Source organism: Pongo pygmaeus, chromosome 11 (genome assembly GCF_028885625.2).
Source record: "Pongo pygmaeus isolate AG05252 chromosome 11, NHGRI_mPonPyg2-v2.0_pri, whole genome shotgun sequence".
NCBI lineage: Eukaryota > Metazoa > Chordata > Mammalia > Primates > Hominidae > Pongo > Pongo pygmaeus.
The window spans coordinates 10,099,794-10,171,882 of NC_072384.2; positions in this window are offsets into that span (position 1 = coordinate 10,099,794).

Below are 72,089 nucleotides of genomic sequence, written 5' to 3' on the forward strand. Positions count from 1 at the left end.
CACTCAACTCCACTCCATTCCACTCCATTTCATTCGATTCTACTCCATTTCATTGCATTCCTCTCTATTGCAGTTCACTACTTTCTTTCCACAGGATCTCACTCTGTCACAAATGCTGGAATGCAATGAAACCGTCTCAGCTCTCATTTCTTTTCACCATTCCATTGCATTCCATTCCATACCATTGTATTCCATTCTATTGCACTCCACTCCACTCCACTCCATTCCATTCCACTCCATCCCATTCCATTCGACTCCATTCCAGTTCACTCCAATTCACTCCACTCCAATCCACCCCAATTCATTCCATTCTATTCCTATCCATTTCACTCCATTCCATTCCACTGTACTGCATTCCATTCCACTTCATTCCATTCCACTCTATTCCACCCAGTTCCATTCCATTCCACTCTGTTACATTCCATTCCACTGCACTCCACTCCAATCCACTCCACTCCACTTCATTCCACTCCATTCCATTTCACTCCATTCCATTCCACTCCACCCCACTCAACTCCACTCCATTCCACTGCACTTCATTCCATTCCACTAGACTCCATTCCATTCCTTTCCACTCCACTCCATTCCATTGAACTCCATTCCAAACCATTTCAGTCTTCTCCACTCCATTCCAGTCCACTCCACTCTTTTCCATTCCATCTCATTCCGTTCCACTTCACTCCACTCTTTTCCACTCCACGCCAATCAGTTCCACACTACTCCACTCCACTCCATTCCCCTCCACTCCACTCCATTCCACTCCACCCCACTACCCTCCACTCCATTACATTTCATTCCACTCCACTTCATTCTTTTCCACTCCAGTCAATTTCATTCCACTCCACTCCATTCCACTCCATTCCATTGCACTCCACTCCTGTCCATTCCGTTCCACTCCACTCCATTCTATTCCACTCCACTCTTTTCCACTCCACTCCACTCCACTCCACTCCATTTCAATCCATTCCAATACATTCCATTCCATTCCGTACTTTCTACAGGATCTCCCTGTTTCACCCAGGATTGTGTGAAGTGGCAGAATCTCAGGTCACATTTCTTTTCACCATTCCATTCTATTCCATTCCTTTCCATTCCATTCCATTCCATTCCATTTTATTCCGTTGCACTCCTCTCCACTCCACTCCACTCCTATCCATTTTTTTCCATGCTTTTCCAATCACTTCTATTCCACTCCTTTCTTTCAATAGGATCTCCATCTGTCACACAAGCTACAGAGCAGTGGAAAAATCTAAGCACACATTTCTTCATTCCATTCCATTCAATTCCATTTCACTCCACTCCACTCCACTCCAATCCATTCCACTCAATTCCACTCCACTCTATTCCATTCCACTCCACTCTTTTCCACTCCACTCCACTTCATTTCTTTCTGCTTCAATTCATTCCAGTTCACTCCACTCCACTGCATTCCGTTCCACTCCATTCCATTCCAATCCATTCCACACCTCTCCATTCCATTCCTTTCCACTCTACTCCATTCCCTTCCACTCCACTCCATTCCATTCTACTGCAGTCCATTTCACTCTAATCCATTCCTCTCCACTCCATTCCATTCCACTTCATTTGACTACATTCCATTCCACTCCACTCAAATCCATTCCACTCCACTCCATTCCAATGAACTCCATTCCACTATATTCCGTTCCATTCCACTCCACTCCATTCCACTAAAATCCACTCCATTCCATTCTGCTCCATTCCATACCATTCTATTCCACACCACTCCATTCCATTCCTTTCCACTCCACTGCACTCCACTCCACCCCTCTCCAACCCATTCCTTTCCTTTCCAGCCCAATCCATTCCTTTCCACTCCACTCCATTCCCTTCCAGTCCACTCCTATCCATTCCACGCCATACCATTCCATTTCACTACTCTCCACTCCACTCCACTACACTCCATTCCATTCCACTCCACTCGATTCCACTCCACTTCTCTCTACTCCACTCCGCTCCTCTCCACTCCACTCCATTCCACTCCATTTCATTCCACTCCACTCTAGTGCATACCATTCCACTCCACTCTAGTGCATTCCATTCCACTCCACTCTATTCCATTCCCTTCTTCTCCATTCCACTCGACTGCACTCCATTCCCTTTCATCCCACTCCACTCCATTTCCTTCCACTCCACTCCACTCCATTCAATTCTGCTCTCTTCCGTTACATTCCATTCCACACCACTCCATTCCATTCCTTTCCTCTCCACTCCATTTCATTGAAGTTCACTCCATTCCATTCCAATCCACTACATTCCATTCCATTCTATTCCAGTCTATTGCACTACACTCCATCCCACTCCACTCCATTCCATTCCAATCCATTCCACTCCATTACATTCCACTCCAATCCATTCCATTCCATTCCACTCCACTCCATAGATCTCCACTCCATTCCATTGCACTCCATTCCATTTAACTCCACTCCCCTCCATTACACTCCACTCCATTCCATTCCACTCCAACCCATTCCAATCCACTCCACTCCCGTCCATACCTCTCCACTCCATTCCATTCCACTCCAACCCATTCCATTCTACTCCACTACAGTCCATTCCACTCCATTCCATTCCATTCCACTCCATTCCATTCCTTTCCAATCCGTTCGATTCCACTCCACTCCATTCCATTCCACTCCACTCCTTTCCACCGCACTGCATTCCATTCCACTCAACTCCTTTCCACTCCATACACTCCACTACACTCCATCCCACTCCACTTTATTCCATTCCACTCCATTCCATTCCATTCCACTCCCTCCACTGCATTTCACTCAACTCCACTGCGTTCCACTTCACTCCATTCCATTCCACGCCATTGCATTCCACTCCACCCCATTCCATTCCATTCCACTCCATTCCATTCCACTCCACTCCATTGCATTCCAATCCACTCCATTCCTTTCCATTCCACTCCAGTCCATTCCACTCCACTCCGTTCCACTCCCCTCAATTCCACTCCACTCACTTCATTCCACTCTACTCCACTCCACTTCGTTCCATTCCATTCCAATCCATTCCTTTCCATTCCTTTTTTGCACAGCATCTCACTCTGTTAACAATGGCTGGAGTGCAGTGTCACAATCTCAGCTCACAATTCTTTTCACCATTCCATTGCATTCCATTCCATACCATTCCATTCCATTCTATTTCACTCCACTTCACTCCACTTCACTCCATTCCATTCCACCCCATTGCATTCCATTCGACTCCATTCCACTCCATCCCACTCCACTCCACTCCACTCTACTCAACTCCACTCCACTCCACTGCAATCCATTCCATTCCATTCCATTTCACTCCATTGCATTCCATTCCTTTCTTTCAACAGGATATCATTGTGTCACCCAGGCTGGAGTTTAGTGGCACAATCTCAGCTAACATTGGATGTCAACTTTCCATTGCATTGCATTGTATTCTATTGCCAGCCATTGCATTTCATTCCAACAAATTACATTTCATTCCATTCCATTCCACTCTGTTCTATTCCATTATATTTCATTCGGTTCCATTCCGTTGAAACCCATTCCGTTCCACTCCACTCCCCTCCACTGCACTATATTTCATTACATCCGATTCCACTCCACTCCATTCCACTCCTCCAGACTCCACCGCACTCCACTCCTCTCCATTCAACTCCAACCCATTCCATTACACTCCATTACACGGCACTCCACTGCACCCCACTCAACTTCACTTCATTCCATTCCATTCCATCCCATTCCATTCCTCTCCACTCCACTCTACTCTACTTCACTTCAGTCCACTCAACACCAGTCCACTCCATTCTATTCCATTCCATTCCACTACATTCCATTCCATTCCTTTCCTTGGAGAGTATCTTACTCTCTCACACAGCCTGGAGCACAGTGGCACAATCTTAGCTCACATTCCATTCCGTTCCATTCCATTCTGCTTCAGTCCACTCCCCTCCAATCCTCTCCATTCCATTCCTTTCCATTCCATTCCATTCTACTCCTTTCCATTCCGTTCCATTCCATTCCATTCCACTGAATTTCACTTCACTCCACACCAATGCATTCCATTCCAATCCTCTCTTTTCTTTCGACAGGATCTCCTTCTGTCACACAGCTTATAGTGCAGTGCCACAATCTGCACACATATTTCGCCATTCCATTCCATTCCTTTCCGTTCTGTTCCATTCCGTTCGATTCCGTTCCATTCCGTTGTGCTCCATACAAGTCCACTAAAATGCATTCCATTACATCTGATTCCACTCCACTCCATTCCATTCCTCTAGACTCCACTGAACTCCACTGCACTCAATACAACTCCATACCATTCCATTCCGCTCCATTCCACTGCACTCCACCCCACCCCACTCTACTCCACTTCATTCCCTTCCATTGCATTCCATTCCATTCCTCTCCTTTCCACTCCATTCCCCTTCACTCCACTCCACTCCACTGCAGTCCACTCCATTCCATTCCATTCCATTCTACTGCATTCCATTCCATTCTTTTCTTTCGAGAGTGTCTCACTCTTTCACCCAGCCTGGAGTACAGTGGCACAATCTCAGCTCACATTTCATTATTCCACTCCATTCCCCTCAATTCCACTTCATTTAACTCCACTCCACTCCACTCCATTCCACTCTATATAATTCCAATCCATTCCATTCCTCTGAATTCCACTCCGCTCCACTCCATTCCACTCCACTCCATTCCATTCCACTCCATATCTTTCCATTCCACTCCACTCCATTCCATTCCATTCCACGCAATTGAATTCCAATCCACTCCACTCCACTCCATTCCACTCCACTCCATTCCGCTACTCTCCACTCCATTCCACTCCACTCCACTCCATTCCGCTCCACTCCACTCCATTCAGCTCCACTCCAATTCATTCCACTCCACTCCATTCCATTCCCCTCCACTCCATTCCATTCCACTCCACTCCACTCCATTCCACTCCACTCCACTCCATTCCACTCCACTCCATTCCATTCCACTCCACTCCACTCCATTCCATTCATTTCCACTCCATTCCATTCCACTCCAGACGATTGCATTCCATTCCACTCCATTCCATTCCACTACACTCGATTCCATTCCACTCCATTCCATTCCACTGCACTCCATTCCACTTCATTCCACTCTATTCCACTCCACTAAATTCTACTCGACCCCACCCACTCCATTCCACTCCACTCCATTCAATTCCACAACACCCATTCCATTCCACTCCACTCCATTCCATTCCACTCCACTTCACTCCACTCCAATCCTTTCCATTCCACTCCACAACATTCCATTCCGTTACACTCCATTCCGTTGCCCACCATTTAACTCCTTTCCAATCCACTCCAGTCTACTTCATTCCATTCCATTCCATTCCACTCCACTACAATCCACTCCACTCCACTACAATCAATTCCACTCCCTCTACTCCACTCCATTCCTGTACACGCCACTCCTTTCCATTCATCCCATTCCATTGCATTCCACTCCACTCTATTCCATTCCAATCCACTGCATTCCATTACACTCCACTCAATTCCATTGTAATCCACTCCACTAGACTCCATTCCATCCTTTCCTTTCCACTCCACTCCAGTCCATTCCATTGCACTCCAGTCTATTCTTTTCAACTCCACTCCTTTGCAATCCACTCTACTCCACTCCACTCCATTTCACTCTGTTCGACTCCATTCCATTCCATTCCATTCCATTTTCTGACAGGATCACACTCTGATACCCCTCCTGGTGTGCAGTGGCACAATCTCAGCTCAGGTTTCATTTCAACATTCCATTCCATTCCATTGCATTCCATTCCATTCCACTTCACTCCACTCCATTCCACTCAATTCCACTCCACTCCTCTCCAATCCATTGCATGCTATTCCATTCCAATCCCTTCCATTCAACACCTTTCTTTCGACAGAATCTCCCTCTGTCACACAGGCTCAAGAGAAGTGTCACAATCTCAGCCCACATTTCTTCATTCCATTCCATTCCATTCTGTTCCACTCCACTCCACTCCACTCCACACCACACCACTAAATTCCATTTCACTCCACTCCAATCCGTTCCATACTGCTCCATTCCATTCCACTCCACTCCTTTCCACTCCATTCCATTCCATTCCACCAAACTCCATTTCATTCCCCTCCTCTCCACTCCATTCCATTCCACTCCCGTCCATTCGATTCCACTCCGTTCCACTGAATTCCACTCCACCACACTCCACTCCATTCCATTCCACTCTACTGCAATTCACTCCATTCCATTCCACTCCACTCCATTCCATTCCACTTCATTCCATTCCATTCCACTCCATTGCATTCCACTCCACACTACTCCATTCCATTCCACTCCATTCCATTCTACTCCACTCCGTTCCATTCCACTCTACTCAATTCCACTCCAATCCACTCCATTCCACTGCACTCCATTCCACTGCACTCCATTCCATTCCTCTCCACTCCATTCCATTCCATTCCACTAAATTCCTTTCCACTCCTTTCCACTCCATTCCACTCCACTCCAATCCACACCATTCCCTTCCATTCTATTCCATTCCACTCCACTCCACTCCAATCAATTCCACTCCCTCAACTCCACTCCATTCCAGTCCACTCCAGTCCTTTCCATTCCATCCCATTCCATTCAATTACACTGCACTCCATTCCATTCCACTCCACTCCATTCCATTGCACTCCACTACACTCAAATCCATTCCAATCCTCTCTGTTCCACTCCACTGCAGTCCATTCCATTCCACTCCCCTCCATTCCATTCAACTCCACTCCTTTGCACTCCACTCCACTCCACTCCAATCCATGTCATTCCATTCCACTCCCTTCCATTGCATTCCTTTCTTTTGACAGGATCTCACTCTGTCACCCATCCTGGTGTGCATTGGCACAATCTCAGCTCACTTTTCATTTCACCATTCCATTCCATTCCATTCCATTGCACTCCAATCCAATCCACTCAATTCCATTCCATTCCAATCGAATCCATTCCATGATATTCCATTCCAAACCCTTCCATTCCACTCCTTTCTTTCGACAGGATCTCCCTCTGTCACACAGGATGAAGAGCAGTGACGCAATCTCAGCACACATTTCTTGATTCCGTTTCATTCAATTCCATTATGTTGCACTCCACTCCACTCCTTTACACTCCACTCCACTCCATTCCATACAGCTCCACTGCATTGCATTCCATTCCACTTTACTTCATTCCATTCCTTTCCACTTCACTCCATTCCATTCCACTCCACTCCACTCCATTCCATTCCATTCCCGTCCATTCCACTCCATTCCATTCCACTCCACTCTATTCGATTGCACTCCATTTTACTCCATTCCATTCCAATCCAATCCACTCCACTCCATTCCACTCCTGCCCAATCCACTCCACCACTATTCACTCTTTTCAATTCTGCTCCACTGCATTCCAATCCACTCCACTCCATTCCAATCCACTCCATTCCATTCTATTTCATTACACTCTTCTCCATTCCATTCCTTTCCACTTCACTCCATTCCATTCCACTCCACTCCATTCCATTCCACTGCACTACTCTCCATTCCATTCCTTTCCAATCCATTCCACTCCATTCCATTCCACTCCACTCCAGTCCATTCCACTCCACTCCAATCCACTCCTCTCCACTCCTTTCCACCCTTCTCCACTCCATTCAATATCACTCCACTCAACACCACTCCACTCCATTCCATTCCATTCCACTCGATTCCTTTCCATTCCTTTCTTTCCACAGGATCTCACTCTGTCACAAAGTCCGTAATGCAGTGGTACAAACTCAGCCCACATTTCTTTTCACCATTCTATTGCAACCATTCCATCCCATTCCATTCCATTCTATTTCACTCCACTCCACTCCATTATACTGCATTCCATTCCACTCCATCGCAATCCATTCCACTCCATTCCACTCCACTCCACTCCATTGCATTCCATTCCATTCCATTTCATTCCATTGCTTTCCATTCCTTTATTTCAACAGGCTATCACTGTGAGACCTGGGCTGGAGTACAGTGGCCCAATTTCAGCTCACATTACATGACAACGTTTCATTGCATTCTATCCATTCCATTGCATTCCATTGCATTCCAATCCATTGTATTCCATTCCATTCCAATCCACTCCATTCCACTCCACTCCACTCCACTCCACTCCACTCCATTACATCCGATTCTATTCCACTCCACTCCAACCCACTCCACTCCACTTCATTCAATTACATTCCATCCCATTCCATTCCTCTCCATTCCACTCCATTTCACTCCCCTCCACTACACTCCACTCCATTATATTCCATTCCTTTCCACTGCATTCCATTCCATTCCTTTTTTTCGAGAGTATCTCACTCTGTCACCAAGTGTGTAGCACAGTGGCAAAATCTCATCTCACATTCCATCCCGTTACATAACGTTCCATTCCTTTCTGATCCGCTCTCCTCCAATCCACTCCATTCCCTTCCATTCCATTCCATTCCATTCCACTCAATTCCACTCCACTACTTTCCAATCCATTCCATTCCACTTCTTTCTTTCGACAGGATCACCCCATGTCATACAACCTGTAGCTCAGTGGCACAATCTCAGCACACCTTTCTCCATTCCGTCCCATTCCATGGCTTTCTGTCTCGTTCCGTTCCGTTCCATTCCACTCCACTCCACTACATTCCATTACATCCAATTCCATTCTTCTCCATAACACTCCTCTCCACTCCACATCACTCCACTTCACTCCATCCTATTCCATTCCTCACCATTTCACTGCAGTCCACTCCACCTAAATCCACTCTACTTCATTCCATTCCATTCCATCCCATTTCTTTCCTCAGCATTCCACTCCATTCCACTTCACTCTACTTCACTCCAGTCCACTCCATTCCATTCCATTCCATTTCATTCCACTGCATTCCATTCCATTCCGTAGTTTCGAGAGTATCTCACTCTGACACCCAGCCTGGAGCGCAGTTGCACAATTTCAGCTCACAATACTTTATTCCATTCCATTCCATTCCATTGCATTCCATTCCATTGCGTTCCATTCCTTTCCATTACCTTCCATTGCTTTCCATTTCATTCCATTCCACTCCTTTCCATTCCATTCCACTCCTCTCCATTACGTTCCACTCCACTTAATTACGTTCCTAGCCACCCCACTCCGTTCCTCTCCACTCCACTCTGTTCCACTCCACTCCACTCCATTCCACTCCACCCCTGTCCACTCCACTCCGTTCCACTCCTCTCCACTCCACTTCACTCCGTTTCACTCCACTCCACTCCATTCCAATCCAATCCATTCGATTCTGATCCATTTCATTCCACTTCACTCCACTCCACTCCATTACACCCCATTCTACTCCATTCCATACCATTCCACTCCACTGCATTGCATTCCATTCCACTCCACTCTTTTCCACTCCACTCCATTCCATTCCACTCCATTCCATTCCACTACACTCCATTCCAAACCATTCCATTCCACTCCGTTAGGTTCCACTTCACTCCGTTCCGTTCCACTGCATTCCAATTCCTTCCAATCAACTCCAATACATTCCACTACACTCCATTCTCTTCCACTCCATTCCACTCCACTCCACTGTACTGCATTCCATTCCACTCCTCTCCACTCCTTTAAACACAAATCCATTCCATTTCACTCCAGAACTTTCCATTCCACTCCACTCCGTTCCATTCCATTCGACTCCATTCCATTCCACTCCACTCCCTTCCATTGTTCTGCATTTCACTGCATTCCATTTCATTTCACTCCACTCCACTCCACTGCATTCCACTCCATTCTATTCAAACCCATTCCATTCCAATCCACTCCACTCCTCTCCACTGCACTCCATTCCACTCCCCTCCTCTCCACACCACTCTACTCCACCCCATTCCATTGCATTCCTTTCCATTCCCATGCAGTCTATTACATTCCACTCCATTCTACCCCATTCCATTCCTTTCCATTCCACTCCACGCCAGTGTATTCCACTCCACTCCATTCGAACCCATTCCATTCCACTCCACTCCACTCCATTCCACTCCATTCCATTCCACTTCATTCCATTCCACTCAACTCCACTCTACTCCACTCCATTCCTGCCCACCACATTCCATTCCACTACGTTCCATTTCACTCCATCTCATTCCACTCCTCTCCATTCCATTCCACTCCACTCCCTTCCCTTACATTCCATTCCACTCCTCTCCATTCCATTCCACTCCACACCATTCCATTCCGTTCCACTCTACTTTATTCCACTCCACTCCACTCGACTCCATTACATTCCAATCCATTCCACTCCACACGTTTCCACTCCATTCCATTCCATTCAACTCCACTCCATTCCACTCCATACCACTACACTCCATTCCACTCCACTCGAATCCACTCCACTCCAATCCACTTCACCCCATTCCATTCCATTCCATTCCTTTCCACTCCACATCATTCCACTCCATTTCATTCCATTCCATTCCACTCCTCTCCATTTCATTCCATTCTATTTCATCCCACTCCACTTCATTCCACTCCACTCCTTTCCTCTCCATTCTATTCCTTTCGACTCCACTCCACGCCATTCCACTCCACTCCATTCTACTGCATTCCATTCCACTCCATTCCACTCCATTCCACTCCACTTTACTCCGCTCCACGCTATTCCACTCCACTCCATTACATTCCACTCCATTCCATTCTGTTCCACTCCTCTCCAATCCATTATTCTCCATTCCATCCCATTCCACTCCATTCATATCCATTCCACTAAACTCCATTCCATTCCACTGCACTCCACTCTACTCCATTCCATTCCATTCCAATCCATTCCATTCCACTCCACTCTATTCCATTCTACTCCATTCCACTTCATTCCATTCCATTCCTCTCGACTCCACTCTATTCCACTCCACTCCATTCCACTCTATTGCATTCCATTCCATTCCATTTCACTAAAATCCACTCCACTCCACTCCATTTCACTCGCCTCCTTTCCACTCCAGTCCAATCCCCTCCACTCCACTCCCTTCCACTCACCTCGATTACACTGCACTCCACTTAACTCCATTCCATTCCAATCCACTCCAATCCATTCCACTCCATTCCTTTCAATTCCATACCACTCCTCTCCATTCCATTCCAGTCTCTTCCATTCCACTCCTAGTCATTCCATTCCACTCCAATCCACTCCATGCCATTCCATTACACTCCACTCCACCCCATTCCCCTCAACTCCATTCCACTCCATTCCATTCCACTCCATTCCATTAGACTCCATTCCAATCCACTCCACTCCACTCTACTGCACTCCACTCCACTCCATTGCATTCCACTCCACTTCACTCCACTGATTCCATTCCATCCCATTGCTCTCCATTCCATTCCACTCCACTTCACTCCACTCCTTACTTTCAGTTGTACTCCACTCCATTGCATTCCACTGCACTCAACTCCATTCCATTACATTACATGCCATTCCACTCCTCTCCACTCCATTCCACTCCACTCCACTTCACTCCCCTCCATTCCATTGCATTCCACTCCACTCCGTTCCCCTACACTCCATTCCTTCCCACTCCATTTTATGTCACTCCCCTCCACTCCATTGTATAACATTCCATTCCATTTCACTCCATTGCATTCCATTCCTTTCTTTCGACAGGATATCACTGTCACCCAAGCTGGAGTTCAGTGACACAATCTCAGCTCACATTACATGCAAACTTTCCATTGCATTGCATTCTATTCCCTTGCATTCCATTGCATTCCATTCCATTCCATTCCATTCCATTCCACTCCATTCCACTCCTCTCTTCTACATTCCATTCCATTCCACTCCATTCCATTACACTCCTTTCTTTCAACAGGATCTCCCTGTGTCACACAGGTTGTAGTGCAGTGGCACAATCTCAGCACACATTTCTCCTTTCCGTTCCTTTCTGTTCCGTTCCATTCCGTTCCGTTACACTCCACTGCAGTCCACTACAGTACATTCCATTAGATCTGAATCTATTCCACTCCTTTCCACTCCTGTCCACTCCACTTCGCTCCACTCCTCTACATTACATTCCATCACATTCCATTCTTCTCCATTCCACTGCACTCAACTAAACCGCACTATATTCCACTTCATTCCACTCCATCTCGTTCCTTTCCAATCCTCTCCATTCTACTACACTCCACTTCACTTCACTGCACTCCATTCCATTCCATTGCACTGCATTCCATTCGATTCCTTTCCTACAAGAGTATCCCACTCTGTCAACAAGCCTGGAGTGCAATGGCACAATGTCAGCTCACATTTCATTATTCCACTCCATTTCATACCGTTCCATTCCATTGCATTGCACTGTACTCCATTCCATTCCATTCCATTCCACTCCACTCCACTCCACTCCACTCATCTCCACTCCACTCCACTGCACTCCACTCCCATCCACTCCACTCCATGCCATTCCTATCCATTCCATTCCATTCCACTCAATTACACTCCAATCCATTCCATTCCATACCACTCTATTCCACTCCATTCCCCTCCACTCCATTCCACTCCACTCCGCTCCACTCCACTCCATTCCATTCTTGTCAATTTCACTCCATTCCATTCCAATCCACTCCATACCATTCCACTGTAGTCCACTCTATTCCATTTCATTCCACTTCACTCCATTCCACTCCATTCCACTCCATTCTATTCCACTCCATTCCATTCCACTCCACTCCACTCCATTCCACTCCACTCCATTCCATTCCATTCTACCCCACTCCAATACATTCCACTCCACTCCATTGCATTCCATTCCACTTCATTCTCTTCCACTCCATTCCACTCACATTAAAGTCCATTTCACTTCACTCCACTCCACTCCATTTCACTACATTCCAATCCACTCCACGCCGTGCCACTCCATTCCATTCCACTCCTCTCCAATCCAATACACTCCACTCCATTCCAATCCATTCCACTCCACTCCGTTACATTGCTTTCCCAACCACTCTATTCCATTCCCCTCCACTCCCTTCCATTCCAATCATCTCCATTCCAATCCATTCCACACCAATCCATTCCATTCCACTCCACTCCAATCCATTACTTTACAATCCACTCCATTCTGTTCCACTCTGCTTCATTCCACTGCACTCCACTCCACTCCATTCCATTCCAGTCCTTTCCGCTCCATTCCATTCCACTCTATTCCATTCCACTCCACTCCACTGCACTCCAATCAACTCCACTCCACTCCATTCCATTCCACTCCATACCATTCCTTTCAACTCTACTCCATTCCATTCCATTAAACTCCTCTTCATTCCATTGCACTCCACTCCATCCCATTCCATAGCATTCCACTCCTCTCCATTCCATTCCACTCCACTCTACTCCATCCCACTGCACTCCATTCCATTCCAGTCAGCTCCACTGCTTTCCACTCTGCTCCATTCCATTCCACTCCACTCCATTCCATTCCACTCCACTCCATTCCACTCCACTCCACTCCATTCCACTCCACTCCACTCCACTCTATTCCACTCCACTCCACTCCATTACTCTCCACTCCTTTCTATTCCACTTCACTCCACTCCACTCCATTCCATTCCACTCCATTCAGTTACTCTCCATTCCACTCCATTGCACTCTATTCCATTCCATTTCATTCCAATCCACTCCATTCAATTCCATTCCACTCCATTCCATTCCCCTCCATTCCAATCCATTCCACTCTATTCCACTCCACTCCGATCTATTCCATTCCGTTCCATTCCACTCCACTCCTTTCCATTCCACTCCATTCCATTACACTCCATTCCACTCCATTGTACTCTTTTACACTCCATTCCTTTCCAATCTACTCCATTATACTCCACTCCACTCCCCTCCAATCCACTCCAATACAATCCATCCCACTCCACTCCACTCCACTCAATTCCACTGCATTCCACTCCATTGCATTCCACTCCATTCCATTGCATTCCACTCCACACCCTTACGTTCAATTCCACTCCATTTCATTCCATTCCATGCATTTCCATTCTGTTCCATTCCACTCAATTCCACTCCACTCCAATCCATTCCGTTCCATTTCACTCCTTTCTTTCGACAGGATCTGCGTCTGTCACATGGCTGTAGCGCAGTGGCACAATCTCAGCACACATTTCTCTGTTCCGTTCCGCTCTGTTCTGTTCCATTCCGTTCCGTTCCATTCCTGTCCATTCCCCTCCAGTCTGTTCCACTCCACTACATTCCATTATATCCGACTCTGTTCCACTCCATTCCAATCCCCTCAACTCCACTGCACTCCAATCCACTCCATTCCACTCCACTCTATTCCATTCCACTCCATCCCATTCCATTCCATTCCACTCCATTCCACTCCTCTTGATTCCATTCCACTCCACTCCATTCCATTCCTTCCCATTCCACGCCTTTCCATTCCATTCCACTCCACTCCATTCCACTATGCTCCACTCAATTCCATTCCACTCAACTCCACTCCATTCCACTCCACACCTTTCCATTCTTCTCCATCTCCTTCCACTCCATTCCATTCCACTCCACTCCTCTCCATTCCACTCCACTCCACTCCACCCCATTCCATTCAACTCCACTCTATTGCATTCCACTCCATTCCATTCCATTCCATCCCTTTCCACACCTCTCCATTCCATTCCACTCCACTCCATTGCATTCCACTCCACTCCATTCCATTCTACTCAACTACACTCCAGTCCACTCCACTACATTCCATTCCATGCCACTGCATTCCATTCCACTCCAGTCAACTCAATTCCACTCCACACCAATCCCTTCCACTCCACGACATTCTGCTCCACTCCATTCCATTGCACTCAACTCCACTCCATTCCACTCCACTATATTCCATTCCCCTCCATTCCATTGCATTAAACTCCATTCCATTCCATTCCTATCTCTCCAAAGGATCTCACTCTCTCACAAATGCTGGAGTTCAGTGACACAATCTCAGCTCACGTTTCTTTTCACCATTCCATTGCAATCCGTTCCATCCAATTCCATTCCATTCTATTTCACTCCATTACACTCCAATCCATTCCATTCCACTCCATTCCACTCCATTCGACTCCATTCCACTCCACTTCAATACACTCAACTCCACTCCACTCCACTCCATTCCATTCCATTCCTATACATTCCACTCCATTCCATTCCACTCACCTCCATTCCTTTCCACTCCATTTCATTCCTATCCATTCCATTCCATTCCACTCCACTCCATTCCATTCCACTGCATTCCACTCCACTCCATTTCATTCCTCTCCACTGCAATCCACTCCACTCCACTCCATTCTACTCCACTCCATTCCATTCCACTCTACTCCACTCCAATACACTCCACTCCACTCCATTCCATTGCATTCCACTCCATTACATTCCACTCCATTAAATTCCATTCCATTCCACTCCACTACGCTCCACTCCATTCGACTCCATTCCAATCCACTCCACTCCAAGCCACTCCATTCTATTCCATTCCTCTCCATACCAATGCACTCCATTCCATTCCACTCCTGTCCATTCCATTCCTTTCAAATCCACTCCATTCTTTTCAACTCCACTCCATTCCCTTCCACTCCTCTGGATTCAAACCCACTACACTCCATTTCATTCCTTTCTTTCCACACGACATCACTGTGTCACCCAGTCTGGAGTGGAGTGGCACAATCTCAGCTCACATTACACGTCAACTTTCCAATGCATTGCATGCTATTCCGTTGCATTCTGTTGAATTCCATTGCATTTCATTTCATTCCATTTAATACCATTCCATTCCATCTTGTAAAACTCCACACCACTCCACTCCATTACATTCCATGACATCCGATTCCATTCCACTCCTTTCCACTCCTGACCCCTGCAATACACTCCACTTCTATCCATTCCACTCCATTCCATTCCAATACGATCCATTCCACCGCACACCACACCACCACACTCCACTCCACTTCATTCCATTCCATTCCATCCCATTCCATTCCTCTCCATTACACTCCACTCCACTTCATTCCACTCCACTCAAGTCCACTCCATTCCAATACATGCCACTGCATTCCTTTCTTTCTAGATTATCTCACTCTGTCACCCAGCCTGGAGCACAGTAGCACAATCTCAGCTCATATTTCATTATTCCATTCCCTTCCATTCCATACCATTCCATCACATTCCACCCCAGTTCATTCCATTAGATTCCATTCCATTCCATTAAACTCCACTCCACTCCACTCCACTTCAGTACTTTCCATTCCAGTACACTTCACTCCACTGCATTCCATTCCACTCCACTCCACTCCACTCCACTTCAGTACTTTCCATTCCAGTACACTTCACTCCACTGGACTCCATTCCACTCCACACCACTCCAATCTATTCAATTCAACTTCACTCCACTCCACTCCATTCCACCCCACTCCATTCCACTCCACTCCGTTCCATTCCACTCCATTCAACTCCAATCCACTCCGTTCCATTCCACTCCATTCCACTCCACTCCACTCGACAGCACTCCACTCCACTCGACAGCACTCCACTCCACTTCACTCCACTGCACTCCACTGCACTCCACTCCATTCCAGTCAACTCCACTCCAATCCACTCCACTCCACTTCACTCCTTTCCATTCAATTCCACTCCATTCGATTCCATTCCACTCCCGTCCATTCATTTCCACTCCACTCCATTCCATTCCGCTGCATTCCATTCCTTTCCATTCCACTCCATTTCATTCCATTCCACAAGACTCCTTTCCATTCCACTCCACTCCATTCCATTACATTCCACTCCACTCCATTCCATTCCACTCCATTCCACTCCACTCCACTTCACTCCATTCCTTTCCATTCCACTCCACTGCATTCCATTACATTCCACTCCACTCCATTCCATTCCACTCCATTCCACTTCACTCCACTTCACTCCACTCCACTCCAGTCCACTCCATTCCAATACATGCCACTGCATTCCGTTACATTCCTTTGTTTCTAGATTATCTCACTCTGTCACCCAGCCTGGAGCGCAGTAGCACAATCTCAGCTTATATTTCATTATTCCATTCCCTTCCATTCCATTCCATTCCTATCCACTCCAATTGATTCCATTCCATTCCATTCCATTGCAGTCCACTCCACTCCACTCCACTTCAGTAGTCTCCACTCCACTACACTCCACTGGACTCCATTCCACTCCACACCACTCCACTCTATTCCATTGAACTCCACTCCACTCCATTCCACCCCACTCCATTCCACTCCACTCTGCTCCATTCCACTCCATTCCACTCCACTCCACTGGACAGCACTCCATTCCACTTCACTCCACTCCACTCCACTCCATTCTAGTAAACTCCACTCCATTCCACTCCACTCCACTCCTCTCCACTCGATTCCACTCCATTCAATTCCATTCCACTCCCGTCCATTCATTTCCACTTCACTACATTCCATTCCACTGCATTCCATTCCATTCTATTCCACTCCATTTCATTCCATTCCACTCCACTCCTTTCCATTCCACTCCATTCTATTCCATTACATTCCACTCCACTCCATTCCATGCCACTCCATTCCACCTCATTATATTCCATTTCCCTCCACTCCTCTCCAGTCCATTCCATTCCACTCCATTCCACTCCACTGCACTCCACTCTACTCCATTCTTTTCCATTCTACTCCACTACATTCCATTCCTCTCCATTTCATTCCACTCATCTTCATACCATTGCACTCCACTCCATCCTTTTCCATAGGATTCCACTGCTATCCATTCCGTTCCACTCCACTCCATTCCATTCCAATCCACTCCATTCCACTCCACTCCACTCTATTTCATACAATTAAACTCCATTCCATTCCATTCCTTTCTTTCCACAGGATCTCACCCTGTCACAAAGGCTGGAGTGCAGTGGCACAATCTCAGCTCACATTTCTTTTCATCATTCCATTGCATTCCATTCCATCCCATTCCATTTCATTCCATTCAATTTCACTCCACTACACACCACTCCACACCATTCCATTCCACTACTTCCATTTCCATTCGAGTCCATTCAACTCCACTGCACTCCACTTCATTCCCCTCCATTCCATTCCATTTCATTTCACTCCATTGCGTTCCATTCCTTTCTTTCGACAGGATATCACTGTGTCAGCCAGGCTTTAGTGCAGTGGCACAATCTCAGCTCAGATTACAGGACAACTTTCCATTGCACTGCATTCTATTCCATTACATTCCAAAGCTTTCCATTCCTTTCCTTTCCTTTCAACTCCAATGAATTCCATTCTATTCCACGCTATTCCACTCCACTCCACTCCACTCCATTACACTCCACTCCACTCGATTCCACTCCAGTCCATTCTATTCCACTCCACTCCATTCAATTCCACTACACTCCATTCCATTCCACTTCATTCCATTCAATTCCACTCGATTCCATTCCGTTCCACTCCAATCCATTCTATTCCACTCCACTCCATTCCATTAGATTCTACTCCACTCCATTCCATTCCACTCCACTCCACTCCATTCCACTCCACTCCATTCCACTGCACTCCTCTTCACTCCACTCCATTCCATTCCATTCCATTTCTGTCCATTCCACTCCACTCCATTCCATTCATTCCACTACTCTTCATTCCATTTCACTCCACTCCATCCCATTCCACAGCATTCCACTCCTGTCCATTCCATTCCACTCAACTCAATTCCATTCCACTCCACTCCATCCCATTCCATAGCATTCCACTCCTGTCCATTCCAATCCACTCAACTCAATTCCATTCCACTCCACTCCATTCCACTACACTCCACACCACTTCATTCCACTCCATTCCATTCCACTCCAATCCATTGCACTCCACTCCATTCCACTCTACTCCACTCCACTCTATTCCACTCCACTCCACTCCATTCCACTCCACTCTACTCCAACTCACTACTTCTATTTCATCCGATTCCGTTCCACTCCATTCCACTCACCTCCACACCACTATACTCCATTCCACTCCACTCTATTCCATTCCATTCCATTCCAGTCCTCTAGATTTCATGCCCGTCCACTCCATTCCATTCCATCCCATTCCATGCCTCTCCATTCCATTCCACTCCACTCCATTCCTTTCTGCTCCACTCAATTCCATTCCACTCAACTCCACGTGATTCCACTCCACTACATTCCATTCCATATCATTTCACTCCATTCCATTCCACTCCACTCCATTCCATTCAACTCCACTCCATTCCATTGCACTCCACTCCATTCCATACCATCCCTTTCCACTCCTCTCCATTCCATTCCACTCCACTCCATTGCATTCCACTCCATTCCATTCCATTCTACTCAACTCCACTCCAGTCCACTCCACTCCATTCCATTCCACGCCACTCCATTTCATTACACTTCTGTCAACTCCATTCCACTCCACACCAATCCATTCCACTCCGTGACATTCTGCTATACTCCATTCCATTGCACCCAACTCCACTCCATTCCGGTCTACTCCATTCCATTGCATTCCACTCCATTCCATTCCAATCCTTTCTTTCCAAAGGATCTCACTCTGTCACAAATGCTGGAATGCAGTGACACAGTCTCAGCTCAACTTTCTTTTCATCATTCCATTGCATTCCATTCCAACCACTTCTGTTCCATTCTATTTCACTCCATTACACTCCACTCCATTCCATTTCACTCCACTCCATTCCATTCGACTCCATTCCACTCCACTTCAATCCACTCCACTACACTCCACTTAACTCCATCCCATTCCATTCGACTCCATTCCATTCCATTCCATTCCACTCTACTCCAATCCATTCCACTCCATTCCATTCCTGTCTATTCTACTCCATTCCATTCCACTCCACTCCATTTCATTCCATTCCATTCCACTCCAATCCATTCAATTCCACTGCATTACACTCCATTCCATTTCATTCCTCTCCACCCCAATCCACTCCACTTCACTCCATTCCACTCCATCCTATTCCACTCCATTCCATTCCAATCCAAACCACTCCACTCCACTCCACTGCGTTCCACTCCACTCCATTCCATTCCACTCTATTCCACTCCAATAAACTCCACTCCACTCCATTCCATTCCACTACACTGCATTACATTCCACTCCATTCCACTCCATTAAATTCCATTCCTCTCCATTCCACTACGCTTCCCTCCATTAGACTCCATTCCAATCAACTCCACGCCAAGCCACTCCATTCCTTTCCACTCCTTTACATTCCAATACACTACTCCATTCCATTCCATTTCACTCCACTCCATTCCATTCCTTTCCAGTCCATTGCATTCCATTCCATTCCATTCCATTCCGTTGCATTCTATTGCACATTCAATTCCATTTCATTCCATTCCACATTCCATTAGACTCCATTTCACATTCCATTCCTTTCCATTCAACATTCCATTCGTTTCCATCCCACAATATATTCCATTACATTCCACATTCCTTTCGATTCCACTCCTCATTACATTCCACTCCATTCCACATTCAATTCCACATTCTATTCCATTCCACTCCACATTCGATTCCACATTCTGTTCCATTCATTCCACCTTCCATTTCATTTGATTCAGCATTCCACTCCACATTCCACTCCTTTCCATTACATATTCCATCCCACATTAAATTCCATTCCATTACACATTCCATTCCACATTGCATTCCATTCCATTCCACATTCCATTCCATTCCACATTCCTTTCCAATACTTTCCACATTACATTCAATTCCATTCCACACTCCAATCCATTCCATTCTATTCCATTCAACATTACATTCCACATTCCATTCAATTCCATTCCAAACTAAATTCCACATTCCACTCAATTTCATTCCACACTCCATTCCAATCCATTCCATTCCATTCCACATTCCATTCCACTTCATTCCACATTCCATTCAACGTTCCATTCCACATTCCATTCCATTCCATTCCACATTCCATTCCATTCAATTCAATTCCATTCGATTCTACATTCCATTCCGTTCCATTCCATTCTGTATTCCATTCCATTCCATTCCACATTCCATTCCATTCCAAATTCCATTCCATTCCATTCCACATTCCAATCCATTCCAATACACATTCCATTCTCCTCCATTCCATATTCCATTCCATTCCATTAGACATTCCATTCCATTCCACATTGCATTCCATTCCATTTCACATTCCATTCCATTCCACATTCCATTCCATTACATTCCACATTACATTACATTCCAAAAAATTCCATTCCGTTCCATTCCACATTCCATTCAACTCCATTCCATTCCATTTTCCATTGCATTCCATTCCATTATATTCCATTCCACAGTCAATTCCAATCCATTTCACATTCAACATTCCATTCCACCCCATTCCATTGCACATTCCATTCCATTCCACATTCCAATCCATTCCGTTCCATTCCACATTCCATTCCATTCCATTCCACATTCCATGTTGCATTCCATGTTCCATTTCACGTTCCATTCCATTCCATTCCATTTCACGTTCCATTCCACATTCAATTCCACATTCCATTCCATACCGCCTTACAATCCAATCCATTCCATTCCACATTCCATTCTATTCCATTCCATTCCACATTCCATTTCATTCCACATTCCATTAAATTGCATTCCATTCCAATTTCCACATTCCATTCCATTCCATTCAATTACACCTTCCATTCCATTCCATATTCCATTCCATTACATTCCACATTTTATTCCGTTCCATTCCACCTTACATTCCATTCAAATCCATTCCCCATAGCATTCCATTCCATTCCACATTCCATTCAATTCCATTCCAATCCATTTCGCATTCCATTCCACATTCCATTCCATTCCATTCCACATTCCATTCCATTATATTCCACCTTCCATTCCATTATATTCCACACAGCATTCCACATTCCATTGCATTAAATTCCACATTCCATTCCATTCAGGTCCACATTCCATTCCATTCCATTCCATTCCACATTCCATTCAATTCCATTCCATTCCAAATTCCATTCCAGTCCACATTCCGTTCCATTCCATCCATTACACATTCCATTCCATGCTACATTCCATTCCATTCCATTCCACTTTCCATTTCTTTTCACATTCCATTCCATTCCACATTCCATTCCATTCCATTCCATTACACTTTCCTTTCCTCTTGCCATTCAATTTCACATTCCATTAAATTCCATTCCACTCCATTCCACATTCCATCCATTCCATTCCATAGCACATTCCATTTTATTTTATTCCACGTTCCATTCCATTACATTCCATTCCATTCCATATTCCATTCCTTTCCATTCCACATTCCATTCCTTTCCATTCCACATTCCATTCATTTCTATTCCATATTCCATTCCATTCCATTCCACATTTCATTCCTCTTTCCATTCCATTCCATTCCACATTCCATTTCATTCCATTCCACGTTCTATTCCATTCCATTGCATATTCCATTCACTTCCATTCCACATAATTTTCCTTTCCATTCCATACCATTCAATATTCCATTCCATTCCATTACATTACACATTCCATTCCATTCTATTCCACATTCCATTCCACATTTCATTACATTGCATTACAAATTCCATTTCATTACATTAAATTCCACATTCCATTCAATTCCATTCCAAATTCCATTCCATTCCATTCCATTCCATTTCACATTCCATTCCCCTTTACATTCCATTCCATTCCATTCCACATTCCATTCCATTCTATTGCACGTTCCATTCCATTCCATTCACATTCCATTCCCTTCCATTCCTCATAACATTCCATTCCATTCCATAACATTCCACATTCCATTCCATTCCACATTCCATTCCATTCCATTTCATATTCTATTCCACATTCCATTCCACATTCCATTCCATTGCATTCCACATTCCATTTCATTCCATTCCATTCCACATTTCATTCAGAATTCCATTCCACATTCCATTCGATTCCATTCTATTCCACATTCAATTCCACTGTCCAGTCCCCATTCCATTAGACATTCCATTCCATTCCATTCCATATTCCATTCCTTTCCATTCCACATTCCATTCCATTCCATTCCAAATTCCATTCCATTCCATTCCACACTCCATTCCATTCCAATACACATTCCATTCTCTTCCATTCCATATTCCATTCCGTTCCATTAGACATTCCATTCCATTCCACATTGCATTCCATTCCATTTCACATTCCATTCCATTACATTCCACATTACATTACATTCCAAAAAATTCCACTCCGTTCCATTCCACATTCCATTCCGTTCCATTCCATTCCATTTTCCATTGCATTCCACTCCATTATATTGCATTCCACATTCAATTCCAATCCATTTCACATTCAACATTCCATTCCACCCCATTCCATTGCACATTCCATTCCATTCAACATTCCCTTCCAATCCATTTCACATTCAACATTCCATTCCACCCCATTCCATTGCACATTCCATTCCATTCCACATTCCATTCCAATCCATTTCATTCCACATTCCATACCATTCCACATTCCATTCCATTCCATTCCACATTCCACGTTGCATTCCATGTTCCATTTCACGGTCCATTCCCTTACATTCCATTCCACGTTCCATTCCACATTCAATTCCACATTCCATTCCATTCATTTGCGCCTTCCATTCCATTCCATTCCATTTCACATTCCATTCCACTCCATTCCACATTCCATTCCATCCCGCCTTCCATTCCAATCCATTCCATTCCACATTCCATTCTATTCCATTCCATTCCACATTCCATTTCATTCCACATTCCATTACATGGCATTCCATTCCAATTTCCACATTCCATTCCATTCCATTCAATTACACATTCCATTCCCTTCCATATTCGATTCCATTACCTTCCACATTTTATTCCATTCCATTCCACATTCCATTCCGTTCAAATCCATTCCCCATAGCATTCCATTCCGTTCCATTCCATTCCAGATTCCATTCCATTCCATTTCAATGCATTTCACATTCCAATCCATATTCCATTCCATTACACTTTCCTTTCCTCTTGCCATTCAATTTGACATTCCATTAAATTCCATTCCACTCCATTCCACATTCCATCCATTCCATTCCAAAGCACATTGCATTTCATTTTATTCCATGTTCCATTCCATTCCATTTCATATTCTATTCCACATTCCATTCCACCTTCCATTCCATTGCATTCCACATTCCATTCCATTCCATTCCACATTTCATTCCGCTTTCCATTCCATTCCATTCCACATTTCATTCCGCTTTCCATTCCATTCCATTCCACATTCCATTCGAGGTTCTATTCCATTCCATTGCATATTCCATTCACTTCCATTCCACATAATTTTCCATTCCATTCCGTACCATTCCATATTCCATTCTATTCCATTACATTACACATTCCATTCCATTCTATTCCACATTCCATTCCACATTTCATTACATTGCATTACACATTCCATTCCATTCTATTAAATTCCACATTCCATTCAATTCCATTCCAAATTCCATTCCGTTCCATTCCATTCCATTTAACATTCCATTCCGCTTTACATTCCATTCCATTCCATTCCACATTCCATTCCATTCTATTGCACGTTCCATTCCATTCCATTCACATTCCATTCCCTTCCATTCCTCATAACATTCCATTCCATTCCATAACATTCCACATTCCATTCCATTCCATTCCATTGAATTTCATATTCTATTCCACATTCCATTCCACATTCCATTCCATTGCATTCCACATTCCATTTCATTCCATTCCATTCCAAATTTCATTCAGAATTCCATTCCACATTCCGTTCGATTCCATTCTATTCCACATTCAATTCCTTTGTTCAGTCCACGTTCCATTAGACATTCCATTCCATTCCATTCCATATTCCATTCCTTTCCATTCCACATTCAACTCCACATTCCATTCAATTCCATTCCACATTCCATTCCACATTCCATTCCATTACATTCCACGTTCCATTAAACGTTCCATTCCGCGTTCCATTCCATTCCATTCCACATTCCATTCCATTCCATTCCACATTCCATTCCATTCTATTCCACATTCCATTCGACATTCCATTCCACATTCCATTAAATTCCACTAAACTTTCTATTCCACATTCCATTCCATTCCATTCCACAATCCATTCCAACTTCCATTCAATTCCATTCCATTCCACATTCCGTTCCATTGCATTCTGTTCCACATTCCATTCCATTTCATTCCATTCCACATTCCATTCTTTTCCATCACACATTCCATTCCATTACATTCCAGATTCCTTTCGATTCCATTCAACATTCCATTCATTTCCATCCCACATTCCATTCCTTTATATTGCACATTCCTTTCAATTCCATTCCACATTCCATTCCACTACATTCCACATTCCATTCCACCATGCGTTCCATTCCATTCCATGTTACATTGGACGTTCCATTCCACGTTCCATTCCATTACGTTCCACATTCCATTGCATTCCCTTCCAAATTCCATTGAATTCCATTCCACATTCCATTCCATTCAATTCTGCATTACATTACATTCCATTCCACATTCCATTCCACGTTCCATTCGATTCCATTCCACTATTCATTCCACATTCTATTCCACATTTCATTCCACATTCATTCCACATTCCATTCCATTCCATTCCGCATTCCATTACATTCAACACTCCTTTCAATTACATTCCACATTCCGTTCCATTATATTCAACATTCCTTTCCATTCAATTTCACATTAATTTCTATTCCATTCCATTCCATATTCCACTGCATTCCTTTCCAAATTCCTTACCATTCCTTTAAATATTAAATTCCATTCCATTCCACACTCAATTCCATTCCATTCCATTGCAGATTCCATTCAATTCCATTCCATTCCATTCCATTCCAATCCACATTCCATTCCATTCCACATTCCATTCCGTATTCCATTCCTTTCCATTACACATTCCATTCCATTCCATTCCATAATCCATTCCACATTCCATTCCACATACCTTTACATTCCATTCCACTTTCCATTCCACATTCCATTCCACTTTCCATTCCATTCCATTCCACATTCCATTCCACATTCCATTCCACATTCCATTCCACATTCCATTCCACATTCCATTCAACATTCCATTCCATTCCATTCCACATTTCATTCCACATTCAATTCCACTCCATTCCACATTCCATTCGACTCCATTCCACATTAAATTTCATTCCATTCCACGTAAAATTTTACGTTCCTGTCCACGTCTCACTCCACATTCCATTCCACGTTCGATTACATTCCTTTCCACGTTCCATTCCATTTCATTCCACGTTAAATTTCACTTCCCGTTTCACATTCCATTCCACATTACATTTCACTTTCCATTCCATTCCATTGCCCATTCCATTCCAATCCATTCCACATTCCATTCCACATTCCATTCCATTCATTTCCACATTCCATTCCACATTCCATTTCACTTTCTATTCCATCGCGTTCCACTTTCCATTCCATTGCATTCCACATTCCTTTCCACATTCCATTCCACATTCCTTTCCATTCCATTCCATTCCATTCCACATTCCATTCCATTCCATTCCATTCCACATTCCATTCCATTCCATTCCACATTCCTTACCACATTACATTCCGCATTCCATTCAACGTTCCATTGCACGTTCCACCCCATTACATTCCTCCTTCAATTCCATTCCATTAAACTTTCCATTTCCTCCCATTCAACGTTCCGTTGCACATTCCATTTCACATTCCATTCCACATTCCTTTTCGCATTCCAATTCATTCCAATTCATTCCACATTGCACTCCATTCCAATCCATATTGCATTCCATACCATTCCACCTTCCATTCCATTCCACATTCCAATCCATTCCAATCCACACTCCATTCTTTGCATTCCACATTCCATTCTATTCCATTCCAAATTCCATTCCATTACATTCTATTCAACATTTCATTCCATTCCTTTTCGTTCCATATTCCATTCCACATTCCATTCCACTTTCCACTCCATTCCATTCCATATTCTCTTCCATTCCATTGCACATTCCATTCCATTCCATTCCACATTCCATTTGACATTCCATTTATTCCAATCCATTCTATTACACATTCCATTGCATTCCATTCAACATTCCATTCCATTCCATTCCACATTCCATTCCACAGTCCGTTCCACATTCCATTCCGTTACATTCTGTATTCCACTCCACACTCCATTTCACATTCCATTTCACATTCCATTCCTGTCCATTCCACATTAGTTTCCACATTCCATTCCACATTCCGTTCCACATTCTATTCCATTCCATTCCATTCCACATTCCATTCCATATTTCATTCCTTTCCATGTCACATTCCATTCCGTTCCATTCCACATTCCTTTTCACATTCCATTCCATTCCATTCCACGTTGCATTCCACATTCCATTCCACATACCATTCCATTCCACATTCCTTTCCAAATTCCATTCCACATTCCATTCCATTCCATTCCACATTCCGTTCCACAATCCATTTCACATTCCATTCCATTCCTTTCCACCTTCCATTCCATTCCATTCCACATTTCCTTCCACATTGCACTCCACTCCATTGCACATTCCATTTCATTCCATTCCACGTTACATTCTACGTTCCTGTACACATTCCATTCCACGTTCCATTCCACGTTCCATTCCATTCCATTCCACGTTCCATTCCATTCCAATCCACTTTAAATTCTACTTTCCTTTTCACATTCCATTCCACGTTACATTTCCCATTCCATTCCACTCCATTCCTCATTCCATTCCACTCCTTTCAACATTCCATTCCACATTCCATTCCATTCCTTTCCACATTCCATTCCACATTCCATTTCACTTTTCATTTCATCTTGTGCCACTTCCCATTTCACGTTCCATTCCACGTCCCGTTACATTCCATTACACGTTCCATTCCACATTCAATTCCGTTTCATTTCACTTTCAATTCTACATTGCATTCCACGTTCTTTCCATTCCATTCCACATTCCATCCCACACTCCATTCAGTTCCATTCCACATTCCATTCCACACTCCATTCCACATTCCATTCCTCATTAAATTCCACATTGAATTACATATTCTTTTCCGTTCCATTACAGATTTCATTCCACAGTACATTCCACATTCCGTTCAACAATGCATTCTGTTCCATTCCACATTAAATTCCACATTCCTTTCCATTACATTCCATTGCATACCACATTCCCTTCCATTCCACATTCCTTTCCATATTCCAATCTACGTTCCATTCCACGTTCCTTTCCACGTTCCTTTCCATTCCATACCTCATTCCATTCCATTCCATTCCAAGTTACATTTCATGCCATTCCACGTTCCCTTCCACATTCCATTTCACATTCCAGTCCACATTCCATTTCGCATTCCATTCCATTCCATTGCATTCCACATTACATTCCATTCCGATCCACATTTCATTCCATTGTATTCCACATTCCATTACATTCCAATCCACATTCCATTCCATTCCACGTTCCATTACATTCCACATTCCGTTCCATTCCGTTCCACATTCCATTCCATTTCATTCCACATTCCATTCCATTCCATTCTACATTCCATTCCATTCCATTCCACATTCCATTCCATTCCATTCCACATTCCATTCAATTCCACTTCACATTGCATTCCACATTAAATTCCATTCCATTCAATTCCATTCCTCAGTCCATTCCGTTCCAGTCAACTTTGCATTCCTTTCCACACCACATTCCATTCCACATTCCGTTCCATTCCATTCATCAATCCATTCCACATTCCATTCCATTCCTTTCCACATTCCATTCCACATTCCATTCCAAACCATTCCACATTCCATTCCACATTCCATTCAATTCCATTCCACATTCCATTCCATTCCTTTCGATTGCATTCCACATTCCATTCCTTTCCATTCCATATTTCATTCCTTTCCATTCCATATTCCAATCCATTCCGTTCTACATTCAATTCCATTCTATTCCACATTCCATTCCATTCCTTTCAACATTCCATCCATTCCATTCCACATCCCATTCCACATTCCATTCCACATTCCTCTCCATGCTCCATTCCATTCCATATTCCATTCCATTCCATTCCACATTCCATTCCATTCAATTCCACATTCCATTCCACATACATTTCCACATTCCATTCCATTCCATTTCAAATTCCATTCCGTTCCATTACACATTACTTTCCACATTCCATTCCACGTTCCATTGCATTCCATTCCACATTCCATTCCGTTCCTTTAAACATTCTATTCCAAATTCCATTCCACGTTCCATTGCATTCCATTCCACATTCCATTCCGTTCCTTTAAACATTCTATTCCAAATTCCATTCCATTCCATTTCACATTCCTTTCTGTTCCATTCCACATCCCTTTCCACATTCCATTCCACATTCCATTCCATTCCATTCCACATTCTATTCCACAATACATGAAACATACAATTACATTCCATTCCATTCCACATTCCATTCCACACTCCATTCCACATTCCATTCCTCAATCGTTGCTATTCCTTTCCACATTCCATTCCACATTCCATTCCACATTCCTTTCCATTCCATTCCACAGTCCATTCCACATTCCTTTAAACGTTCCATTCCAAGTTCCATTCCATGTTCCATTTCATTCCATTCCACGTTCCATTCCATCCAATTCCACTTCCATTTCATGTCGTTCCACGTTCCATACCACATTACATTTCACATTCCATTCCACATTCCATTTCGCATTCCATTCCATTCCATTCCATTCCATTCCACATTCCATTCCATTCCAATCCACATTCTATTCCATTCCATTCCACTTTCCATTCCATTCCTCATTCCATTCCATTCCATTCCACTGCACATTCCATTGCATCGCATTCCATATTCCATTACATTCCATTCCACATTCCATTCCACATTCCGTTCCATTCCATTGTATTGCCATTCCATTTCATTCCATGCCACATTCCATTCCATTCCATTCCACATTCCATTCCACGTTCCATTCCATTCCATTCCTCATTCCATTCGATTCCAATCCAATCCAATCCACATTACACTCCATACCATTCCACATTCCATTCCACATTCCATTCCATTCCATTCCACATTCCATTCCACACACCATTCCATATGCCATTCCACAATCCATTCCACATTCAGTTACAGATTCCACTCCATTCCATTCTACATTCCATTCCACAATCCATTCCACATTCCATTCCACATTCCATTAAGTTGCATTCCACATTGCTTTCCACTTTCCATTCCATATTCCATTCCACATTCCATTGCATTGCATTTCACATTACATTAAACACTCCATTCCATTCCATTCCATTCCACATTTCCTTCCAAATTCTATTCCACGTTCCATTCCATTCTATTCCACATTCCATTAAAAATTCCATTCCACATTCCATTCCACATTCAATTCCACATTCCATTCCACATTTCCTTCCAAATTCTATTCCACGTTCCATTCCATTCTATTCCACATTCCATTAAAAATTCCATTCCACATTCCATTCCACATTCAATTCCACATTCCATTCCCTTCTATTCCACATTCCATTCCACATTCTATTCCATATTCAATTCCATTACAATCCACATTAAATTCCACAATCCATTCCATTCCATTACAAATTCCATTCCATTGCATTCCACATTCCTTTCCACAATACATTCTATTCCATTACAAATTCCATTCCATTGCATTCCGCATTCCATTCCACATTACATTCCACATTCCTTTCCATTCCATACCACATTCCATTCCACATAACATTCCACATTCCATTCCACGTTCCATTCCACGTTCCATTTCATTCCATTCCACGTTCCATTCCCTTCCACTCCAATCCATATTTCATTCCATTCCATTCCACATTCCATTCCATTCTATTCCACATTTCATTCCATTCCATTCCACTTTCCATTCCACATACTATTCTGTTTCATTCCACATTCCATGCTATTCCATTCCACATGCCATTGCCTTCCATTCCACATTCCATTCCGTGTTCTTTTCCATTCCACGTTCCATTCTATTCCATTCCACATTCCATTCCACGTTCCATTTCACATTCCATTCCATTCCATTCCATTCCACATTGCATACCATTCCATTCCACTTCATTCCACAATCCATTCCATTCCATTCCACATTCCATTCCACATTCCATTCCACATTCCATTCCTTTCCATTCCACTTTGCTTTGCACATTCCATTCCATTCCATTCCACATTCCATTCCACATTCCATTCCACATTCCATTCCTTTCCATTCCACTTTGCTTTGCACATTCCATTCCATTCCATTTCACATTCCATTCCATTTCACATTACATTCCACATTCAATTAAATTCCATTCCACATTGAATTCCAAATTTCATTCGACATTACAGTCCTTTAGTTTCCACATTCCATTCCACATTAGATTCCACATTCTATTCCACTCCATTCCACATTTAATTCCACATTCCATTGCATTCCTTGCCATATTCTATTCCTTTCCACTCCAAATTACTTTCCACAAACAATTCCATTATATTGCACATTCCATTACACTTTCCATTCCACATTCCATTCCATTCCATGCCACATTTCATTAACCTTTCCATTCCATTATATTCCATTTTCCATTCCACGTTTCATTCCACATTCCATTCCACATTCAATTCCACATTCCAATCCGTTAAATTCCACGTTCCATTCCACATTCCATTCCACATTCCAATCCGTTCAATTCCACATTCCTTTCCATTCCATTCCACATTCTATATCACATTTCACTTCATATATCATTCCACATTCCATTCCACATTCCATTCCACATTCCAATCGTTTCCATTCCACATTCCATTGCATACCATTGCGCTTTCCATTCCACATTCCATTTCAAATTCTATTCCACTTTCCAATCCATTTCCTTCCACATTCCATTTCAGTGCATTCCACATTCCATTCCAAGTTTTATTCCTTTCAATTCCATTGTATTCCACATGCCATTCCACCTTCCATTCCACATTCCAATACATTCAATTCTATTCTACGTTATATTCCATTCTATTCCACATTCCATTCCATTCGATTCCAGTTTCCATTCCATTCCATTCCACATTCCATTACACATTCCATTCCACATTGCAGTCCTTTACATTCCACATTCCATTCCACATTCCTTTCCTTTCCAATCCAGTTTCCAGTCCCTATTCCATTCCATTATATTTCACATTCCATTCCATTCCATTCCACATTTCATTGCATTCCATTCCGCATTCCATTCCATTCCTTTCTATTACACATTCCATTCCATTCCATTCCACACTCCATTCCACATTCCATTCCAAAATCTATTCCAAGTTCCCTTCCATTCCACATTCCTTTCCATTCCATTGCATATTCCACTGCACATTACACTCCACATTTCATTCCATTCCATGCCACATTTCATTCCACGTTCCATTCCTTTCCATTCCACTATCCTTTCCATGTTTCATTCCACATTCCATTCCACATTCCATTGCACATTACATTCCGTTCAAGTCCACATTCCATTGCGTTCCAATCCACATTCCATTCCACATTTCATTCCATATTCTATTCCACATTCCATTGCACATTGAATTCGTTTCCATTGCACATTCCGTTCTACATTTCATTCCACATTCCATTCCACATTCCATTCCATTGTGCATTGCATTCAACATTCCATTTGTTTCCATTCCACAATACACTCCACATTTCATTCCACATTTGATTAAACATTCCATTCCACATTATTTTCCACATTCCATTCCACAATACATTCCACATTCCATTCCATTTCACATTCCATTCCACATTCCATTCCACATTCCATTCCATTCGGTTCCACATTCCATTCCATTCCATTGCTTTCCACATTCCATTCCATTACATTCCACATTCCATTTCATTCCATTCCATTCTATTCCACATTGCATTACTTTCCATTCGACATTTCATTCCACATTCCATTCCACATTGTATTCCACGTTCAATTCCATTCCATTCCACATTCCATTCTATTCCATTCCATTCCACATTCCATTCCATTCCATTCCACCTTCCATTTCATTCCATTCCATTCCACATTCCACTTCATTCCATTCCACATTCCTCTCCATTCCATTCCATATTCCATTCCATTTCATTGCACATTCCATTCCAATCCATTCCACATTTAATTCCATTCCATTCTATTCCACATTCCATTCCATTGCATTAAACATTCCATTCCATTCCATTCCACATTCCATTCCACATACAATTCCACATTCCATTCCACATTCCATTCCACATTGCATTCCATTCCATTCTGTTCCACGTTCTATTTCATTCCATTAAACATTCCATTCCATTCCACATTCCATTCCTTTCCGTTCCACGTTCCATTACACATTCCATTCCACATTCCATTCCATTCCATTCCACATTCCATTCCAAATTCCTTTCCACTCAAAATTACGTTCCACATACCATTCCATTCTATTCCACAGTCCATTACACATTCCATTTCACATTCCATTCCATTCCATGCCGCATTGCTTTCCATTTTCCATTGCATTCCATTCCAAGATTCATTCCACAATCCATTTCACATTCCATTCCACATTACAATCTGTTCAATTCCACATTCCATTCCGTTCCTCTCCACATTGCATTTCACATTTCATTCCATATACCATTCCACATTCCATTCCATTCCAATCCACATTTCATTCCATTCCTTTCCGCATTCCATTCTTTTCCTTTCCATTCTATTCCACATTCCATTCCATTCCATTCCACATTCCATTCCACATTCTATTCTAAGTTCCATTGCATTCCGTTCCACATTCCATTACATTCCACTCCATATTCCATTCCATTCCACTCCACATTCCATTCCATTCCATTCCATTCCACATTCCATTCCATTCCATTCCACTTTCCGTTCCATTTCATTTCACAGTATATACCATTCCATTACACCTCCCATTCCACATTCTTTTCTATTCCATTCCATTCGATTGCACATTGCATTCCATTCCATTCTGTTCCACGTTCCTTTCCACATTCCATTCCATTCCACTCCACATTCCATTCTATTCCATTACACTTTCCATTCCATTCCATTCCATTCCACATTCCATTCTTCATTGCATTCCATTCTGTTACACGTTCAATTCCACATTCCATTCCATTCCTTTCCACATTCCGTTCCATTCCATTCCACATTGCCTTCCACATTCCATGCCATTGCATTCTGTTCCATGTTCCAATCCATTCAATTCAACGTTCCATTCCTTTCCATTCTACATTCTATTCCACATACCATTCAACATTCCATTCCACATTCCATTCCACTTTCCATTCCATTCTGTTCCACATTCCATTACATTCCATTCCACATTCCTTTCCATTCAGTTCCACATTTCCTTCCATTCCATTGCAATCCACATTCCATTCCATTCCATTCCACATTCCATTCCATTCCATTCCACATTCCATTGCACATTCCATTCCACATTCCATTCCATTAAATTCCCCATTACATTCCGTGTTCCATTCCATTCGAGGTTCCAATCCACGTTCCGTTCCATTCCATTCCATTCCACGTTCCATTCCACCTTCCTTTCCACATTCCATTCCACATTCCATTCCACATTCCATTCCTTTCCATTACAGATTGCACATTCTATTCCCCATACCATTCAACATTCCATTCCACATTTCATTCCAGAATCCATTGCACGTTCCACTACATTCCATTACAAATTCCATTCCATTCCAATCTACATTCCTTTCCATTCCACATTCCATTCCATTCCATTTCATATTCCATTCGATTCCATTACAGGTTTCTTTCCATTCCACATTCCATTCCATTCCATTCCATTCCACATTCTATTCAACGTTCCGTTCCATTTCATTGCACATTCCATTCCAGTCCATTCCACTTTCCATTCCACGTTCTATTCCATTCCTTTCCACATTCCATTCCATTCCAGTCCACATTCGATTCCATTCAATTCCTCATTTCTTTCCATTCCATTGCATTACACCTTCCATTCCAGTCCATTCCACATTCTATTCCATTCAATTCCTCATTTCATTCAATTCCATTGCATTCCACTTTCATTTCCATTCCATTCCCATTAAATTCCATTGAATTCCTCATTTCATTCCATTCGATTGCATTCCACTTTCCATTCCATTCCATTCCACATTCCATTCCATTCAATTCCACATTCCATTCCATTCAATTCCTCATTTGATTCCATTCCACTGCATTCATCATTCCATTTCATTCCATTCCCATTCCATTCCATTCAATTCAATTCTATTCCACATTTCATTCCATTCCATTCCACATTCCATTCCACATTCTGTTCCACATTCCAAACCATTCAATTCCACATTCCGTTCCTTTCCATTCCACTTTGCATTCCACATTCCATTCCACTTCATTCCACTTTTCATTGCACATTGCATTCCATTCCATTCCACGTTCCTTTCCACATTCTATTCCTTTTCACTCCAAATTACGTTCCACATACCATTTCGTTCTATTGCACAATCAATTACACCTTCCATTCCACATTCCATGCCATTCCATGCCGCATTGCATTCCACTTTCCATTCCCTTCCAATCCACTTTTCATTCCACATTTCATTCCACATTCCATTCCACATTCCATTCCACAATCCAGTTGTTCAATTCCACATTCCATTCCGTTCCCTTCCACATTCCATTTGACATTTCATTCCATATTCCTTTCCACATTCCATTCCACATTCCATTAGACATTCCAATCTTTTCCATTCCACATTCCATTCCTCATTTCCTTCCACATCCCATTACATATTCCTTTCCACATTCCATTCCACATTCCGTTCCATATTCCATTCCATTCTATTTCACAATACTTTCCATTCCATTCCACATTTCATTCCATTCCATTCCGCATTGCATTCCATTCGATTCCATTGTATTCCACATTCCAATCCTTACCATTTCACATGTCATTGCACATTCCTTTCCATTGCATTACAAATTCCATTCCATTCCAATCCACATTCCATTCCATTCCACATTCCATTCCCTTCCATTCCATGTTCCATTCCATTCAATTACACGTTCCTTTCCATTCCACATTCCATTCCATTCGATTTCCTTCCACATTCTATTCAATGTTCCGTTCCATTTCATTGCACTTTCCATTCCAGTATATTCCACATTCCATTCCACGTTCTATTCCATTCCTTTCCACATTCCATTCCATTTCATTCCACATTCCATTCCATTCATTTCCTCATTTCATTCCATTCCATTGCATTACACCTTCCATTCCACTTCATTCCACATTCCATTCCATTCAATTCCTCACTTCATTCCATTCGATTGCATTCCACATTCCATTCCATTCCATTCCCCATTAGATTCCATTCCATTACACATTCCATTCCATTCAATTCCTCATTTCATTCCATTCCATTGCATTCCACATTACATTACATTCCATTACCATTCCATTCTATTAAACATTCCAGTCGATTCCATTCCGCGTTCCATTACATTCCATTCCACTTTCCACTCCACATTCCATTCCATATTCTATTCCATGTTAAATACCATTTCATTCCACATTCCATTCCATTCCATTCCATATGCCATTCCATTCCATTCCACATTCCTTTCCTCATTCCTTTCCATTCCATTCCACATGCCATTCCGTTCGATTCCACATTCCATTCCTCATTTCATTCCTATCCATTCCACATTCCATTCCATTCCACATTCCATTCCTTTCCATTCCACATTGCATTGCACTTTCCATTCCATTCCATTCAACATTCCATTCCACATTCCATTCCACGTTCCATTCCACGTTCCATTCCATTCCACATTCCATTCCATTCCATTCCACATTCCATTCCATTCAATTCCACATTTCATTCCACTGCATTACATTCCACATTCCACTCAATTATATTCCGCATTCCATTCCACATTCCATTGCACATTGCATTCCACATTGCATTCCCTTCCATTCCACATTCCATTCCACTTTCCATTCCTCTTTACGTTTCTCGATCCATTCCACGTTCGATTCCACTTTACATTCCACGTTCCATTCCATTCAATTCCAAGCTCCATTCCACAATCCATTCCTTTCCATTCCACTTTACTTTGGACATTTCACTCCACATTGCATTCCGCATGGAATTCTGTTCCATTCCACATTCCATTCCACATTCCATTCCGCATCCCATTCCACTTTCCATTCCATTCAATTCCACGTTTCACTACACATTCCATTGCTCATTCCATTAAACGTTCCATTCCACGTTCCATTCCACTTTCCTTTATATTCCATTCTACTTTCAATTCCACGTTCCTTTCCATTCAATTCCATGTTCCATTCCACATTCCATTCCATTCCATTCCACTTTCTTTGCACATTCCATTCCACATTCCATTCCACATTGCATTCTGTTCTATTCCACATTCCATTCTGCATTCCATTCCACATTCCATTGCATTGCAATCCACATTCCATTCCATTCAGTTTCAATTTTCTTTAGAATTCATTACAATCCATTCCAATCCATTCCATTCCATATTTCATTCCATTGCATTCCGCATTCCATTCCATTCCGTTCCATTCCACTTTCCACTCCATTCCATTCAATTCCACATTCCATTGTATTCAATTCCACATTTCATTACTTTCCATTCCACTTTCCATTCCATTCCATTTCACATTCCATTCCACGTTCCATTTCACGTTGCATTCCACGTTCTAATCCATGTTCCATTCCTCGTTAAATTCCCTTCCATTACACTTTGCACTCCATTGCATTCCATTCCATTCCACATTCCATTTCATTCCATTCCACATTCCATTCCATTCCATTTCACATTCCATTCCACGTTCCATTGCACGTTGCATTCCACATTCTATTCCATGTTCGATTCCTCATTCCATTCCTTTCCATTCCACATTCCATTCCATTCCATTCCACATTCCATTCCATTCCACTCCACATTCCACTCCATGTTCCATTCCATTCCATTCCACTTTCCATTCCACATTCCATTCTATTCCATTCCATTCCACATTCCATTCCACGTTCCATTCCATTCCATTCCACTTTCCGTTCCACTTTACATTCCACGTTTCATTCCACATTCCCTTCCAAATGCCATTCCACATTTCATTCCATTGCATTTCACTTTCCATACCATTTCATTCCATTCCATTCCACAATCGATTCCATTCCTTTCCACATTCTATTCCACATTCCATTCCACATTCCATTCCATGTTTCGTTCCACATTCCATTCCTCATTCCATTCTACAATCCATTCCACGTTCCACTTTATTCAATTCCACCTTGCATTCCACATTCCATTTCATTCCATTCCAGTTTCTTTTCCACATTCCATTTCACATTCCATTCCACATTACATTCTCTTCCATTCAACATTCCGTACCACATTCTATTCCACATTCCACTCCATTCCACATTCTATTCCACATTCCATTCAACATTCCGTTTCACATTACATTCCATTCCATTCCACCTTCCATTCCACATTCGATTCCATTCCATTCCGCATTGCATTCCACATTCCTTTCATTCCATTCCACATTGCATTCCACATTACATACCATTCCATTCCTCACTCCATTCCACATTTGGTTCCATTTCATTCCACGTTTCATTCGACGTTCCATGCCATATTACATTCCACATTGGATTCCACGTTCCATTCCATTCCATTCCACTTTCCATTCAACATTTCATTCCGTTCAAAGTCACGTTCCATTCGAAAATCCATTCCACATTCCTTTACACATGCCATTCCATGTTGCATTCCACGATCCAAACCATATTCCATTCCACGCTGCATTCCATTGCATTTCGCGTTCCATTCCACATTTCGATCCACATTCCATTCCATTCCATTCCACATTCCATTCCAATTTCCATTGCATTCCATTCCACATTCCACTCCATTCCATTCCATTCCACATTCCATTGCATTCCATTCCACATTCCATTCCATTCCATTCCATTCCACATTCCATTATACATTCCATTCCATTCCATTTCACATTCCATTCCATTCCATTCAACTTTCTATTCCACATTCCATTCCATTCCATTCCACATTCCATTCCACATTCCACTCCATTCCATTCCATTCCTCATTCCATTCCGCATTCCATTCCATTCTATTCCACATTTTATTCCACATTAAATTCCTTTCCATTCCACATTGCATTCCACATTACATTCCACATTCCATTCCATATTCCATTCCACATTTCATTTCACGTTCCATTTCATTCCATTCCATTCCACTTTGCATTATACGTTTCATCCCATATTCCGTTTCATATTCCATTCCACGTTAAGTTCCATTCCATTCCACGTTCCGTTCCATGTTCCATTCCCTTCCATTCCACGTTCCATTCCGCGTTCCGTTTCACATTCCATTCCACGCTCCTTTCCACATTCCTTTCCACGTTCCATTCCACGTTTCATTCCAAGTACCATTTCACGTTCCTGTCGATTCCATTCCATGTTCCATTCCACATTTCATTCCATTCCATTCCAGAATCCATTCCACATTCCGTTCCACATACCATTCCACATTCCATTCCGTTCCATTCCACATTCCATTCCACATTCCATTCCAATCCATTCCACATTCCGTTCCACATTCCTTTCCGTTCCATTCCACATTCCATTCCACATTGCATTTCATTGCAGTCCACATTCCATTTCACATTCCATTCCATACCATTCCACATTCCACTCCATTACATTTCACATTCCATTCCATTCCATTCAACATTCCATTCCACTTTCCATTCCACATTCCATTCCACTTTCCATTCCACGTTCCATTCTGTTCCCTTCCACGTTCCATTCAACGTTCCATTCAACATTCCATTCCAGATTCCATTTCTCGTTCCATTTCGTTACATTCCACGTGCCATTCCACTTTCCATTACATTCTATTCCACGTTCCATTCCACATTCCAATGCCCATTGCATTCGTCGTTCCATTCCTCGTTGCATTCGACGTTTCATTCCACGTTCCATTACACGTTCCATTCCACTCCCTCCATGTTCCATTCCATGTTCCATTCCATTCAATTCCCTGTTCCATTCCACATTCCATTCTGTTCCATTCCACTTTCATTTGCACACTCCATTCCAGATTCCATTCCACAATGCTTTCTTTTCCATTCCACATTCCATTCCTCATTCCATTCCACATTGCACGTTCCATTCCACATTCCATTTCACATTCCATTACAAGTTAGATTCCACCTTCCATTCCATATCATTCCAAGTTCCATTCCACATTCCATTCCACATTCCATTCCATTCCATTCCATTCCACTTTCCATTCCACATTCCATTCCACATTCCATTCCACGTTCCATTACGTTTCATTCAACGTTCCATTACACATTCCATTGCACATTCCAATAGATTCCATTTCACGTTCCATTCCACACTTCACTGAGCATTCTATTCCACATTCCATTCCATTCCATTCCACATTCCATTCCATTCCATTCCACATTCCATTCCACAGTGCATTCCATTCCTGTCCACATACCATTCCACATTCCTTTCCATTCCGTTTAAAAATTCCATTCCATTCCATTTCACATTCCATTCCACATTCCATTCCATTCCACATTCGATTACAAGTTCCATTCCACTTTCCATTCCATTCTATTCCACATTCCATTCCATTGCATTCCGCGTTCCATTCCACCTTCCCATCCACATTCGATTTCTCATTCCATTCCATTGCATTCCACATTCCAATCCACATTCCATTGCAATCTGTCCCGCATTCCACGTTCCTTTCCATTCCTTTCCATTCCCCATTCAATTCCATTCCACTCTACATTCCATTCCATTCCATTCCACATTCTATTCCACATTTCTTTCCACATTCCATTCCCCATTCTATTAAATACATTTCCTCCTTGCATTCCATTCCATTGCATTCCACATTCCTTTCCATTCCATTCCGCATTCCATTCCACTCCATTCCATTCTATTCCACATTCCATTCCATTCCATTCCACATTCCGTTACATTCCATTCCCCATTCCATTCCATATTCCATTCCACATTGTATTCCACGTTCCATTCCATTCCATTCCAAATTCCCTTCCATTTCATTCCATATTCCATTCGATTCCTTTCCATTCTTTTCCACCTTCTATACCATTCCATTGCAATCCGTATTGCATTCCTTTCCATTCCACATTCGATTTCATTCCATTCCACATTCCATTCCATTCAATTCCACATTCCATTCCTTTCCATTGCATTCCGCAGTCCACTCCATTCCATTCCGCATTCCGTTTTAATTCATTCCAGTCTATTCCACATTTCATTCCATTCCATTCGACATTCCATTCCACATTTCTTTCCACATTCCATTCCACGTTCCATTCCATTCCATTCCACGTTCCATTCCCTTCCATTCCACTTACCATTCCATTCCATGTTCCGTTCCATTCCATTCCACATTCCTTTCCATTCTATTCTACATTCCATTCCATGTTCCATTCCAAATTCTATTCCATTCCATTCCACATTCCATTCCATTCCATTGCACATTCCATTCCATTCCATTCCACATTCCATTCCACATTCCATTCTATTCCATTGTATTCCATATTCCATTCCATTCAATTCAACATTCCATTCCATTACATTGAACATTCCACTAAGCATATCATTACAAATTCCTTTCCACATTCCATTCCACATTCCATTCCATTGCATTCCACTTTGCATTGCATTCCATTGCACAATCCATTCCTTTCAGTTCCACATTTAATTTCAATTCCTCATTTAATGGAATTCCATTCCATTACAATCCACATTAAATTCCATTCCATTCCACATTCCATTCCATTCCACATTCCATTCCATTCCATTCCACTTTCCATTCCACATTCCATTCCATTTCATTCTACATTCCATTCCAGTCCACTCCTCATTCCATTCCACGTTCTATTCTCTTCCATTCCACATTCCATTGCATTCCATTCCACATTCCATTCCATTCAATTCCACATTTTATTCTATTCCATTTCATTCCACTTTCCATTACCATTCCATTCTATTCCATTCCATTCTATTCCACATTCCATTGCATTCCATTGTATTCCACATTCCATTGCATTCCATTCCACATTACATTCCATTTAATTCCGCATTCCATTCCACATTCTTTCCCGCGTTCCATTCCATTTCATTCCACATTCCATTCCATTCAATTCCACATGCCATTCCTTTCCATTCCACATTCCTTTCCTCATTCCTTTCCTTTCTATTCCACATTCTATTTCTTTTCATTCCACATTGCATTCCATATTCCATTCCATTCCATTCCACACTCCATTCCACATTCCATTCCATTCCATTCCACATTCCATTTCACATTCCACTGCATTCCATTCTACCCCAAATTACATTCCATTACATTCCATTCCACATTCCATTCCATTGTATTTTGCATTCCATTCCTTTTCATTGCATTCCACATTCTATTCAATTCCATTCCATTCCACATCCCATTCTATTCCATTCCATTGCATTCCGTGATGCAATCCATTCCATTCCATTCCACATTGCATTCCACATTCCATTCCATTCCATTCCACGTTGCATCCCACATTGCTCTCCATTCCATTCCACGTTCCATTCCACTTTCCATTAGGGGTTTCATTCCATGTTCCATTCCACATTCCATTTCACCTTCCATTCCACCTTCCATTCCATTCCATTCCACATTCCATTCCATTCCATTCCACTTCCCATTCCATTCAATTCCACATCCCATTCCATTCCATTCCACATTCGATTCCATTCCATTCCACATTCCATAAAATTCCATTTCATTGCGAATTCCATTCCTTTCCATGCCACATTCCATTCCATTTCATTCCAAATTCCATTCCATCCCATTCCTTTCAAATCCATTCCATTCCATTCCAGATTCCAATCCACATTCCATTCCCTTGCATTCAACTTTCCATTCCATTCCATTCAGCATTCCATTCCACGTTCCCTTCCACATTCCATTCATGTTCCAGTCCATTTAATTCCACATTCCAAACCATTCCATTCCATTCCATTCCGCATTCCATTCCATTCTTTTCCACGTTCTATTCCACATTAAATTCCTTTCCATTCCACATTGCATTCCATTCCATTCCACATTCCATTCTACTTTACATTCCATTCCATTTCTCATTCCATTTCATTCCATTCCGCATTCCACGTTCCATTCCAGTTCCATTCCACTCAATTTCACGTTACATTCCACATTCCATTCCATTCCATTTCACGTTCCATTCCACATTCCATTCCACATTCCATTGATCATTCCCTTCCTCGTTCCATTCAATATTCCATTTCCTTCCATTCCACAATCCATTCCACATTCATTCCATTCCACATTCCATTCCATTCCATTCCACATTCGATTGCATATTCCATTCCATTTCACATTCCATTCCATTCCATTCCATTGAATTCCATATTCCATTCCACATTACATTGCATTCCATTTCACTTCCCATTCCATTCAATTCCTCATTCCATTCTATTCCATTCCATTCCATTCCATATTGTGTTCAATTTCATTCCATAATCCATTGCATTCCATTCCGCATTCCATTCCATTCCTCATTTCATCCCATTCCATTCCATTCCATTCCATTCCACATTTCATAGCATTCCATTCCATTCCACATTCCATTCCACGTTCCATTCCATTCCATTCCGTATACCATACCATTGCATTCCGTTCCATTCCTGATTCCTTAAAATTCTATTTCACATTCTATTCCACATTCAATTAAATTCCATTCCACATTCCATTCCACATTCCATTCCTTTCCATTCCACATTCCATTCCTTTCTATTCCACATTACATTCCTTTCCATTCCACATTCCATTCCTTTCCATTCCACATTCCATTCCACATAACATTCCACTTTCCATTCTAAGTTCCATTCCACGATCCATTCCTCGTCCCATTCCACGTTCCATTCCATTCCATTCCGCATTCCTTTCCACATTCCATTCCATTCCTTTCCACTTTCCATTCCATTCCATTGCACGTTCCATTACACATTCCATCCCTCATTCGATTACAAGTACCATTCCACGTTCCATTCCATATCAATCCATGTTCCATTCCACATTCCATTCCACTCCATTCCACTTTCCATTCCACATTCCATTCCACATTCCATTTCACCTTCCATTCTGTTCCATTCAACGTTTCATTACATATTCCATTGCACATTCTAGTACATTCCATTTCACATTCCTTTCCACATTTCACGGAGCATTGTATTCCACATTCCATTCCCTTCCATTCCATATTCTATTCCACAGTGCATTCCATTCCATTCCACAAATCATTCTACATTCCTTTCCATTCCTTTTAAACATTCCATTCCATTCCATTTCACATTCCATTCCACATTCCATTCCATTCCACATTCGATTACTCATTCCATTCCACTTTCCATTCCATTCTATTCCACATTCCATTCCATTCCATTCCACGTTCCATTCCACCTTCCCATCCGCATTCCATATCTCATTCCATTCCCTTACATTCCACATTCCATTCCTCTTTCCATTAAATTACATTCCACTTTCCATTCAACATTCCACCCCACATTCTATTCCACATTCCATTGATCATTCCATTCCTGGTTCCATTCCATATTCCATTGCGTTCTATCCCTCATTCCATTCCACATTTCATTCCATTCCACATTCCATTCGATTCCATTCCACTTTCCATTCCACATACTGTTCCTTTCCATTCCCCCTTCCATTCCACATTCCAAGCTTTTCCATTCCACATTCCGTTGCCTTCCATTCCACATTCTTTCCACATTCCATTCCATGCCATTCCACCTTTCATTCCTTTCCATTAAACATTCCATTCCATTCCATTCCACATTCCATTCCACATTACATTACACGTACCACTCCACGATACATTGCATTCCATTACACATTCCATTCCATTCCATTCCACATTCCATTCCATATTCCGTACCATTTAATTCGACCTTCCTTTCCATTCCGTTCCACATTCCATTCCGCATTCCATTCCATTCCACATATCATTCCACATTGCATTCCACTCCATTCCACATTCCATTCCACTTTGCATTCCATTACATTCCTCATTCCATTCCATTCCATTCCTCATTCCATTCCATTCCACATTCTGCTTTCCATTCCATGTTCCATTCCTCATTCCATTACACTCAATTCCACGTTATATTCCACATTCCATTCCATTCCATTTCAGGTTCCATTCCTCATTCCATTCCACATTCCATTCCACATGCCATTCTTCGTTCCATTCCATATTCCATTACATTCCTTTCCACAATCCATTCGAAAATCCATTGCACATTCCATTGTGAAATGGAATGGAATGGAATTTGGAATGGAATTGAATAGAGCTTGGAATTGAATGTGGAATGTAATGGAATGGAACATGGAATGCAATGGAGTGTGGAAGGGAATGGAATGGAATGTGGAATGGAATGTGGAATGGAATGGAATGAAATGTGGAATGTAATGGAAAGGAAACTGTATTGGAAAGTGGAAAGGAATGGAAAGGAATGTGGAATGGAATGTGGAATGGATTGTATTTGAAGGTGGAATGGGATGGAATGTAATGTGTAAGCCAATGTGGCATTGAATGGAATGGAACGTGGAATGGAATTGATTTGAATGTGGAAAGGAAGTTCGAACTGAATGTGGAATGGAATATGGAATGGAACGCAGAATGGAATGTGTAATGTGGAATGGAATGGTATTGAATGTGGTATGGAATGGAAAGGAATTTAGAACGGAAAGTGGAATGGAATGCATTGAAAAGTGGAATGAAATGTGGAATGGAATGGAATGAATTGTGGAATGGAATGAAATGGAAAGCAGAAAGAAGGCGGAAGGGAATCGAATTGAATGGAATGGAATGGGAGGTGGAATGGAATGGAATGGAATGTGGAATGGAATTGAATGGAGCTTGGAATGGAATGTGAAATGGAATGGAATGGAACATGGAATGCAATGGAATGTGGAAGGGAATGGAAAGTAAGGTGGAATGGAATGTTGAATGGAATGGAAAGAAATGGAATGGAATATCCAATGGAATATGGGAGGGGGAATGTGGAATGGAATGGAATGGAATGTGGAATGGAATGTAATGGAAAATGGAATGTGGAGTGGAATGGAATGGAATGTGGAATGGAATTTGCAATGGAATGGAATGGAATGTGCAATGTAATGGAATGGAATGTGGAATGGAATAGAACATGGAATGGAATGCAACGGAGTGGAATGCAAAGTGAAATGGAATAGAAAGTGGAATGGAATGTGGAATGGAATGGAAAGTGGAATGGAATGTGGAATGGAATGGAATGGAATGTGCAATGGAAATGGAATGGTACGTGGAAAGAAGTGGAATGGAATTGAATGTAGTGGAATGCAATGTGGAATGGAATGTGGAATGGAAAGTGGAATGGAATGGAATGGAATTGTTCGTGGAATGGAATGGAATGGAACATGGAATGGAATGGAACCTGGAATGGAATGGAATGAAAACTGGAATGGAATGGAATGGAATGTGGAAAGGAATAGAATGGAAAAGAATGTAAAGTGGATTGGCATGGAATGGAATGTAATTTGTATTGGAATGGAATGTGGAATGGAATGGAATGCAAAGTGGAATGGAATGGAATGGGATGTGGAATGGAAATTGGAATGGAATGGAATGTGGAATGGAACGTGGAATGGAATGGAAAGGAATGGAATGGAATTTGGAATGGAATGGAATGGAATCTGGAATAGAATGGAATGGAATGCAATGCAAAATGGATTGGAATTGAATGTGGAATTGAATTGAATATGGAATGGAATGGAAAGGAATGGAATGTGGAATGGAATGGAATGGAATATGGAATGGAATGTGGAATTGAATGCGGAATGGAATGTGGAATGAAATGGAATGGAAAGTCGAATGGAATGGAATGTGGAATGTGGAATAAAATGGAATAAGGAATGGAATGTAATGAAATGTGGAATGCAAAGGAAAGGGTTGGAATATGGAATGGAATGGAATGGAATGACGATCGGAATGGAATGGAATGATGAATGGAATGGAATGGAATGTGGAATGGAAAGGAGTGGAATGTGTAATGCAATGTGGAATGGATTCGAATGGAATGCAAGGTGGAATGGAATAGAATGGAATGTGGAAAGGAGAAGAATGGAATCTGGATGGCAATGAGGAATGGAATGGAATGGGATGTGGATTCAAATGTGGAATGGAATTGAATGCATTGTAGAATGGAATGGAATGGAATATGGAATGGAATGGAATGAAATGGAATGGAATGTGGAATGAAATGTGGAATGGAATGGAATGGATTGTGGAATGGAATGGAATGGAGTATGGAGTGCAATGGAATGGAATGGAAGGGAATACGGAATGGAATGTGGAATGGAAAGGAAAGGAACATGGAACGGAATGGAATGAAAAGTGGCATGGAATGCAATGGAAAGTGGAATGGAATGGAACGGAAATGTGGTATGGAATGGAATGTAATGTAGAATGGAATGGAATGGAATGTCGAATAGAATGAAATGGAACGTGGAATGGAATGTGGGATGGAATGGAATGGAACGTGGAATAGAACGTGGAATGGAATTGAATGGAATGGAATGTGGAATGGAAGGGAATGGAAAGTGGAATGGAATGGAAGGGAATGTGATGGAATGGAATTTGAAGTGGAATGGAATGGAAAGTTGAATGGAAATCAATGGAATGTGTAAAGGAATGGAATGGAGTAGAATGTGGAATGGAATGGAATGTGAAAAGGAATGTGGAATGGAATGAATTGAAGTGGAATGTGGAATGAAATGGAATGGAATGTGGAATGGAATTTGTAACAGAATGTTCCATGAAAGGCTGAATGGAATGTGCAATGGAATGTGGAACGGAATAGAGTCAAATGTGGAATAGAATGTGGGATTGAATGTGGAATAGAATATGGAATAGAATGGAATGTAATCGAATGTGGAATTGAATTGTTTGGAATATGGAAAGGAATTTAATGGAATGTGGAATGCAATGTGAAATGGAATGGAATTAAATGTGGAATGGAATGTGGAATGGAATGTGGATTGGAACGTGGAATGGAACGTGGAAAGGAAAGTGGGATGGAGCGTGGAATGGAACCTGGATTGGCATGGAATGGAACGTGGAGGGCAAAGTGGAATGGAACTTGGAATTGAAAGAGGAATGGAACGTGGAATGCAACGGGATTCAATCTGGAATGGAATGGAAAGGAAGGTGGAATGGAATGGAATGGAATGTGGAACAGAATGTGTAATGGAATTGAGTCGAATGTGGAATGGAAAGGAAAGGAATGTGGAATGGAATGTCAAATGGAATAGAATGGAATGTAAAAAGGAATGGAATGGAATGTGGAATGGAATGGAAGGAAATGTGGAACGGAATGGTACTAAATGTGGAATTGAATGGAAAGGAATGTGGAATGGAATGCTGAATGGAATGGAATGGAAAGTGGAATGGAATGTGGAATGGAACGTGGAATGGAATGGAATGGAATGGTATGTGGAATGGAATGGAATGGAATTTGGAATGGAAAGGAATGGAATGGAATTTAAATGGAATGGAATGGAATGTGATGGAACGTGAAATGGAATGTAATAGAATGTGGAATGGAATTCAATGGAATTTCGAATGGAATGCACTGGAATGCGGAATGAAATGGAAAGTAATGTGGAATGGAAAGAGGAATGTAATGGAATGGAACGGAATGTGGAATGGAATGGAATGGATTGCAGAATGGAATGGAATTTAATGGAATATGGAATGGAATGGAATGGAATGTGGAATGGAGTGGAATGAAATGAAAAGTGGAAAGGAACGGAATGGAAAGGAAAGTAATGTGGAATGGAGTGGAATGAAATTAAGTGTGGAAAGGAACGGAATGGAAAGGAAAGTAATGTGGAATGGAATAGATGGGAATCTGGAATGGAATGTAATGGAATGTGGAACGAAAAGAAATGGAATGTGGAATGGTATGGAATGGATTACTGAATGGAATGGAATAGAATGGAATGTGGAAAGGAATGGATTGGAATTGAATTCGGAAAGAAATGTACTGGAATAATATGGAATGAAATGGAATGTGGAATGGAATGAAATGTAATGTGGAATGGAATGTGGAATGGAATGGAATGGAATGTGGAGTGGAATGAAATGGAATGTGAAATGGAATGTGGAATTAAGTGGAATGGAATGGAATACAGAAAGGAATGTAATGGAATAGAATGGAATGGAATGGAATGCTGAGTGGAACAGAATACAACGTGGAATGGAATTTGGAATGGAATGGAATGGAATGTAGAATGAAATAGAAAGGAATGTGGAATGGATTGGAATGGAATGTGGAATGGAGTAGAATAGAATGGAATGGAATTGAAATTGACATGGAAGGTAATGGAATGTGGAATAGAATGTGCAATGGAATGTGGAATGGAATGAAATGGAGAGGAATGTGGAATGGAATGGAATGGATTGTGGAATGGAATGTGGAATGGAATGTTCAATGTAATGTGGAAAGGAATGTGCAATGGAATTTGGAATGGCATGTAGTGAAATGTGGAATAGAACGTGGCATGGTATGGAATGAAACGTTGAGTGGAAAGCGGAATGGAAAATGGAATGTAAGGTGTAATGGAACATGTAATGGAAAGTGGAATGGAATGGAAAGCATTGTGGAATGGAATGGAAAGCATTGTGGAATGTAATGGAAAGGTAGGTGGAATGGAATGGAATGGAATATGGAATGGAATGGAATGGAATGGAATGGAATGGAATGTGGAAAGGAATGGAATGGTATGGAATGGAAAGAATGTGGAGTGGAATGGATTAGAATGTGGAATAGAATGTGGAATGGAATTGAATTGAATTTGTAATGAAATGCGGAATGGAATGGAAAGCAACATGGAATGGAATCGAATGCAATGTGGAATGGAAAGGAATGGAATGGAATTTGAATGGATGGGAATGGAATATGGAATGGAATGCAATGGAGTGGAATGTGGAACGGAATGGAATGGAATATGGAATGTAACGAAATGGAATGGAATGGAGTGGAAAGTGTAATTGAATGGAATGGAAAGAGGCTTGGAATTTGTAATTAAATGTTGAATGAAATGGAGTGGAATGTGGAATGGAATGTGGAATGGAATGGAGTGCAGTGTGGAACGGAATGGAATGGAATGTGGAATGGAATGTAATGTGGAATGGAAAGTGGAATGGAATGGAATGTGAAATGGAATGGAATGTGGAATGGAATGGAATGGAATGTGGAATGGAATGGAATGGAGTGTAATGTGGAATGGAATGGAATGGAATGTGGAATGGAATGTGGAATGAATGTGCAATGGAATGTGGAATCAAATGTGGAATGGAATGGAATGGAATGTGGAATGGAATGTTAATTGTATGTAATGGCCGTTGGAATGGAACGTGGAATGGAATCGAATGGAATGTGGAATGGAATGTGGAATTGAATGGAATGGAAGGTGGAATGGAATGGAATGTGGAACTGAATGTGGAATGGAATGGAATGGAGTGGAATGTTGAATGGAATGAATAATGGAATGTGGAATGCAATGTGGAGTGGAATGGAAAGTGGAATGGATTGTGGAGTGGAAAGGAATGGAATGTGGAATGGAATTTGGAAGGGAATGGAATGGAATGGATTGGAATGTGCAATGGAATGGATAGGAATTCCGAATGGAATGTGGAATGGAATGGAATGGAATTTGAAATGCAATGTGGAATGGAATGTGGAATCTAATGAGGACGGCAATGGAATGCAATGTGGAATGGAATGTAGAATGGAATGTGCAATGGAATGGAATGCAATGTGAAATGCAATGGAATGGAATTTGCAATGGAATGGAATGGAAGGTGGACTGGAATGGAAAGGAATGGAATGGAATGTGAAATGGAATGGAATGAAATGTGGAATGGAATTGAATGGAATGTGGAATGGAATGGAATGGAATGGAGAATGGAACATGGAGTGGAATGAATTGTAGAATGGATTGTGGAATGGAATGTGGAATGAATTGTAGAATGGGATGTGGAATGGAATGGAATGGAATGTGGAATGGTATGTGGTATGGAAAGGAATGTGGAATGGAATGGAATAGAATGGAATGGAAGGGAGTACGGAATGGAATGTGGAATGGAAAGGAAAGGAATGTGGAATGGAATGTAGAATGGAATGGAATGGAATGTGAAAAAGAATGGAATGGAATGTGGAATGGAATGGAATGGAATGTGAAAAGGATTTGATTGGAATGTGGAATAGAATGGAATGGCAGGTGGAATGGAATGGAATGGAAATTGGAATGTAACGTGGAACGGAATGGATTGTGGAATGGAATGGAATGGTTTGTGGAATGGAATGGAATGGAATGGAATTTAATATGGAATGGAATGGAATGGAATGGAATGGAAGGCTATACGGAATGGAATGTGGAATGGAAAGTAAAGGAATGTGGAATGGAATGTGGAATGGAATGTAATGTGAAAAGGAGTGGAATTGAATTTTGAATGGAATGGATGGGAATGTGAAAAGGAATGGAATGGAATGTGGAATGGAATGGAATGGAATGTAGAATGGAATGAGGAATGGAATGGGGAATGGAATGGTATGGAATGTAGAATGAAACATCGAGTGTAATGAATTGTAGAATGAAATGTGGTATGAAATGTGGAATGGAATTGAATGGAATGTGGAGTGGAATGGGATGGAATGGAGTGGAATATGGAATGGAATGGAATGGAATGGAATGTGAAATGGAATGCAATGGATTGTGGAATGGTATGTGGAATGGAATGTGAAATGGAATGGAATGGAATGTGGAATAGAATGGTATGAAATGTGGAATGGAATGTGAAATGGAGTGGAATGGGATGTGGAATGGAATGGAATGGAAAGTGCAATGGAATTGAATGGACTGTGGAATGGAATGGAATGGTATGTAGAATGGAATGTGGAATGGAATGGAATGGAATTTGGAATGGAATTGATTGGATTGTGGAATGGAATGGAATGGTATGGAATGTGGAATGGAATTGAATGGATTGGACTGGAGTGGAATCTAACGGTGTGGAATGGAATGGAGTTGGGTGTAGTGTGGTGAAGTTGAGTGGATTGGAGTAAAGCTGAATCGAGAGAAATGCAATGTAGTGGAATGGATTTGACTGGAGTAGAATGGAGAAGAGTGGAAGAGAATGGAAAGAAATGGAATGTAGTGGAATAGATTTGACTGGAATAGAATGGAAAGAGTGGAATGTAGTGGAATGGATTGGAATGGGATGGAGTGGAATGGAATGTAGTGGAGTGGAAAGGATTGGAATGGAACGTAATTGATTGGAAAAGAATGGAATGGAATGGAGTGGATTTGAGTGGAGTGAAGTGGAATGGAACGGAATGGAACGAAGGGGAATGGAAAAGAATGGAGTGGAGTGGAATGGAATGGCATGGAATAGAGTGGAGTGGAGTGGAGTGGAGTAGATTGGAAAGGAGTGTTGCGGACTGGAATGTAGTGGAATTGAATGTAATGCAGAGGAATGGAATGGAATGGAATAGAATGGAATGGACTGGAATGGAGTGGAATGGAGTGGAGTGAAACTGAGTGGAGTGTAATGGAATGGAATGAAAGGGAGTGGAGTGCAGTGGAAAGGATTGAAGTGGCGTGCAGAGGAAAGGCATCGAACTGAAAGGAGCAGAATGAAATTGAATGGATTGGAGTGGAGTGGATTGGAACAGAATGGAATGGAGTCGAGTGGAATAGAGTGGAATGGAATGCAATGGAATGAAGTGGAAAACAATTGAGTGGAGTTAAGTGGAATGGAGTGGAATGTGCGGGAATGGTGTGGAATAGAATTGAATTAAGTGAAATGGAATGGAATGAAATGGAGTGGAATGGAATGGAATGGAGTGGACTGGATTGGAATCTAATGGAGTGGAATGGTATGGAGTGGGGTGTAATGGAGTGGAGTTGAGTAGATTGGAGTAAAGTGGAAGGAAATGGAGTGGAATGGAGTGGAATGGAATGGAGTGGAGTGGATTTGTGTGGAGTGCAGTGGATTGGAGCGAAATGCAATGAAATGGATTGGAATGGAGTGGAGTGGATATTGGTGGCGTGCCATGGAATGGATTTGATGGAACGGAGTTGAGTGTAATAGAGTGGAGTGGAAAGGAGTGGAGTGGAATGGAGTAGAGAGGAAAGGAATGTCATCGAATGGAGTAGAATGAAACGGAATGGAGTTTAGTGGAAAGTAATAGAATGGAGTGGAGTACAGTGGAGAGGAGTGAACTGGAATGCAGTGCAATGGAATGGACTGGAGAGGAATGGAGTGGAGTGGAATGGAATGGAATGGAGGTGAGTGGAGAGGAGTGGCATGGAATGGAGTGCAATGGAGTGGAGTGGAATGGAATGGAGTGGAGTGGAATGGAATTCAGTGGAATGAAATCGAATGTAATGGAATGGAGTGGAGTTGAATGGAGTGGAGTGGAGTAGAATGGAGTGGAGTGGAATGGAATGGAATGGAATGGAATGGAATGGAGTGGACTGGAGTTGAATTGAGTGGAGTGGAGAGGAATGGAATTGAATGGAAAGAAATGGATTGTAGTGGAATCGATTTGACTGGAGTAGAATGGAGAAGAGTGGAATGGAATGGAATGGAGTGGAATGGAATGGAGTGGAATGGAGTGGAGTGGAGTGTAATGGATTGGAATGGAATGGAGTTGATTGGAAAGGAATGGAATGGAATGAAGTAGATTTGAGTGGAGTGAAGTGGAATGTATCGAAATGGAATGAAGGCGAATGGAATAGAATGGAGTGGAGTGGAATGGATTGGCATGGAATGGAGTGGAGTGTCGTGGAGTGGAGTGGAGTAGAGTAGGGTGGAAAGGAGTGTTGCGGACTTGAATGTAGTGGAATGGAAACTACTGCAGAGGAATGGAGTGGAATGGAATAGAACCGAATGGAATGGACTGGAGTGGAGTGGAGTGGAATGGAGTGGAGTGGAGTGGAAAGAAACTTAGTGGAGTGGAATGGAATAGAATGAAAGGGAATGGAGTGCAGTGGAATGAATTGGAGTGTGGTGGAGAGGAATGGCATGGAAATGAACGGAGTAGAATTAAATGGAATGTATTGTAGTGGAGTGGATTGGAACGGAATGGAATGGAGTCGAGTGGAAGAGAGTGGAACGGAATGCAGTGGAATGGAGTGGAATATAACTGAGTGGAGTTAACTGGAATGGAGTGGAATCTACAGGAATGGTGTGGAATGGAATTGAATGAAGTGGAATGAAATGGAATGGAATGGAGTGGACTGGAGTGGAATCTAAAGGAGTTGAATGGAATGGAGTGGGGTGTAACGGAGTGGAGTAGAGTGGATTGGAGTAAAGTGGAAAGAAACGGAATAGAATGGAGAAGAATGGAAAGGAGTGGAGTGGATTTGAGTGGAGTGCAGTGAATTGGAGCGAAATGGAATGAAACGGATTGGAATGGAGTGCAGTGGAGATTGGTGGGGTGTCATGGAATGGATTTGATGGAATGGAGTTGAGTGTAATAGAGTGGAGTGGAACGGAGTGGAGTGAAATGGAGTGGAGTGTAAAGCAATGTCATGGAATGGAGTAGAATGCAATGGAATGGAGTGGAGTGGAAAGGAATAGAATGGAGTGGAGTGCAGTGGAGTGGAGTGGAGTGGAGTGGACTGCAATGGAGTGCAATGGAATGGATTGCAGTGGAATGGATTGGAGTGGAATTGAATGGAATGGAGCTGAGTGGAGAGGAGTGGAGTTGAATGGAGAGAAATGGAATGGAGGGGAATGGAATGGATTGGTATGGAATGGAATGGATTGGCATGGAATGGAATGGAGTGGAATGGAATTGAATGTAATGGAATGGAGTGGAGTTGAATGGAGTGGAGTCGAGTAAATTTGAGTGGAGTGGAATAGAATAGAATGGAATGGAGTGGACTGGAGTTGAATGGAGTGGAGTGGAGAGGAATGGAGTTGAATGGAAAGAAATGGAAAGTAGTGGAATGGATTTGACTGGAGTAGAATGGAAAAGAGTGGAATGATATGGAATGGAGTGGAATGGATTGGAATGGAATGGAATGGAATGGAGTGGAGTGGATTGGAAAGGATTGGAATGGAATGGAGTTGAGTGGAAAGGAATTGAATGGAATGGAGTGGACTTGAGTGGAGTGAAGTGGAATGGAAGGGAATGGAATGAAGGGGAATGCAAAATAATCGAGTGGAGTGGAATGGAATGGCATGGAATGTAGTGGAGTGTCGTGGAGTGAAGGGGAGTAGAGTTGAAAGGAGTGTTGCGGACTAGAATGTAGTGGAATGCAATCTAATGCAGAGGAATGGAGGGGAATGGAATAGAATGGAATGGAATAGACTGGAGTGGAGTGGAGTGGAATGGAATGAAAGGGAATGGAGTGCAGTGGAATGGATTGGAGTGGCATGGAGAGGAATGGCATCGAACTGAATGGAGCAGAATGAAATGGAATGGATCAGAGTGGAGTGGATTTTAACGGAATGGAGTGGAGTCGATTGGAATAGACTGAAAAGGAACGCAGTGGAATGGAGTGGAATATAATTGAGTGGAATTAAGTGGAATGGAGTGGAATGTACGGGAACAGAGTTGAATGGAATTGAATGAAGTGAAATGGAATGGAATGGAATGGAGTGGAGTGGAGTGGAATGGAATGGAGTGTACTGGAGTGGAATCTAATGGAGTGGAATGGAATATAGTGGGGTGTAATGGAATGGAGTTGAGTGCATTGGAGTAAAGTGGAAAGAAACGGAGTAGAATGGAGTAGAATGGAATGGAGTGGAGTGGGTTTGAGTGGAGTGCAGTGGATTGGAGCGAAATGGAATGAAATGGATTGGAATGGAGTGGAGTGGAGATTGGTGGGGTGTCATGGAATGGATTTGATGGAATGGAGTTGAGCGTAATCGAGTGGAGTGGAATGGAGTGGAGTGGAAAGGAATGTCATGGAATAGAGTAGAATGCAATGGAATGGAGTGGAGTGGAAAGGAATATCATGGAATAGAGTAGAATGCAATGGAATAGAGAGGAGTGGAAAGGAATAGAATGGAGTGGAGTGCAGTGGAGTGGAGTGGACTGGAATGGAGTGCAATGGAATGGATTGGAGTGGAATTGAGTGGAGTGGAATGGAATGGAATGGAATGGAGTTGAGTGGAGATGAGTGGAGCGGAATGGAGTGGAGTTGAATGGACTGCAGTCAAGTAGAAAGGAGTGCAGTGGAATAGAATGGAAAGGATTGGAGTGGACTGGAGTTGAACTGAGTGGAGTGGAGAGGAATGGAGTTGAATGGAAAGAAATGGAAAGTAGGGGAATGGATTTGAATGGAGTAGAATGGAGAATAGTGGAATGGAATGAAATGGAGTGGAATGGAATGGAGTGGAATGGAGTGGAGTAGAGTGGAATGGATTGGAATGGAATGGAGTTGAGTGGAAAGGAATTGAATGGAATGGAGTGGAGTTGAGTGGAGTGAAGTGGAATGGAACGGAATGGAATGAAGGGGAATGTAATAGAAAGGAGTGGAGTGGAATGGAATGGCATGGAAGGGAGTGGAGTGGAATCAGTGGAAGCGAGTGTTGTGGACTGGAATGTAGTGGAATTGAATCTAATGCAGAGGAGTGCAGTGGAATGGAATAGGATGGAATGGAATGGACTGCGTTGGAGTGGAATGGAGTGGAGTGGAATGAAACTGAGTGGAGTGGAATGGAATGGAGTGAAAGGGAATGGATTGCAGTGGAATGGATTGGAGTGGCGTGGAGAGGAATGGCATTGAACTGAATGGAGCAGAATGAAATGGAATGGATTGGAGTGGAGTGAATTGGAACGGAATGGAATGGAGTCGAGTAGAATAGAGTGGAATGGAATGCAGTAGAATGAAGTGGAATATAATTGACTGGAGGTAAGTGGAATGGAGTGGAATGTATGGGAACGGTGTGGAATGGAATTGAATGAAGTGAAAAGGAAGGGAATAGAATCGAATGGAATAGAATGGAATGGAGTGGACTGGAGTGGAATCTAATGGAGTGGAATGGAATGGAGTCGGGTGTAATAGAGTGGAGCTGAGTGGATTGGAGTAAAGTGGAAAAAACGGAGTACAATTGTGTAGAATGGAATGGAGTGGAGTGGATTTGAGTGGAGTGCCATAGATTGGAGTGAAATGAAATGAAATGGATTGGAACGGAGAGGAGTGGAGATTGGTGGGGTGCCATGGCATGAATTTGATGGAATGGAGTGGAGTGCAATAGAGTGGAATGGAATGGAGTGGAGTGGAATGGAGTTGAGTGGAAAGGAACGTCATGGAATGGAGTAGAATGCAATGTAATGGAGCGGAGTGGAAAGGAATAGAATGGAGTGGAGAGCAGTGGAGTGGAGTGGAGTGGATTGGAATGGAGTGCAATGGAATGGATTGGAGTGGAATGGAGTGGAGTGGAAAGGAATGGAATGGAATGGAATGGAGTTGAGAGGAGAGGAATGGCATTGTATGGAGTGAAATGCAGTGAGTGGAATGGAATGGAGTGGAATGGAATCGAATGTAATGGAATGGAGTGGAGTTGAATGGCTTGGAGTCGAGTAGAATGGAGTGGATTGGAATAGAATGGAATGGAATGGAGTGGACTGGAGTTGAATTGAGTGAAATGGAGAGGAATGGATTTGAATGGAAAGAAATTGAATTTAGTGGAAAGGATTTGACTGGAGTAGAATGGAGAAGAGTGGAATGGAAAGGAATGGAGTGGAATGGAATGGAAAGGAATGGAGTGGAATGGAGTGGAGTGGAGTGGAGTGGAGTGGAAAGGTTTGGAATGGAATGGAGTGGAGTGGAAAGGTTTGGAATGGAATGGAGTTGAGTGGAAAGGAATGGAATAGAATGGAGTGGATTTGAGTTGAGTGAAGTGGAATGGAATGGAGTTGAGTGGAAAGGAATGGAATGGAATGGAGTGGATTTGAGTTGAGTGAAGTGGAATGGAACGGAATGGAATGAAGGGGAATGGAATAGAATGGAGAGGAGTGGAATGGAATGGCATGGAATGGAGTGGAGTGTAGTGGAGTGGAGTAGAGTGGAAAGTAGTCTTGCCGGCTGGAATGTAGTGGAATGGGATCTAATGCAGAGGAATGGAATGGAATGAAATAGAATGGAATGGAATAGACTGCAGTGGAGTGGAATGGAATGGAGTGGAGTGGAATGAAACTGAGTGGAGTGGAATGGAATGGAATGAAAGGTAATGGAGTGCAGTGGAATGGATTGGAGTGGCATGGAGAGGAATGGCATCAAACTGAATGGAGCAGAATGAAATGGAAAGGATTGGAGTGGAGTGGATTGGAATGGAATGGAATGGAGTCGAGTGGAATAGAGTAGAATGGAATGCAATGGAATGGAGTGGAATAAAATTGAGTGCAGTTAAGTGGAATGGAGTGGAATGTACGGAAACGGTGTGGAATGGAATTGAATGAAGTGAAATGGAATGGAATGGAATGGAGTGGAATGGAATGGAATGCAGTGGACTGGAGTGGAATCTAATGGAGTGGAATGGAACGGAGTGGGGTGTAATGGAGTGGAGTTGAGTGGATAGGAGTATAGTGGAAACAAACGGATTAGAATGGAGTCGAATGGAATGCAGTGGAGTCGATTTGAGTGGAGTGCAGTGGATTGGAGCGAAATGGAATGAAATGGATTGGAATGGAGTGGAGTGAAGACTGGTGGGGTGTCATGGAATGGATTTGATGGAATGGAGTTGAGTGTAATAGATTGGAGTGGAATGGAGTGGAGTGAAAAGGAATGTCATAGAATGGAGTAGAATGCAATGGAATGGAGCGGAGTGGAAAGGAATAGAATGGAGGGGAGTGCAGTGGAGTGTAGTGGAGTGGAGTGGACTGGAATGGAGTGCAAAGGAATGGATTGGAGTTGAATGGAGTGGAGTCGAGTAGAATGGAGTGGAGTGGAATAGAATGGAATGGAATGGAGTGGACTGGGGTTTAATTGAGTGGAATGGAGTGGAATAGAATGGAATGGAATGGAGTGGACTGGAGTTGAATTGAGTGGAGTGGAGAGGAATGGAGTTGAATGGAAAGAAACGGAATGTAGTGGAATCGATTTGACTGGAGTAGAATGGAGAAGAGTGGAATGGAATGGAATGGTGTGGAATGGAATTGAATGGAATGGAGTGGAATGGAGTGGATTCGAGTGGAAAGGATTGGAATGGAATGGAGTTGAGTGGAAAGGAATGAAATGGAATGGAGTGGATTTGAGTGGAGTGAAGTGGATTGGAACGGAATGGAATGAAGGGGAATGGAATAGAATGGAGTGGAGTGGAATGGAATGGCATGGAATGGATTGGAGTGTGGCGGAGTGGAGTGGAGTAGACTGGAAAGCTGTATTGCGGACTGGAATGTAGTGGAATGGAATCTAATGCAGAGGAATGGAGTGGAATAGAATACAATGGAAAGGAATGGACTGGAGTGGAGTGGAATGGAGTGGAGTGGAGTGGAATGAAACTGAGTGGATTGGAACAGAATGGAATGAAAGGGAATGGAGTGCAGTGGAATGGATTGGAGTGGCATTGAGCGGAATGGCATCGAACTGAATGGAGCAGAATGAAATGGAATGGATTGGAGTGGAGTGGATTGGAACGGAATGGAATGGAGTCGAGGGGAATAGAGTGGAATGGAATGCAGTGGAATGGAGTGGAATATAATTCAGTGGAGTTAAGTTTAATGGAGTGGAATGTACGGGAACTGTGTGGAATGGAATTGAATGAAGTGAAACGGAATGGAATGGAAAGGAGTGGACTGGAGTGGAATCTAATGGAGTGGAATGGAATGGAGTGGGGTGTAATGGAGTGGAGTGGAGTGGATTGGGCTAAAGTGGAAAGAAACGGAGTAGAATGGTTTAGAATGGAATGGAGTGGAGTAGGTTCGAGTGGAATGCCGTGGATTGGAGCGAAATGGAATGAAATGGATTGGAATGGAATGGAGTGGAGATTGCTGGGGTGTCATGGAATTGATTTGATGGAATGGAGTTGAGTGTAATAGAGTGGAGTGGAATGCAGTGGAGTGGATTGGAAAGGAATGTCATGGAATGGAGTAGAATGCAATGGAATGGAGTGGGGTGGAAAGGAATAGAATGGAGTGGAGTGCAGTGGAGTGGAGTGGAGTGGACTGGAATGGAGTGCAATGGAATAGATTGGAGTGGAATGGAGAGGAGTGGAATGGAATGGAATGGAGTTGAGTGGAGAGTAGTGGAGTGGAATGGACTGAAATGGAGTGGAGTGGAATGGAATGGAGTGGAGTGGAATGGCATGGAGTGGAATGAAATCGAATATAATGGAATGGAGTGGATTTGAATGTAGTGGAGTCGAGTAGAATGGAGTGGAGTAGAATAGAATGAAATGGAATGGAGTGGAATGCAGTTGAATTGAGTGGATTGTATAGGAATGGATTTGAATGGAAAGAAATGGATTGTAGTGGAATGGATTTGACTGGAGTAGAATGGAGAAGAGTGGAATGGAATACAGTGGAATGGAGTGGAGTGGAAAGGATTGGAATGGAATGGAGTAGAGTGGAAAGGAATGGAATGGAATGGAATGGATTTGAGTGCAGTGAAGTGGAATGGAATCGAATGGAATGAAGGGGAATGGAATAGAATGGAGTGGAGTGGAATGGAATGGCACGGAATGGAGTGGAGTGGAGTGGAGTAGAGTGGTAAGGTGTGTTGTGGACTGGAATGTAGTGGAATGGAATCTAATGCAGAGGAATGGAGTGGAATGGAATAGAATGGATTGGAAGGGAGTAGAGTGGAGTGGAATGGAGTGGAATGGAGTGGAGTGACACTGAGTGGAGTGTAATGGAATGGAATGAAAGGGAATGGAGTGCAGTGGAATGGATTGTAGTGGCATGGAGAGGAATGGCATTGAACTGAATGGAGCAGAATGAAATGGAATGGATTGTAGTTGAGTGGATTGGAACGGAATGGAATGGAGTTGAGTGGAATAGAGTGGAATGGAATGTAGTGGAATGAAGTGAAATATAATTGAGTGGAGTTCAGTGGAATGGAGTGGACGGTACGCATGCTTTACATGTCACTTTCCATTGCATTGCATTCTATTCCTATACATTATATTGCATTCCATTCCATTTCATCCCACTCCATTCCATTCAATTCCATTCCACTCCTTTCCACTCCACTCAACTCAAGTTCTATTACATCTGATTCAATTCTACTTCATTACACTCCTCTACACTCTATCCCACTCCACTGCATTCCATTCCATTCCATCCCATTCCATTCCTCTCCATTCCACTCTACGCCACTTCATTCCACTCCACTCTAGTCCACTGCACTCTATTCCTTTCCATTCCATTTCAATGCATTCCATTCCATTCCTCTCTTTCGGCATTAGCTCACTCTGTCACTCAGAATGAAGCCCGTGGCACATTCTCAGCTTCCATTCCATTCCATTGCATTCCACTCCACTGCAGTCCACTCCAATCCACTCCAGTCCATTCCACTCCAGTCCATTCCACTCCACTCCAAACCACTCCATTCCACACCATTCCATTCCACTCATTTCCACTCCACTCCACTCCACTTCACACCACTCCATTCAACTCCATTTCACTCCATTCCGTTCCACTCCATTCCACTCCACTCCATTCCATTCCATTCCCCTCCAATCCACTCCACTGCATTGATTTCCATTCCAATCCATTCCATTCCATTCTACTCCATTCCACTCCATTCCATTCCATTCCACTCCACTCCACTCCATTCCATTCCACTCCATTTCACTCCATTCCACTCCACTCCACTCCACTACAATCCACTCCACTACATTCCTTTCCATTTCATTCCATTCCACTGCATTCCACTCTCTTCCATTCCATTCCATTCCACTCCATTCCATTCTCTTACACTCCATTCCATTCCGTTCATTCCACTCCTTCCAATGACACACCATTCCACTCCATTCCTGTCTACTCAATTCCACTCGACTACATTCCATTCTATTCCACTCCACTCCACTCCAACACATTCCATTTCATTCCATTCCAGTCGACTCCATTCCATTCCACTACACTCCACTCCACTCCAGTCAAATCCAGTCAACTCCATTCCATTCCCCTCCATTCAAATCCTATCCATTCCACTCCACTCCATTCCATTCTATTCCACTCCACTCCAATCCACTCCACTACATTGCATTCCATTCAACTCCACTCCTCTCCACTCCATTCCATTCCCATCCATTCCATTCCACTCCATTCCACTCCATTCCACTACACTTCACTCCATTCCATTCCACTCCATTCTATTGCATTCCACTCCACTTGACTCCATTCCACTCCACTCCATTCCAGTCCACTCAACTCTATTCCATTCCATTCCACTCCATTCCAGTCCACTCAACTCTATTCCATTCCATTCCACTCCACTCCACACCATTCTAATCCATTCCACTCCATTCCTCTCCAATCCACTCCACTCCATTCCATTCCACTCCCTTCCACACCACTCCACTCCATTCCATTCCACTCCACTCCATTCCATGCCATTCCATTCCACTCCACTCAATTCCATTCCATTCTTCTCCATTCCAGTCAATTCCACTCCACTTCTCTGCACTCCACTCCATTCCATTCCGTTCCATTCCATTACATCCCCTTCCATTCCTCTCCATTCCACTCCACTCCACTTCACTCCACTCCACTGCAGTCCACTCCACTCCAATCCATTCCATTCCAGTGACTTCCATTCCATTCCTTTCTTTCAACAGTATCTCACTCAGTTATTCATCCTGGAGGGCAGTGGCACAATCTTAGGTTCCATTCCATTCCGTTTAATTCCACTCCAGTCGACTCCACTGCACTCCACCATACTCCATTACACTCCATTCTATCCCATTCTATTCTACTACATTTCACACAACTCCATTACATTCCATTCCACTCCACTCCACTCCATTCCATTCCAATCCTTTCCACTCCACTCCATTCCAATCCTTTCCACTCCACTCCATTCCATCATTCCATTCTATTTCACCCCACTACACTCCATTCCTTTCCACTCCATTCTACTCCACTCCACTCCACTCCATTCCACTCCATTCCACTCCATTCCATTCCTCTCCATTCCATTCCATTCCATACCACCCCTTTCCACTCCATTCCACTTCATTTCATTCCACTCAACTCCACTCCAATCCATTCCACTCCACTCCATTCCAATCCATTCCACTCCATTCTTTGCCACACTATTCCACTACACTCCATTCCACTCCACTCCACTGAAATCTACTCCACTTCTGTCCATAAGTTTCCATTACATTTCACTGCATTCCTTTCCCCTCCACTCCACTCCATTCCTCTCCAGTCATCGGCATTCCACTCCACTCCTCAACATTCTAATTCATTCCATTCCATTCAATTCCATTCCATTCCACTCCACTCTACTCCATTCCACTCCAGTAAAATACATTCCACCCAATTCCATTCCCCTCCATTCCATTCCACTCCATTGCACTCCATTCCAATCCACTCCACTCCATTCCATTCCACGCCACTCCACCCCACTCCACTCCACCCCATACCACTCCACTCCATTCCATTCCATTCCATTCCACTCCCCTCAACTCCATTTCACTGCTCTACACTCCATCAAACTCCAGCCACTTCCACTCCACTATTTCCACTCCACGCAGTTCCATGTAATTCCATGCCATGCCACTCAACTCCACTTTTTTCCACTCTACTGCACTCCATTACATTCTGCTCTATTCCATTCCACTCCATTCTATCCCAGTCCACTCCAATCCATCACAATCCATTGCGTTCCATTCCATTCCATTCCATTCCATTCCACTTCACTTCAATCGACTCCAATCCACTCCACTCCATTACTGTCTACTCCTCTCCACCCCAATCTATTCCACTCGACTCCATTCCATTACATTCTATTCCACTCCACTCCACTCCATTCCAATCCATTCCACCCCATTCCATTCCATTCAACTCCATTCTAGTTCAATCCACTCCACTCCACTCCACTCCACTGCACTCCATTCCAATATACTCCACTCCATTCCATTCTACTCCACTCCACTACATTCCATTCCATTCCATTCCATTCCATTCCTCTCCGCACAACACCCCTCCAATCCAATTCAGTCTATTCCATTCCACTCCACTGCATTTCATTAAATTCCACTACATTCTCTAGCACTCCGTTCCACTCAATTCCATTCCACTCCAATGCACTCCATTCTACTCCACTTCTCTCCACACCATTTCATTCCATTCCACTCCATTCCATTCCACTTCATTCCATTCCATTCCATTGCATTCCACCCCACTCCACTCTTCTCCACTGCGTTCCATTCCACTCCACTCCTCTCCACTCATTCCTATCCATTCCATTCCACTCCACTCCACTCCACTTCAACCCAATCCATATCATTCCGTTCCATTCCATTTCATTCCATTCCATTCCAGTCCACTCCATTCCACTGCACTCCATTACATTCCATTGCATTCCATTCCACTCCACAGCATTCCACTCCACTCCACTCCATTCCACCCCAATCCACTCCAGCCCATTCCATTCCATTCCACTCCATTTCATTCCATTCCAATCCATTCCTGTCCACTCCACTCCACTGAATTCCACTCCACTCCTCTCCATTCCACTCCTTTCCATTCTACTCCATTACACTCCACTCCACTCCATTCTACTCCACTGCAATCCATTCCATTCCATATCATTCTGCTCCACTCCACCCTACTCTACTCCACTCCATTCCACGCCACTCCATTCAATTCAATTCCATTACATTCCCCTCTACTCCACTCCATTCAACTCCACTCCACTCCAATCCATTACACTCCACTCCATTCCACTGCACTCCACTCCATTCCATTCCATTCCATTCCATTCCATTGGATTCTACTCCATTCCATTCCACTCTATTCCACTCCACTCCACTCCAATCCACCCAATTCCATTCTATTCCATTACATTCAAATCCAATCCGTTCTACTCCAGTCTACTTTAATCCACTCCACTACACTCCATTCCGTTCCACTCTATTCCATTCCATTCAATTCCTTTCTTTCCATAGTATCTCACTCTGTCACAAAGGCTGGAGTGCAGTGGCACAATGTCAGTTTATATTTCTTTTCACCATTCCATTGCATTCCATTCCATCAATTTCCATGCCATACTATTTCACGCCACTCCACTCCATTCCATTCCATCAATTTCCATGCCATACTATTTCACGCCACTCCACTCCATTCCATTCCATCAATTTCCATGCCATACTATTTCACTCAACTCCACTCCATTCCATTCCATTCCACTCCATTCGAATTCATTTGAATCCATTCTACTCCAATCAACTCCACTCTACTCCACTACATTTCATTCCATTCCATTCCTCTCCACTGAATTCCACTCCACTCCACTCCACTCCATTCCATTCCACTCCATCCCATTCCATTCGATTACATCCCACTGCACTGCATTCCACTCCACTCTATTCCACTCCACTACACTCCATTCCACTCCATTTCACTCCACTTCATTCCACTCCACTCCATTCCATTTCATTCCACTCTAATTCATTCCATTCCACTGCGCTCCATTCCATTTCATTCCATTCCACTTCATTCCACACCAATTCAATCCATTCCACTCTATTCCACTCCACTCCCTTCAACCCCATTACTGTCCATTCCACTGTATTTCAGTCCATTGCACTCCATTCCATTCCATTCCACAGCACTCCACTCCTTTCAATGGGAATCCATTCCACTCCCCTGCATTCCATCCCACTCCACTCCACTCCACTCCATACCACTGCATTCCATTCCATTCCACTTCACTCCACGCCATTCCATTCCTCGCCATTCCACTTCATTCCACTCCATTCCTTTCCATTCCACTCTACTACCCTCCATCCCAATCCATTCCACTACATTCTATTCCCCTCCACTTCATTCCAATGTTGTAGAATGGAGTTTATTGGAGTGATGTGGAGAGGAGTGGAGTGAAGTGGAATGGAGAGGAATGAATTGGATTGGAATGGAGTGGAGTGAAGTGGACTGGAGTGGAATGAATTGGATTGGAATGGATTGGAGCAGAGTGGAGTGCTGTGGAGTGGAGTGGAGTGCAGTGGGTTGGAATGGAATGGAGTGGAAGCTGAGATTGTGCCAATGTGCTCCAGTCTGAGTGACAGAGTGAGATACTGTTGAAAGAAAGGAATGGAACACAACGTATTGGAGTGGAATGGATTGGAGTGGACTATAGTGGAGTGAAGTCAAATGGAGTGGCGCAGAATGAAGAGGAATGGAATCAGATGGAATGGAATGAAATGAAGTGGAGTGGAGAGGAGTGGATTGAACTGCAATGGAATGGAGGGGAATGGAAAGCAATGAAGTGGAATAGAGTGGAGTGCAATGGAGTGGAGAGGAGTGTAATGGACTGGAATGGAATCGGATATAATGGAATGTAGTGGAGTAGAGTGGAGTGTAAAAGAGCGGACTGCATTTGAATGGAAATGAATGAAATGGAATGGAATGGAATGCAAAGGAATGCAATGGAATTGAATTCAATGCAATGGAAAGTGACATGTAATGTGAACTGAGATTTTGCCACTGCACTCCAGCCTCGGTGACACAGTGATATCCTGTCAAAGGAAAGGAATGGCATGCAATGGAGTGAAATAAAATGGAATGGAATGGAATGGATTGGAGTGGAATGCAGTGGAGTGGATGGGAATAGAGTCGAATGGACGGGATAGAGAGGAATGGAATGGAGTGGAGTGCAGTGGAGAGGAGTGAAATAGTATTAAATGGAATGGGATGGAATGAAATGTAATGGGGAGGTGAAAAGAAATGTGAGATGAGATTCCACTTGGGGTGAAACGGAGTGGAGTGGAGTACAATGCAGTGTATTGAAACGGAATAGAATGGAATGGAGTGGAGTGGAATACAGTTGAATGTAATGTAATGAAATGGAATGGAGTGGAATGGAGTAGAGTGGAAAGGAATGGAATGGAGTGTAATGGAATGGATTGGAATGGAATGGAATGGAATGGAAGGGAATGGATTGGAGTGGAGTGGAATGGAGTGGAGTGGAGTGGAATGTAGTGGAGTTGAATGTAATTTAATGGAAAGGAATTGAATGGAGTGGAGTGGAATGTAGTGTAGTGGAATGGAGAGGAGTGGAGTGAAGGGGACTGGAATGGAATGGAGTTGGGTGGAGTAGAGTGGACTGGAATGAAATGGAAAGGAATTGAAAGTTATGGAGAGGAAAGGAGTGGAGTGGAATGAAATGCACTGGAAGGGAATGGAAAGGAGGTGAGTGGAATGGAACGGGTTGGGTTGGAATGGAGTGGAGTGGAATGGAGTGGAAAGGAGTGGAGTGGAGTGAAATGGAATGTAGTGGATTGGAGTGGAATTGAATGCAATGGAGTGGAATGGAAAGGAATGGAACATAGTGGTATTGAATAGAGAGGATTGTAATGGAGTGCAATGGAATGGAGTGAAGTGGAGCCTAAAGTAATGGAATGGAGAGGAGTGGATCCTAAAGGAATGCAACGGAATGGAGTGGAATGGAGTTGAATATAATGGAGTGTAGTGGAGTGTAGAAGAGTATAGTGGAGTGCAGTGGATTGGAATTGAATGGAATCGAGTGGAGTAGAATGCATTGGAATGGACTAGAGTGGAGTGGAGTGAAAAGGAGTGGAGTGGAATGGAGTGGAATGGAATGGAAACGAATACAATGGAGTGCAGTGGAATGGAGTGGAGTGGAATGGAGTATAGTGGAATGGAATGGAAAGGAGTGGAATGGAATGGAATGGAGAATAGTGGAATGGAGTAGAGTGGAACGGAGTAGAGTAGAATGGAATGTAATGCAGTGGAACAGAATGGATGGGAAGGGAATGGAATGGACTGGAGTGGAATGGAGTGGAATGGAGTGGATTGGAATGGAGTGGAGTGGAGTGGAATCGAATAGAGTGGAATACAGTGGACTGGAGTGAAGTGGAATGGAATGGAATGCAATGCAGCAGAGTGGAATGAAATTGAGTGGAGTTGAACTGACTGGAGTGGAATGCAGTGGAGTGGAGGCGAATGGAATGGAAAGGAGTGGAGTGGAATGGAATGGAATGGAGAGGAATGGAGTGGAGTGGATGGAGTGCAGTGCAGTGGAATGGAAAGGAATGGAATGGAATGGAGTGAAATGGAATGGAGTGGAAAGGAATGTAGTGGAGTGGAATGGAATGCAATGGAGTGGAGAGGAAAGGAATGGAATGGAATAGAGTTGAATGGAATGGAATGGAATAGAATGGAATCGAGTGGAGTTGAAAAAAGTGGAGTGTAGTGGAAAAGATTGGAATGGATTGGAAAGGAATGGAATGGAAAGAAGTGGAGTGGATGGGAATGGTGTGGAGTAGAGTGGAATGGAATGGAATGGATTGGAATGGAATGTAGTGGAATTCAATTTAATGGAATGGAGTGGAGTGAAACTGATTGGGATGGAATTGAGTGGAATTCAATCGAATGGAGTGGAGTGGAGTGGAAAGGAATTGAGTGGAATGGAGTGGAATTCAATCGAATGGAATGGAGTGGAGTGGAATGGATTGGGATAGAATGGAACAGAATTGAATCAAATGGAGTGGAGTGGAATGGAATGGAGCAGAGTGGAATGCTTTGGAATCTAATGGAGTGGAGTGTAGTGGAATGGAATGGAATGGAGTGGACTGGAGTGGACTGGAATGCAGTGGAATTGAGTGGAATGGAGTCGAATTGAGTGGAGTTGAATAGAGTGGAAAGGAGTGGAGTGGAATGGAGTGGAATGGAAAGTAACGGAATGGAGTAGAGTGGAATGGAATGGAGTAGAGTGGAATGGATTGGCATGGAATGGATTGGAGTGCAGAGGAATGAAATGGAATGGAAAGAAGTGGAGTTGAGTGGATTGGACTAGACTGCAGTGCACCAGTGTGGAATGTAGTGGAAAGGAATAGAGCATAATGAAATAGAGTAAAATGGAATGGAGTTGGTGGTGAGGAATGGAATGGAGGGAAGTGGAAATGAGAGGAGCGTATTGGAATGGAATTGAGTGGAGTGGTGTGAAAAGGAATGCAACGGACAGGAAAGGAATGTAGTGGAATGGAATGGAAAGGGATGGAGTAGACTCAAACGGAATTGAGTGGGGTGGATTGGAGTGGAGTGGAGTGGAAAGGAGTAGAGTGGAGTGGTATGTAATGTAGTGGAGTTGAGCGGAATGGAATGGAAATGGAATGGAATGGAATGGAATGCAGTCAAATGGAATGGAGTGGAATGGAAATACTGAGGGGAGGGGAGTGGATTGGAGTGTGATGGATAGGAATAGAATGGAATGTAGTGGATTGGAATGGAATGGAGTGGAGTGGTGTGGAAAGGAGTTGAGTGGACTGGAGTGTAGCGGATTAGAATGGAGTGGAGTGGAAAGGAATGGAGTTAAATGGAAAAGAATAGAATGTAGTGTAGTGGAATGGAGTGGAGTGGAATAGTGTAGAGTGGAATGGAATGGAATTGGTCAGAGTGGAAAGGAATGTAGTGGATTGGAGTGGAGTATTATGTAGTGGAGTGGACCGGAATGGAGTGGAGTGGAATGAAAAGAAGTGGAAAGTAATGGAATGTAATGGAGTGGATTGGAGTAGAACGGAGTGGAGTGGAGTTGAAAGGATGGAAAGGAATGGAATGGAAGGGAGTGCAGTGGAGTGGAATGGAGAGGAATGAACTGGATTAGAGTGTAGTGGAGTGGAATGGAATGGAATGAAATGGAAAGGAGTGGAGGGAATTGGAGTGCAAAAGAATGAATTGAAATGGAGTGGAATGGAGAGGAATGAACTGGATTAGAGTGTAGTGGAGTGGAATGGAATGGAATGAAATGGAAAGGAGTGGAGGGAATTGAAGTGCAAAAGAATGAATTGAAATGGAGTGGAGTGGATTGGTTGGAGTGGATTTCAGTGGAATGGAATGGAATGGAATGGAGTGGAGAGGGATGAAATGGAGTGGATTGGATTGGAATGAATTGTAGTGGAGTGTGTTGGAGTGTAGCGGAATGGACTGGAGTGGACTGGAATGGAGTGGAGTGGAATGGAATCGATTGAAATGGAATGGAATGGAGTGGAGTGGAGCAGAATGGAATGGAGTCGAATTAAGTGCAATGGAGTGGAGTGGAGTGAAATGGAGCAGAATGGAATGGAGAAGAATTAAATGGAATGGCGTGGAGGTGACTGGTGTGGAATGGAAAGGAGTGGAGTGGAATGGATTGGAAAGAAATGGAGTGGAGTGCAGTGGAAAGGAATGGAATGGAGTGGAGTAGAGGAGAGTGTAGTGGAGTACAGTGGAATGGAAAAGAAAGGAGTGGAGTGGAATTGAATGAAAAGGAATGGAATGGAGCAGAATGCAGAGGAGTGGAGTGGGGTGGATTGCAGTGGAGAGGAGTGGAGTGGAAAGGAGTGGAGTGGAGTGGAATGGAATGGAATGGAGTGGAATAGAATGGAAAGGAATGGAGTGGAATGGAATGGGGTGGAATGGAATGGAGTGGAGTGGAATGGAATGCAATGGAATGGAGTGGAATGGAGTGGAGTGGAGTGGATGGAGTGGAGTGCAGTGTAACTGAATGGAATGAATTAAAGTGGAGTGGAAAGGAATGGAGTGGAGTGGAATGGGGTGGAGTGGACTGGAATGTATTGGAGGGGAGTGGAAAGTTGTGGAGAGGACTGTAATGGAATGGAGTGGATTGGAAGGGAGTGGAAAGGAATGGAGTGGAATTAAACGTAATGGAATGGGGTTGAGTGGAGTGGAGAGGAATGGAGTGGAAAGTTGCAGAGGAATGGAATGGAAAATAATGGAATGGAGTGGAGTGGAATGGAAAGGAATGGAGTAGAAGGGAATGGAGTTGAGTGGACTGGAGTGGAGTGGACTGCAGTAGAACGGAATGTAATGGAATGCATTGGAGTGGAATGGACTGGAGTGGAGTGAAATGCAACGGAGTTGAGTGGAGTGGAGTGGAGAGGATGGAGTCGATTGCAGAGGAATGGAACGGAATGGAATGAAATGTAGTGGAGTGGAATGGAATCGGATGAAGTGGAATGTAATATATTGGAGTGTAGTGGAGTGGACTGGAATGGAGTCGGGTGGACTCGAATGGAGTGGAGTGGAATGGAATGGAATGGAGAGGAGTGGAGTGGAATGGAATGGAGTGAAGTGGAAGGGAATGGAGATGAGTGGAGTGGAGTGCAGTGGAGTGGAATGGAATGGAAAGGAGTGTAGTGGAGTGGAATGAATTGGAGTGGACTGGAATGGATTGGCATGGAATATAATGGAATGCAAAGGAGTGGAGTGGAGTGGATTGGACTACAGTGGAAAGGAATGGAATATAGTGGAGTGGAATGGAGTGGAGTGGAGTGGAATGGAGTAGAATGGAATGGAGTGGTAATAAATGGAATGTAATGGAGTGCAGGGGTATGGAGGAGAATGGAATGGATTGAAATGGATGGGAAAGAAATGGAGTGGAATGCAGTGGAATGGAATGGAATGGAGTGGAGTGGAGTGGAATTGACTGGAATGCAGTGGAATGGCGTGGAATATAGTGGAATAGAGAGAAGTGGAATGGAGTGGAAT